At 33.2% G+C, this 72,089-nt stretch overlaps 2 protein-coding genes across 2 annotated transcripts in view; both read left to right on the top strand.

The window, feature by feature from the left end:
• The first annotated feature begins 13,297 nt into the window (after nt 1-13,297).
• On the top strand, nt 13,298-54,662 carry LOC127713089 (uncharacterized). The gene is made up of 5 exons (XM_052219706.1): nt 13,298-13,718; nt 28,073-28,276; nt 30,811-30,952; nt 48,973-49,332; nt 52,515-54,662. The coding sequence occupies exons 1-5, from the start codon at nt 13,354-13,356 to the stop codon at nt 52,716-52,718; spliced, it is 1,275 nt and encodes a 424-aa protein (XP_052075666.1). The 5' UTR covers nt 13,298-13,353; the 3' UTR covers nt 52,719-54,662.
• Nucleotides 54,663-70,109: 15,447 nt separating this feature from the next.
• Nucleotides 70,110-72,089, top strand: part of LOC127711846 (transport and Golgi organization 2 homolog) — a 14,530-nt gene continuing 12,550 nt past the window's right edge. The window contains exons 1-2 of the mRNA XM_052218010.1: nt 70,110-70,264; nt 71,871-71,987. Of these exons, the coding sequence (XP_052073970.1) occupies nt 70,123-70,264; nt 71,871-71,987 (259 nt within the window). The 5' untranslated portion in view covers nt 70,110-70,122. The remainder of the gene's footprint in view (nt 70,265-71,870; nt 71,988-72,089) is intronic.

The raw sequence follows: 72,089 nt of genomic DNA on the forward strand, positions 1-72,089 counted from the left end.
GGTATCATGCTTGATACTGGTATTAATTTACCGGTTGTCCTGGAACTGGATTCTAACACGCCAACTCATAGTAGTAATACTTCCATTGGTCATCTCTATGACTTACAGTACTTCCTGTAGCATCCCAATGAACGATACCAGATTTTGCAAGGTCGTGCCAAAACGAACTCCATTTTCTGACATGTACATATTATATGGTGGCCAAATTGCGATGTGCTGTATGAAACTGGATATTTCTTTCCCTTTTATTTCGTTCTCGTATTTTTTCTCTTAGATTGCATAAACTTTCGAATTCGTCCTTATCTAGTCGGCTCTTTTTTTTTTTAGATTCGTGGGCAATCTGTTGAAAAGTTCTTACTGTGTTGCCAAAGTTTGAAAAATTTCAAGCAATTTTAACGTCTTGTGGTGTATCTTTAAATTGTTGTAAATAATGCTTCATTGGTTTCTTTTCATCTTGAAATACATTTTTTGTTTTTTGTCGTTGCTGGTCAGGTCGGGCATGGTTCTCTTTTAAATTATGTTTCACATTGGAACCGACTTCTACATTCACGACATTGTCACAGTTCATAGAAAATTTACATATATGATTGCAGTCCCGAAACTTACTATAATATTTAAACATGTAAACGTAGTAAGGGTTTATACTTTTTATTCCAGATGCTATTATGTGTTCCCAGCTTCCTCTTGCCAAATATCGACCTCTTCTGTTAGTGCAGAGTGATGACCACTGTGAAGGACTTATGGAAAAACTCGCTTTGGAAGGAACACGGGACTCAAAATATTAGCCCATAACGGCCGAACCGAACATGGTCTCTAAAGTGTTCTGGCTTAATTGTGGACAAGAATCTGTATTCTCTTCATCAGGATCTATAAGTATAACCTCTTCTGAACATATGTTAGAATCCATCTTGACTTCATTCCTTTTCGAATCAGTACAACTGCTAATAGTACAGAAAGGATTCTCCAATCCACTGCTGTCACTGCTTTCATGTTCATCCATTGAAACGTTATCACTTGTTTCTCCTGGTAGAGGAATTGCTTCTGTTTTACATTTTTCTGCTGCGCTGTGTCTTATTCCTACATCATAAATGTTCTGGTTGGCAACATTTACTTCTGAGTTCATTTCAGCTAAGTAGCTTTCCGTTGTCTTATCAGCTGTTTTAATGTTTATTGATGACTCTGATCCTGAACAACCAGCGCCTAAAGATATAGTCTGTAAATGTAAAACACTATTTTCATTGTCGACCTTTTCACTTATTAGGTTTTCCGTGCCGTGTGTTGTAACTGTTTAATTTAGTATTTCGTTATCAGGCATATGCTTCATTTCCTGTTGACGATGGTTAGATATATCCGACTCCCTAATTAGTACATCCTCTCTACTTTCAGGACTGTCTTTTGTAGGTCTTGGACTGATGTTTGTGTTCTTCAATATAAATATTGAAGGTTCGTCCAGGTCTGTACCACCATCAATAAATTGATACCTTGGTTCTTCGTCAGAACTGTCACGTGTGTCTTCTTCGTTTACAAATGGTACTGGTGATTGGTCGTTTTTCTGATTCCAATCATCTTTATGAGGAAAATTCATAATTTTTTCATCATTTTTTCCGTTCGCTTTATCATAGGTACTTTTGAATTAATTGTCAATAGTTCTTTCAGAACTGTATTTTTCTAAGGATCTGTAGTATATGGATGTTCTTCCATTACATTTTCTCTTTTTAGTTTTTCTGTGCTGTTTGTTATAGTTGTTATATTTAGGATTTCGTCATCAGTAATAGCTGTGTGTGTTACATTTTAATGTTGTGTTTTTGTTGTGTCGTTGTTCTCTTATATTTGATGCGTTTCCCTCAGTTTTAGTTTGTAACCCGGATTTTTTTTTTATCTCTATCGATTTATGAGTTTTCGAACAGCGGTATACTACTGTTGCCTTTATTTATATGCTTCATTTCCTCCTCACAGTTTTTCGATACATTTGACGCTACAATTTGGATACCCTCTCTACTTTCAAATATGTCTTTTGTAGATTTGGGAACAATGTTAATTTCATTCTTTTTAATTTTTGAAGATTCGCCCAGATCGGCATCAATCAATTGATACATTGGTTCTACCTCAGAACTACTTGTTATATCTACTTTCCTCTGTAATGATACTGGTGATTGGTCGTTTATCAAATTTTCATCTTCATCATCTGGTAAACTCAGCGTTTTCCCTTCGCCGTTTTTCCCTCGTTTTATCTGTTCTGTTGCTGTATCAACTTTTGATAGTCCTTTTGGTAATTTTTTTTTTATTATAATCTGTAGTAGGATTATGTTCTTCGTTTCCTATGAAAATAAAAGAGACAGGTAACGTGTATAATTGATATGCATAAAGAGTCGTCGGAACGATGATCGGCTGAAACCAAAACTAGACAAAAAATAGGTCTATGTAGCAACATTCCAGTTGCACCTGCAAACGGAGTATACATTTCCCAGTTGATACGATGTACAATAGTTTGCATTTCCTATCACAATTTCCTTAAAAACGAATGCTGCTCACTCAGAAGTTATTAAAACAAGAGTTACAAGTGGAGAAGTTGACATCATTCGTTTGTAAATTTTTCGGATGCCATCACGAGTTCGTTAACCGTTATTGATTATCCGTTTCACAGATGATAACGAATATGTTCCCTATGTTCTAACAACAATCCAGTCCACTTTTCCTTGAATGTGACCTACCGAATTAAACTCATTATTAAAGGCCGCACAGTGACTAATATTGTTAACTGTCTATGTCATTTGGTCTATACTAGGGAGTACTTTCATTGGCAATCATACCACATCTTCCTGCTTTTAAAAAAAATATTGTGAATAAAGCATTTTCACTCGGATGCCATTAATGTCACCAGAATTTACAATCATGTTAATAAAAAAAAAGAACCAAACCCCAAGTACGGTATCTATAATTTAGCATTCTCTTGATTTAGTCTGGTGTGTTTTTCAAGTCGCTTATTGTTTATGTAGGTTGTAAATCATTCATTTGTACTGAAATAAAATCACACTACTCCTGTTTGTTCTATGAAATGTTTTGTGACGTCAATTTCTAGGTTTTCAGTTTTTAGGACGGTGTTGATAGTTTTTATCTATTTTTTATCTGATGAATTTTGAATTCTGAATGTCTCCTTCGTAATAACTATATTCCGCCTTTCTTCAAAATATTTTCTGCATTTCAAATGATTTTCTACAAAAACATTTCATACAAAATCAAAATAAGACATGTTCTAAACAATGTACATCATTATATGGTATTCAAAATCAAACATTATATATATACATGTATATATATATTTAAAGACTAGAGGCTCTAAAGAGCCTGTGTCGCTCACCTTGGTCTATGAGCATATCAAACATAAAGCACACGCTCCAACATTGTAGACGAGAATAGACTTCATGAAAAAAATCTCTATTTTGTTGAACTTGTATTACTGATCTTTTAGTCTGTTTAGCTTCTTTGACTTGTTATTAAATCGTGCTTGCTGATAATTTTTGTGTATTAAAGTGTTTATTTATCAATTATAATTTAAATCATATGAGGCATAACAGAAACAAAATGTTTCTCTCTAAATATCATAGTTTTCATAACAATAGGCAAAAATGAAGAAATAAAATTGTAAAATTTGTCATTTATGGGCCATGACTCCTTTATATTTATCCTGAATTTGTCTAACAGTTTTGACATATATGGACAATTGGTAGAGCTCATTATTCTGAACATATTTGTTCCTTTCAGATTTTCTCTATTTATAACGATTTATAAATAATAGACAAAAACTTGCATTTTACCCCCATGTTCTATTTTTAGCCATGTCAGCCATGTAGGTTGGTAGGCGGGGTCATCGGACACATATTTTAACTAGATACCTAATTGATGATTGTGGCCAAGTTTGGTTAAATTTGTATCAGTAGTTTCAGGAGAAGAATTTTGTAAAAGATTACAAAAATTAACAAAAATTTGTTAAAAATTGACTATGAAAGGCATGAACTCCTGAAGAGGTCAATTGACCATTTGGGTCATGTTGACTTATTTGTAGATCTTACTTTGCTGAACAATTTGGCTGTTTACAGTTTATCTCTATCTATTATAATATTCAAGATACTAACCAAAAAATGCAAAATTTCCTTAAAATTACCAATCCTAGGGCAGCAACCCATCAACAGGTTGTCTGATGCGTCTGAAAAGTTCAGGACAGATAGATCTGACCGAATAAACATTTTTACCCCATGTTGGATTTGCTGTAAATGCTTTAGTTTCAGAGATAAAAGACAAAAACTGCATTTTACCTCCATGTTCTATTTTTATACATGGCAGCCATCTTGCTTGATGGCATGGTCATCGGATATATTTTTTACACTAAATACCCTAAGGATGATTTAGGCCAAGTTTGGTTCAATTTGGCTCAGTAGTTTCAGAGAAGATTTTTGTAAAAACTGACAAAAATTTACGAAAAATTGTGAAAAATTGACTTTAAAGGGCAATGACTCTTTATGGGGTAAATTGACCATTTTTGTCATGTTGACTTATTTGTAGATATATCTTTGCTTCAAACAATTTTGCTGTATACATTTAATATTTTTCTATTATAATATTCAAGATAATAGCCAAAACGCAAAATTTCGTTAAACATACCAATTTATGGGCAGCAACCAAACAACCAGTTATCCAATGCGTCTGAAAATGTCAGGACAGATATATCATGACCTAATGAACATTTTTACCTCATGTCAGATTTGCACTAAAATGCTTTAGTTGAGCTATAAAACAAAAGCTGCATTTTACCCCCATGTTCTATTGTTAGCCATTGCGGCCACCTTGTTTGATGGGCGGGGTCATCAGATAGATTTTTTTAAACTAGATACCCTAAGGATGATTTAGGCCAAGTTTGGTTTCATTTGGCCCAGTATTTCAGAGGAGAAGATTTTTGTAAAAGTTTACGAACGATGACGACGACGATGGACGATGACGAGAGACGACGGCCGCCAAGTGACGAGAAAAGCTCACTTGGCCCTTTTAGACCAGGTGAGCTAAAAAAAAGCTCGTTATGAATTATCAAGTAACAAAGGCTGTACCATTTGTCATTTCTTTTTACAGAAATCAAAAGAAATATAGAAATGATGAAATATAATGGCATGTTATGCAAAATACATGCATGTTTAGGGTAAACAAAACAGACAGGTTGCGACTACATTTCTCTCCGTTTGGTTCCCAAAATTGCAAGTTTATGATGAAATTCCGACATGGTAGAAATGTTGAAAGACAAATGTTACCTCTATCAGTTTCAGGGGACTCGGTGGCCGAGTGGTCTAAGTAGTTACTACTGTAATCACTAGCCAGTCAACACTGAGGTTGTGAGTTCGAACCCCGCTCGTGCGGGTGCACTCGACTCCAATCTTAATTGACTAAGATTGTCAGTTTTCCTATCGAAGGTCGGTGGTTTTCTCCGGGCACTCCGGCTTCCTCCACCAATAAAAACTGGCCGCCACGAAATAGCCCAAAAGCGGTGCTTAAAAGTGGCGTTAAAACACCAAAAATCAAAATCAATCTATCAGTTTCACCGTGAGCGAGACCAAAACAAAATGTTTTGTTAACAGGATATCATATTTTTAAATTACATACTATGTTTTCATTATCATTAGTAGGATACATGTTTTTGTAATCTTTGAAATAATAGTTGAACCACGGAGTTAATATTTTCTATACTTACAAACAGACTTTGTCGTTTGTTTTTGTGTTACATATTTATTTTTCGTTCATTTTTTTGTACATAAATTAGGCCGTGAGTTTTCTCGTTTGAATTGTTTTTCATTTGTCATTTCGGGGCCTGACTATGCGGTATGGGCTTTGCTCATTGTTGAAGGCCCAAATCGGTGATATATACCAAAAGTAGACATGATTACTGACTATTTATGAGTTCATCACTTACACAAACATTGAAAACCGTTAACCAACTCAACTATTGATAGCGTCTATAAACGTTCGATTGCCTTTAATTTAACCAATTGGAATCCTTGACTCAATAGATTCCTTGTAAGCATCAGTTGGTGACGAAGGAACCATTATAGAAAATATAAGCTGCTGAAGTGGTTTCTGCAATTTTCGTGGAATGTTGCTTGATATAAATGTTGAGTTCATAATTGGAAAACTTAAATCGTTTCTTATTGTCGTAAAATTTTGTTCTCAGTCGACCTCTTATGTAAATTTTTATTTGTAAGTCAAGATATGAGGTGACGTTTAAGGTATATACAGTCTCTTTCACTTCAAGTTTAAATATAACTTTTCAAACACGTCACTTAACTTTATATTATGTAGCGTAACTTTAAGTTAAAAACCATGCCAAGAAATCCTCGCTAAAAATTCCGGTCGACCTCCTACGGCATCCATTAGTAGTTAAAGATTTGATTTCATTCAATAAATTAATTTATGACCCGCGTGTACGTCTCACTTAAAACACAGCCATATACCAAATGGTCGAAATTAATCATCCATGTAATTTGCTCTATGGGATGTTTGCAAAATTTCAACGGAGGCAATTTCTTGGCATGGGAGAAAGGAAGAAAGACCATTCATAATTATTCTTACGTTTGTTTTTCTCTCTTTCAATTAAATAAAAAAAAAAATTAAACCTTTCAGATGTAGAGTTCATAAGAAGGAAATATTCCCTGTAGAACACCCTCACCCCCCCTTTTTTTTGTGCTCTCTATTTTCAACCCTCTAATCTAATTAAAATTAAAACTTTGATTTCTAACCGATCTATTCATGTACTGGACCGGCAACTTTTTTTATTTAATAAGAAAATCTACAGTGCCGTTATACACATGCATGTTGATTGCTTGGAGTCCCCGCCCGAAAAGAAAGAAATAGTCCAAATCCAAGATACTATATTCCTGAATCAAGTGATTTTTACTACGTGGAGCTTAAATTAGAATAAATACCGAATATGGAAAGTGAAACTACAATTCATAACATAAAGTCCGTTGGCAAATAGAAGAAAAAGAAGATTATTTTTGGCAAAGGGTACCGGGGTAATCCTCTTTGTGTTCAAAATATACATGAAATATTTGCCACTGCCCCTTGTCTCGGTTCTATAAATGTTTACCCTCAGTTTTCTATCTGTTACATGCCAAGAAATCCTCGCTAAAAATTCCGGTCGACCTCCTACGGCATCCATTAGTAGTTAAAGATTTGATTTCATTCAATAAATTAATTTATGACCCGCGTGTACGTCTCACTTAAAACACAGCCATATACCAAATGGTCGAAATTAATCATCCATGTAATTTGCTCTATGGGATGTTTGCAAAGTTTCAACGGAGGCAATTTCTTCGCATGTAATGTAAATAACTCATCATAGATACGAGGATTGAAATTTCGTAAGTGCGACAGACGCGCGTTTCGTCTACAAAAGATTCATCAGTGACGCTCGAATAAAAAAAGTTAAAAAGGCCAAATAAAGTACGAAGTTGAAGAGCATTGAGAACCAAACATTCCTAAATGTCTTGCCAAATACAGCTAAGGTAATCTATTCCTGAAATAGAAAGTAAGCTTCTTTTCATACTTCCTATGAAGATCCTGTGTGAAGTCGTCATTGCTTTATTGGTAACATTACCATCCCAAAGTCTCCCAAGATTAAATTAATGTTAAAAGTGTGTAATATGGATGTTTCATTATAGGTAAATAAAATCAACATAATCAATGATCAATGTAAATGAGGTCAATGTAAATTGAACCCCGCCAAACAGACATGAAGGCCGTACCTTGACCTATAATGGTTTACTTTTATAAATTGCTACTTGGACGGAGATTTGTCTCATTGGCACTCATACCACATCTTCCTATATCTATGTAGACCTTACAATCATTTCATACACCAAATATAGTTGTTTATAGTATTTCATAAACAGACAAAAACCACGAAAACTAAACGTTGACCCTTGAACCATGTAAATGAGGTCAAGGTCAGATGAAACTTGCCAGGCGGACATATATAAGTAACAATCATTTTAAACATCAATCATAGATAGCCTATTGCTTCTGTTATTTGACAAATAAATACACCAAATCTGAAAAAATGACAATGACCAATGAATCATGCAAATGAGCTCGAGGAGTTAAAAGTCGGATTAAACCTGCCAGTCAGTCATTTATACGTCATAATCCATTGCATACACTAAATTAAGTTTACTGAAAGCTTATTGGTTTTGCGATTACAGATTGACCACGTAAACTTAACCATGATCACGGATCAGGTTAGGGTAGAGCGCTCATAAACAAGCTTAACCCCGCTCTCTTATGAATGTTCCTGTCCCATTCAGGAACCTGACAGAAAATAGTTTAAAGGTTACTTTGAAGCCATTAATTAAATTAATTTAATCAAATTAGTTATTTGTCATGACAAAAATCACAAAGGCAATGAAAACCGTGTGTGCGCCAAGAAAGGTCAATACGTATGGCTCAATTCGGTGGTGGATTTAGGGGGCAGGGTGCCCAGGCTCCTCCTTATGAAGCCACATTTATTGTAAATTCAGACTTTTATCTACTTGTTCCACTCTTACCCAAATAATTCAGTCGTTATATTCCGCTGATCTACCATTACTTCATTAACAAGTATAATTATTCGGGGTTAGTTCCACTCCAAAGTTGTTTAGTGTGTACGATATATAGCTGGTCTAGTCAATTTTTGGGGCCCTTTATAGCTTACTGTTCGGTGTGAGCCAAGGCTCCGTGTTGAAGACCGTACTGTGACCTATAATGGTTTACTTTTATAAATTTTGACTTGGATGGAGAGTTGTCTCATTGGCACTCATACCACATCTTCTTATATCTATTCAATCTATTTAAAAAAAATCCCAGCTGTTCTCGTAAAATAGAACTTTTGTCATACTTAGGCTAGGTCTCAAAGAGTGGGTCATAAAAATGAACCCGTCTAGAAAAAGCTGGAACAGGTAATACCTTGGATGCCAACTAATAAACGTGTCAACGCTGTAACACAGGTGTCCTTGTGTAATGAAATTTCAAGGTTTTGGTGCATGGTCAAGTAGTTAACTTGGATCATCAATGAGCCATAACATGTAAGTTGTAATTTAAAAAATTCGTAATTGATATACGGACTCGACTGAATCTTGTTTGTCCTCGGCAAAACTTTAGCAAAACAAAATCTGTATTTGAATAGTTAGTAGGGGTAAATATCACAAAAAGCTGAAGACGCTACTTCTTTAAATTCTATGTATGCCGTGTTATAATTAAACATTAGGAAATCATGAAAAGGTGCACAGCATCGCGATCGATCAAAAGTTATATATAAAACAAAATGAAACGGCAATTATGTACATGTGAAAAAAGGGGGTAGAATGTGAAAAAAATATCACACTTTAGGATATTTCTAAACGGAAGAGAGTATACAAATTTGCAGATAGATACTTGAAGTATATTCATAGGCGGATCCAGGGGGGGGGGGGGGGCTGGGGGGCCCGGGCCCCCCCTTTCGTGGGAAAAATTTGGTTGATTATATAGGGAATTACTGAAGCATGAATGGAGCGGGCCCCCCCTTAGGTCAGCCAGCAGGCCCCCCTTAATGAAAAGTTCTGGATCCGCCACTGATATTTTCTTTTTAACATATAATTTTACATTCTCATATAAATTTATAGGTCAGGTATTTGAGTACTACAGAAGACAAATTAAATCAGAGTGCAAAAGGAATAGTAATGATCATTGAAAATATTCTGGATACAAAATGCATGGAAATGGAGATGGTACAAAATGCATTCTACCATTTGATAGCCCAGAATGAATAACTTTAAGTAAGTAACATAATAGCTATTGTATTTATTGTTCACTTGTTCTCGTCCTGAACATGCATGGACTATTTGCCACTGGACGTTAAGCAACCAACAATCAATCAATCAATTATGCTACATCGAATTTGAAATTCGCAGATATATATGCGTAAAATGTTTAATATTACCGTTAATGCTAAGTGTCACTTTGATTTAGATTTGACTTTGTATTTTTTCACTTGAATTATGTATTTAGTTAGAACGTTTTTTGACATAGTTCTGTTTCCTGAATCCATATCATAATCAAAATAACGGCATACCAGTAATCTAATTATTATAATACAATTATTTTCATAATGTTTGAAAAACAATCAGTTTGACTTATAATATCGGCTTAAAAGCTTAAATCTCAATTGAGTTTAAACATTTATGTGTTTTTTTCTTCTTCAGAAAGCAAACAAGAAGAGCAAGCTTGCAGTAAAATTCAAATATCCACAAGTCGGAGAAAAAACAATCGCATTGTAAAAAAAATAAAAATAATAAACAGTCTTCATTACACTACATATAATGATAGAACAAGAAACAGGTGCCATGGAGGAGAGCTTACAAATGTTAGTCTAAATATGCATGATATATTTGCAAGCTGAGAGTTGGTCTGTACATAAAACATTGTTTGAATATTTATATAATGTTTTTTACTAATATATTACCAAGATATTTTAAGAATGTTGGGAAGACGTCCATAAAACATTGTTGAAATATTTAATTTACATTTTCAAGAAATATTTCTACATAAACATGCCTCTGATATTTTAAAAACATTTTATAGACATCCATAAAACATATTATAGACATGAAAAGGATATGATATATTTTGTCTGGATATTTTCAATTGACACTGAATGATATCAAAATTATGTTATTTATTAAAATATAAAATCAAAATATTTAAAAATAATGTTCTTTAAACATGCAGAACAAATATTTCCAGACAATATGCTATTCACATGAGTACAGCCATACATTTCACGTCAAAAAATATTCTTGAATGATATTTTTGTGACATTTTGCAATATATTCTAAAAATATCAATAAAATGTTTTTTTGCTACCTGGGTAGTTAACTGTTACATCTTAAAATTATAAAACAAATATTCTTTGACCTAAAAAATGGAGAATTGCAGAGAGACAGCTCAGTATTAAAATCATGAGAAGTAATAGTTGGTTCATTGAAATAAAAAAAGCTATGCCTGAAATATGACATTGGCGCGGATGATACTTTATAGTTTTCTTGGCATTTCCGTTATCCAAAATCTTATGGAAAAAATTAATATCAACAAAGGTTAATGACTATTGTAAAAAACATAATAACAGTGAATCTAAAATGTATCCTTCATTATCATATCTGGAAATGAGTTATAAGGTAGGACAATGTCATCCTATAGCAAGAACTGTAGATGCAAACATCTGAGATATTTCGAGGATACCAGTACGACTAAAAATTGCTACTGGTACATACATTCTCCAAACAAATAGAGCCGCCTTTAATCTAAACAAAATAGATGTAGTCTGTATGCTCTGCAATTGTAGTGAAGAAACGCTTGCTCATTTTCCATGTTTTCTGCTAGGCTAGCCGTGTACCCGGTTAGAATATTATACGTAAAGATATTCTTGAAAAGATCACCAATACTTGTAGCTTGCTATAAATATAAATAAATATAAATAAGCTTTATTTAGAGTCGGCAAGATATACAAACAGAGACAACATAAGCTCTAATGAGCTTTTAACCGACATACAAGACATTTATAACAATACAACATATAACAATACGACACATAATATAATGCAATAAATTACACAACACAAAATGAAGCACTAAAAGCATGATGGTAATAAGCAGAATATAAGCATAAGCTAGGTATTAAAGCTAAAAGCATAAAAGTGTAAACTAGGCATAAAAGCTGGTAAAATGCATAGCATAAAATGTTTTAAAGAAAAAAGGGGGTATGATCTAAATGGTAAATAATTTTAGCATAATATATTAACTAAAAATCTGCACAAACTGTGCACTTACAGTCATTTCCATTCCATGACTTTAAAATATTTTTGAAATGACTAAAATTAGCAATTTTTCTAAAATCATCAGGTAGATCATTCCATAAAACAGCAGCTGTGTATTTAAAAGAGTTCTTACCATAGGTTGCATGATGTGCGGACCCTAGGTATATCTTCAATATTAGAATATCTAAAATTATATTTACAATCTTTCGATACAACTAAATCATGTAAACATGGTGGTGACAATTTATATAAAATTTTAAAACATTCAATAGCCATGTTACGCATACGTCTTATTTTCAGTGATGGAACCTTTGCTCGTAAAAGTAGTTAATCATATGAACTAGCATAGTCTTCACTATATGAATCGTAAAGCCCTTTCCTGATTTTTTTTCTAATTTAGTGGTGTTATTTTTGTTGCAAAAATGCCGCATGCCAAAGGACAAAAAAATAAAATTAGATAAAATAAATGTGTGGAAAATTGTCAATTTATTTAATTTAGTAAGGTAGCAGCCAATGCGCTTTAAAACATTCAGTTGTTGAGATGCTTTGCGACAAATATTTTTATTGTGGTGATTACAATTAAGTTGATAGTCAATATCAATACCTAAAAGTCTGACAATCTCATCACAGGATATTTTTGCTGACTGTATATTAAAAACAGACTTTTTTGCAAATGTTTTATTTCCAACTGCAATGGCTTGGAATTTATCAGGATTTGCCTGCATACAATTAAATCTAAACCAGTCAATTAAAACAGCACTTTCTTTTTCAAGTGTACACAATAAATTTTCAATTGTCAACATATGACAGAGTATTATCATCATTGCTATTTGCTAAATATAGTCTATCTGTAGAAATAGATCTTCTTAGTTACTGTTGTTGTGAATCCTTATGCCTACTGCACAGGCACTTGTCTCAGAAAAAAAAATTCCTATACAACATTAAGGTATATGTAGGGGAAAAAAATTCTGAGACAAGTGCCTGTGGCCTACTATATCACCTCAGCACATAAAGAGCTTACTAATGACATTAATATTCATTTAGAACCTCTGTGCAGACATCTTATATATAGATTGCACCATAAGCGGTACGAATTATTGAACATTATGCCTAAAAAAAAAGAATAGAAAATGTGGTTTTAAACATAAGTAAATGCTATAGCGAGTCATGATAGTGTAGTCAGATCACCTATTCATAATCATGATCTAAAATGCAAAATTTTGAAATTTCTACAATATTACTTTTAGATTTAAGATCGGACATAATTATTTTATGTGTGGATAAAGAACTTTTATCAGTGTATATAATTCTTATGGATCTAGTGTAAATACTGGTGGAGGATATTCAGTGTATATATTTAATATTTTAATCACCGTACTCCGGGTTCCAGGGTGTGCCTTAACTGGCAGAAGTTATTTACAGATGGATAGATAGGTAGCGGAATCCTCCGAGGGTCCTCCGCGTTATTTCGTTTTTCGTCTTCAGCAGCATGGCATGTCTTAAGGAACCAGACTCAGAAACAGAAATCGCCAGACGCGAAGTTTCCAAGAATTATCTAGGGTTGTATAGTCATTTACCAAATTGTGTATCCCACTGGGAACGATATCACGTAGAAAACTTTCTTCACATTTACTATGAAAAGAATAGTAGCAAACTGTCGGATGTTCTCGAGAAAATCCCCAAAATAAACAATTTGAGCAGTCAGCAGAAGAAGTACATTGAGATTTTGAAAAACACAAATTTCGGTCCTAATATCGGACTTAAAAGAACAGCTTACGCTCACTCAAAGACCACAGAACTTCTTGATGAAGCGGTGAAGGAGCTGAAGGCCAGCATTCCTATAATCAACTCAAGGTATTTATATACTATTATCAGTCAGGGGATTTCTTAATTGAGTGATTTTCTAAATCACTGATTCAAGTAACATTATCATGATTATGTCCACATAGCACAAAGGTTGGAAGTAAGAGTTGTCTTTCTTTAATAATCACCTATTTAAGGATTATGTACCCTTGTGTTGTTTCAATGCTAAACATATATGGAAATTTTATAGAAAATCCACAGCTTTCCCCATGTACTCTCATATTTGGCAATTCGTTACTTGATAGATAGAGGATTATTGCATGCAGTGCTAGCAATGATTTCCTTAAAACAAGTTTATAAATTTAGATATTGGTTAAAATAAATAAAAATATGGACCAATTCAAGTACACCTTCCAGAGTGCACTCGACTTAAGTGCTTCAGCAGGAGGTGTTTTGGAATTTAAAGGTTGTTTAGGACTTTTTGTAAACAATAAACTCTAGCTGATCATAGAAAAACAAGTGAGTAAACTTATATAATAATGTTTCAAATTTTATAACAAAAATCTCTGTATTAAAGTCTGTGGATTTTCTACAAAATTCTTGATTTTATTTTCACCAAATTTTCACCCCTTTTCTATTAAACATGTTAAATGCAATGAAACTATAAATAATTATGCTTTGCACGAAGTTTCCCCCGGGTATATGTACATAATGACCCATCTTTATTATTCATTATATTTGCTGTTTTGATGCTATTGCAATTTGAAAAGTTCATAATTCACAGGCCACAGAAGGGGTCATCTATCTATCTATCTTCATATTTCCGCACTCAGTCACAACTTTGACTATTACGTGCCGTTGCATGCGTGGCTTATTTACAATTTAAAAGAAATAAATTTTCAGTAATTTTACGTTACATTGCATTGGTGCATAGAAAAATAAAGTAAAAATATAACAGTGATTTAATAAATTTTTTTGTGGATTGTTATCCTATGTATTTTTCATGGTAAAACTATGTACATGTTATGCAGTTTTTAGAATATTTGTGAAAGAGCAGATATAGAAATCTGCTCTTTGAAGCCGTCGACTGTTGTACAAAGGATTGCTGGTGTAGGAAGTAGGTTCCATTGTACTATTGTATGTGGATAAAATGAGAACTTGTAAGAATCTTTATTTGTTTGAATTTGTTCAAAGTGGTTGGTATGTTTATGTCTTGTTCTACTGTCTGATTTAACGAGAAGATCTTTGGGGTAGATTGCTATGTGTTGATGTATGATCTTATAGAATACCACTAGTCTTGTTTGTATACGTCTCAATTCTAATGTAGGCCACTGTAAGTGATCAAGCATATTTGAGACTGAGCTGGTATTGTAATATCTATTACATGTATAGCGAGCAGCTCTTCGTTGGACCATCTCAATTTGATTGATTTGGTTTTTGTTGTGAGGGTCCCAGACGCAAGAACTGTACTCAAGCTTAGGTCTAACTAATGACATGTATGCCCTTTCTTTAATTTGTTTGGATGAAACTTTAAGGTTACGTTTTAGAAAATTAAGTTGTCGATTTGCATTAGCTGTTATATTATTTATGTGTTTATTCCATTTGAGATCAGATTGGATGGTTATGCCTAAATATTTTGTAGCTGTTTCAGTTTGGAGAATGTGACCATGAAGGATATAGTCATGGTTGACTGGTTTCTTTTTTTGTGTAATTCTAAGTATGGAGCATTTGTCTGGGTGAAATGACATAAACCAGTCTTTTTCCCATTGTGCCGCTGAATTTAAATCCTGTTGTAGTTTGGATGCATCATCTATGTTTTTGATGTTTCTATAGATGATGCTGTCATCGGCAAATAACCTTAAGGTGCTGTGTTGTAAATATTCTGGGAAATCATTTATGTAAATGAGGAATAAGATTGGGCCAAGGACAGTGCCCTGTGGCACTCCAGATGTTACCCCAATTTTAAGCTCACCTGACCTGAAAGGTCAAGTGAGCTTTTCTCATCACTTTGCGTCCGTCGTCCGTCGTCCGTAAACTTTTACAAAAATCTTCTCCTCTGAAACTACTGGGCCAAATTTGACCAAACTTGGCCACAATCATCATTGGGGTATCTAGTTTAAAAAATGTGTCCGATGACCCCACTAACCAACCAAGATGGCCGCCATGGCTAAAAATAGAACATAGGGTAAAATGCAGTTTTTGGCTCATATCTCTGAAACCAAAGCATTTAGAGCAAATCTGATGGTATAAAATTGTTCATTAGGTCAAGATCTATCTGCCCTGAAATTTTCAGACCAATCAGGCAACATGTTGTTGGGTTGCTGCCCCTGAATTGGTAATTTTAAGAAAATTTTGCAGCTTTTGGTTATTATCTTGAATATTATTATAGATAGAGATAAACTGTAAACAGCAATAATGTACAGCAAAGTTAGATCTACAAATAAGTCAACATGACCAAAATTGTCAATTGACCCCTTAAGGAGTTATTGCCCTTTATAGTCAATTTTTTACAATTTTCATAAATTTTGTAAATTTTTGTAAATTTTTACAAAATATTTTCCACTGTAACTACTGGGCCAAGTTCATTATAGATAGAGATAATAGTAAGGAGCACGAATGTTCAGTAAAGTAAGATCTACAAACACATCACCATCACCAAAACACAATTTTGTCATGAATCCATCTGTGTCCATTGTTTAATATGCACATAGACCAAGGTGAGCGACACAGGCTCTTTAGAGCCTCTAGTTTCTGATTGTTCTCCATCTAGCATGACTGTCTGTGTACGATGGTGTAAAAAATCACCAATCCATTCCAAGGTATTATTGTCTATGCCGTAACCTTTTGTGAGGGACTTTGTCAAAAGCTTTGGCAAAGTCCATCACAATGACATCAGTTTGTATGTTGTTATTGTTGTCTCTTGCAAGGTCCTGTATGAAAGATAGTAATTGTGTCTCACAAGAGCGTTTTGATCGGAAACCATGTTGTAAATCATATAAAATATTGTTTTTTTCGAGATGTTCCATTATTTGACTAGCTATGATATGCTCCATAATTTTGCAAAGTATACATGTTAGTAGCAAAAAGTTCTGTTCCAAAAACATGCCAAATTTGTCAGGAGTGTGACAAAAAAGAAAAATTCAATGTTTTGTAAAAGTTGTTATGATGAATGCATGCTAATAAAGATGGCTCATAAGTATTCTTCAATAAAAGGCAATATAGGAAAGGTGTACTGACATAAGAGGTCTCTAAACACATTAGCTCCTAATGGAGCTTTTGTTAGTAGAAGCCAGATTAATTATGTGTATCAGCGGGGGAAAATATGAAAGCATGAAAATATAGTATATATGCCAATACACATAATTAACAGTGCCTGGTGATGTTTCATAGCCTGACCGGTTTCAGTCCAAAAATGACCATCAGAGGGAGAATGTTGGATTAATGTTTGCACCCTATTTATAAAGATATGGTAACAGGTTCAGAGCTCCATTTGGAGCTAGTTTTGTTTCGCAGTTGTTTCTCCATAGGCGGTTATACATGTAGTAACGTTTTCTTCTGTGGCTTAGTCCATATCGTAAACTTGGATATATGTATGATGGCTCATTTCGAAGCTGAGACATTTTCACATATGTGGTTAAATTTTCAGGGTACGAAGTGAGATTACTTTTTCCATAAATTAGCATACCTTGAAAATCCTTTCGTGATGCGGCTTTTTGTGGTAAAAAATCCCCTGTTTTACACAATAAGTTCTTTGAAAATTTAATACTTTGAACACATTTAATAGCTCAATAGTTTTAACACATTTATTCTATGTTCCTCTACTTTCCAAATCAACTCAAATGGTTAAGCTCAGTCACTTGTTAAAAACAGAAACATGTCGAGGTGCATTAGGGACTTTGACCCAGATACATATTTATCCACTGGATAATTCTGAACCGCCGATTAACTGAACTGCTGGTAACCATATCTATATAAATAGGGTGCAAACATTAATCCAACATTCTGCCTCTGATGAAGGTCCATTTTTGACCAAAACTGGTCAGGCTATTAAACATCACCAGGCGCTGTTAGTTATGTGTATTGGCATATATACTATATTTCTATTCTTGATAACAGATTTTGTAGATTTTAGATTTTTGTTATCATTGACCTTTTCTACTAAATATTCATCTAAAAAGCCGAAAAAATTTCTGTCTGACCGAATTACTTTTGGTCTGACTTTTTCGGTCGAACAGAGTTCACAGTGTGGGAACAGAACTGTACAGTTTTCTAATATTTTGGTCATTCGGGAGACTGTCAAGCAGGGCTCCGACATTCGAAAAAAAACAAGTTGCTTGATTGAAATTTTGATGAACTCTAATGTCACTATATAATGTTTCTGCTTCAAGTTTTGGTAATCAAAACATTCTATATGTAAATATGAACCAATAAAATAATAAAAACGACATATGCATCCAAACGTTTTCCTTAGAATGGTGGGGCTCCTAGTAAATTGATCAAAACTGTCACAGAACAGCGATCAAAATGTTAAATAAACATCTAAAAACCCATCGTTACTACCAGAATTTTCACATGTACCTTCAGATATATATATAGTCTTTCCTGTCTGAAAGTTTAAAAGCCATTGTCCCAGTATATATATTCATTTTCTCAATGTCGGATATTTTTATTGACTGTACAATCACTTGGAGCTTTCCTGAACAATCGCTTGGGCAACTTCATTTAATACATTACATATGCGTTTCATTGGTTGTTCCTTGTCTGTCCTATTATATTCATCTATGGTATTTGAAATAAAAATGAGCACGAATTCAGTCTTTATCAGAGAAAAAAGTCAACATTGGAACAATAAGTATACAAGACAAAATAAAAGGACAGTACAAATGTAAATAGTTCTCGTACAAAAATAAATAACCGAAAAGGTGACTAGGTGCTCCGGAAGGGTAATCATATTTTGAAGTTTACTTAAATTATTAATCCCAACAGGTAAAAAAAAATAATACATTTGCATATTAACAATACAAGAAGAATGTTTCATCAGAGGACCGGGATATTCTAACTTGATAAAGGCATTCAAATGTGGAATGGTTGTAGCTATTCGCGGAACAAAGAAAATACACGTATATGTCAATAAACATGTCATGATATAAAAATAAGAAGATTTGGTAGAATTGCCAATTAGATAAATACTGAACTGAAAGTCCCCATTCAAATGGCAAAACGAGTCAAAAGCTGGAAAAAATGGTGGATTAAACCTAGCTTTGCTACTGGTGATACAAAGCTCTAAATAATAAAATGTATCAAGGATAAGGGGTGTAAGTTGTTATCTAAAAGACAAAGAAACACAAAATCCTTATATTTTATGAATTTCTTCATAATAATAAGCAGTATCACCCTCCATTAACTTTTGAATATATATAGAAAATGAATATATTTGGGTTTCTACTGGGACAATGGCTTTTATACTTTCAGACAGGTAAGACTATATATCAGAAAAGGTACATGTAAAAATTCTGGTAGTAACAATTATGGGTTTTTATACGACCGCAAAAAATTTTTGCAGTCGTATATTGGTATGACGTTGTCGTCGTCGTCGTCGTCCAGCGTCGTCAGAAGACACATTGGTTTTCGCACTCTAACTTTAGTTTAAGTGAATGGATCTCTATGAAATTTTACCATAAGGTTCAATACCACAAAAGGAAGGTTGGGATTGATCTTGGGGGTTATGGTACCAACAGTTAAGGAATTAGGGGCCAAAAAGGGGCCAAAAATAAGCATTTTTATACGACCGCAAAAAATTTTTGTGGTCGTATATTGGTATAAAGTTGGCGTCGTCGTCGTCATCGTCGTCCGGCGTCGTCGTCCGAAGACGCATTAGTTTTCGCACTCTAACTTTAGTTTAAGTGAATGGATCTCTATGAAATTTTACCATAAGGTTCAATACCACAAAAGGAAGGTGGGGATTGATTTTGGGGGTTATGGTACCAGCAGTTAAGGAATTAGGGGCCAAAAATAAGCATTTTCTAGATTCCAGACAATAACTGTGGAACGGTGTATGGATCTCTCTGAAATTATACTACAAGTTTCCATACCACAAACGGATGGTTAGGATTTGCTTTGGGGGGTTATTGCTCAAACCGTTTAAGAATTAGGGGCAAAAAAGGGGGAAAAACAAGGTTGTCCTCATTAATGGACAAATACTTTAGTACAAAACATAATTTAAAGCAGTGTAAGGGAGATAAATCAAATACATCATTGAAATTATCTCCCTTACACTGCTTTTAAATTATGTATAAAGTAATGGTTAATGAACAATTAAGATAATTTAAAACAGTGTAAGGGAGGTAATCCAAATACAACGTTTTGGTTACTTTCCTTACACTGCTTTTAAATTATGTTTAAAGAAATGCATATTTATAAAGGAAGACCAGTATGGCGCATTAGATTTGTAAAATCTTTGACCACATTTATTTATTTGTTATACCGAATCTAACCGTGTATTTAGATTTTTAATTTTGGGTCCAGTTTTCAAATTGGTCTACATTAAGGTCCAAAGGGTCCAAAATTTAACTTTGTTTGATTTTAACAAAAATTGAATATATGGGGTTCTTTGATATGCTGAATCTAAACATGTATTTAGATTTTTGATTTTTGGCCCAGTTTTCAAGTTGGTCCAAATTGGGGTCCAAAATTAAACTTTGTTTGATTTCAACAAAAATTGAATATATGGGGTTCTTTAATATGCTGCATCTAACCATGTATTTAGATTTTTTATTTGTGGACCCCGCTATTAAATTGGTTCATATTGAGGTCAAAAGGGTCCAAAATTAAACTTTGTTTGATTTCATCAAAAATTGAATTATTGGGGTTCTTTGATATGCCAAATCTAACCGTGTTTTTAGATTTTTAATTTTGGGTCCCGTTTTTTAAATTGGTCTACATTAAGGTCCAAAGGGTCCAAAATTAAAGTTAGTTTGATTTTAACAAAAATTGAATTCTTGGGGTTCTTTGATATGCTGAATCTAAACATGTGTTTAGATTTTTGATTATGGGCCCAGTTTTCAAGTTGGTCCAAGTTGGGGTCCAAAATTTAACTTTGTTTGATTTCAACAAAAATTGAATATATGGGGTTCTTTGATATGCTTAATCTAAACATGTATTTAGATTTTAGATTTTTGGCCCAGTTTTCAAGTTGGTCCAAATTGGGGTCCAAAATTAAACTTTGTTTGATTTCAACAAAAATTGAATATATGGGGTTCTTTGATATGCTGAATCTTACCATGTATTTAGATTTTTTATTTGTGGGCCCGCTATCAAATTGGTTCATATTGAGGTCAAAAGGGTCCAAAATTAAACTTTGTTTGATTTCATTAAAAATTGAATTATTTGGGTTCTTTGATATGCCAAATCTAACCGTGTTTTTAGATTTTTAATTTTGGGTCCCGTTTTTTTTAAATTGGTCTACATTAAGGTCCAAAGGGTCCAAAATTAAACTTAGTTTGATTTTAACAAAAATTGAAATTTTGGGGTTCTTTGATATGCTGAATCTAAACATGTGTTTAGATTTTTGATTATGGGACCAGTTTTCAAGTTGGTCCAAGTTGGGTCCAAAATTAAACTTTGTTTGATTTCAACAAAAATTGAATATATGGGGTTCTTTGATATGCTGAATCTAAACATGTATTTAGATTTTAGATTTTTGGCCCAGTTTTCAAGTTGGTCCAAATTAGGGTCCAAAATTAAACTTTGTTTGATTTCAACAAAAATTGAATATATGGGGTTCTTTGATATGCTGAATCTAACCATGTATTTAGATTTTTTATTTGTGGGCCCGCTATCAAATTGGTTCATATTGAGGTCAAAAGGGTCCAAAATTAAACTTTGTTTGATTTCATCAAAAATTGAATTATTTGGGTTCTTTGATATGCCAAATCTAACCGTGTTTTTAGATTTTTAATTTGGGTCCCTTTTTTAATTGGTCTACATTAAGGTCCAAAGGGTCCGAAATTAAACTTTAGTTTGATTTTAACAAAAATTGAATTCTTGGGGTTCTTTGATATGCTGAATCTAAACATGTGTTTAGATTTTTGATTATGGGACCAGTTTTCAAGTTGGTCCAAGTTGGGTTCTAAAATTAAACTTTGTTTGATTTCAACAAAAATTGAATATATGGGGTTCTTTGATATGCTGAATCTAACCATGTATTTTGATTTTGGACATTGGACCATAATAGGTAAATTAAAAAAATTCAAGTTCTTAGACCACATTCTTTCTGTGTCAGAAACCTATGCTGTGTCAAATATTTAATCACAATCCAAATTCAGAGCTGAATCAAGCTTGAATGTTGTGTCCATACTTGCCCCAACTGTTCAGGGTTCGACCTCTGCGGTCGTATCAAGCTGCGCCCAGCGAAGCATTTTATTGTAACTTCCAGACATAACTTGTGTGTTAGTGTATGGATCTCTCTGACATTGTACCACAAGGTTCCATATCACACAGGGAATGCTGGGATTGATTTTGGGGGTAATTGCCTCAAAATATTAGAATTAGGGGCCTAAAAAGGGGCAAAAAACAAGCATTTTTCTAGTTTCATGACAATAACTTGTGTGTAAGTGTATGGATCTTTCTGAAATTGTACTACAAGGTTCCATATCACAAAGGAAAGGCTGGAATTGAGTTTGGGGGTAATTGCCCAAAACGTTAAGGAATTAGGGGCCAAAAGGGGGCCAAAAATAAGCATTTTTCTAGTTTCCAGACAATAACTTGTGTTCAAGTGTATGGATCTATCTGAAATTATACCACAAGGTTCCATATCACACAGGGAATGCTGGGATTGATTTTTGGGGGCAATTGCCTCAAAATATTAGGAATTAGGGGCCAAAAAAGGGGCAAAAAACAAGCATTTTTCTAGTTTCATGATAATAACTTGTGTGTAAGTGTATTGATCTTTCTGAAATTGTACTACAAGGTTCCATATCACAAAGGGAAAGCTGGAATTGAGTTTGGGGGTAATTGCCCAAAACATTTAGGAAAAAGGGGCCAAAAATAAGCATTTTTCTAGTTTCCAGACAATAACTTGTGTTCAAGTGTATGGATCTCTCTGAAATTGTACTGCAAGGTACCATACCACAAAGGGAAGGCTGGGATTGAGTTTGGGGGTGATGAATCATAAGGGGGTTCAAAAAATTGGGAGTGGGGGGGGTTTCCTTTTTTTTCTTTTTTTCCTTTTTTTTTCTTTTAAAATTTTCCATTTTAAGTTGGTTATTTCTGTTTTATATTTAAAAGCAAATAATAATGATATGGTAGGAGATACACACCAAACAGGATGTGTAAATTATTATATAATAAGTATTGTGCAATAGCAAGAAATTTTCAATTGCACAGTATTGTACAATAGCAAGAAATCTTCAATTGCACAGTATTGCGCAATAGCAAGAAATCTTCAATTGCACAGTATTGTGCAATAGCAAGAAATATCCAATAGCACAATATTGCGCAATAGCAAGAAATTGTCAATTGTACAGTATTGCGCAATAGCAAGAAATATTCAATTGCACAGTATTGTGCAAAAGAAGATACTTCGTTTGAAATGATTATTTCTTGACCAATTTCAATGGGGTTTTATTCTTGAATTCTTGGGGTTCTTTAATATGCTGATTCTAACCGTGTATTAAGTTTTTGGATTTTGGGCCCCGTTTTTAAATTGGTCCACATTGAGGTCCAAAGGGTCCAAAATTAAACTTTGTTTGATTTCATCAAAAATTGAATTATTGGGGTTCTTTGATATGCCGAATCTAACTGTGTATTTAGATTTTTTATTTTTGGTTCCGTTTTCAAATTGGTCTACATTAAGGTCCAAATGGTCCAAAATTAAACTTAGTTTGATTTTAACAAAAATTGAATTCTTAGGGTTCTTTGATATGCTGAATCTAAACATGTATTTAGATTTTTGATTATGGGCCCAGTTTTCAAGTTGGTCCAAATCGGGGTGCAAAATTAAACTTTGTTTGATTTCAACAAAAATTGAATATATGGGGTTCTTTGATATGCTGAATCTAACCATGTATTTAGATTTTTGATTTTTGGGCCCCATTATCAACTTTGTCCACATTGAGGTCATAAGGGTCCAAAATTAAACTTTGTTTGATTTCATCAAAAATTGAATTCTTGGGGTTCTTTGATATGCTGAATCTAACCATGTATTTACATTTTGGATATTGGACCATAATAGGTGAATGTCCAATTTAAAATTTTTAAGTTCTTAGACCACATTCATTCTGTGTCAGAAACCTATGCTGTGTCAAATATTTAATCACAATCCAAATTCAGAGCTGTATCAAGCTTGAATGTTGTGTCCATACTTGCCCCAACTGTTCAGGGTTCGACATCTGCGGTCGTATCAAGCTGCGCCCTGCGGAGCATTTAATTCTATTTTTATTTGACATTTTTTATCGCTGCTCTGTGATAGCTTTGATCGATTTACTAGGAGCCCCACTATTCTAAGGAAAATGTTTGGATGCATATGTCGTTTTTATTATTTTATTGGTTCATATATACATATAGAAAGTTTTGATTACCAAAACTTGAAGCTGAAATGTTATATTATTATTTAGTGACATTAGATAGATATAAGAAGATGTGTTATGAGTGCTAATGAGACATCTCTCCATCCAAGTCAAAATTTATAAAAGTAAACCATTATAGGTAAAAGTCTGGTCTTCAACACAGAGCCTTGGCTCACACCGAACAAAGTTCATCAAAGTTTCTATAAAGCAACTTGTTATTTTTTAGAATGTCCGAGCCCTGCTTGACAGTCTCCCGAATGACCAAAACATTATAAAACCGTACAGTTCTGTTCACACACTGTGGTGTTTGGGATACCTGATGCAGTGGAATTATTCCTACTATAAATGTAACAAATATTTTTCAATTTTCTGGTGAAAGTTTGGTGAAAATTTAGGTCTGGCATAGTTCAGAAGGTCCAGCACGAAATTTATGTGTGCTGGGTAACCTTTGTCCAGCAAATTGAAAATATTTCAAAATGTATGTTTAAGATGCTTAAAATAAATGACAAAAATATTTGTGATAATATGGCGTTATCATAGTCCATGACATTTTAAATGACATTTGGTTTTTATACGACCGCAAAAAAATTATGTGGTCGTATATTGGTATGACGTTGGCGTCGTCGTCGTCGTCGTCCGGCGTCGTCGTCCGAAGACACATTGGTTTTCGCACTCTAACCTTAGTTTAAGTGAATGGATCTTTTTGAAATTTGACCATAAGGTTAAATACCACAAAAGGAAGATTGGGATTGATTTTGGGGGTTATGGTACCAACAGTTAAGGAATTAGGGGCCAAAAAGGGGCCAAAAATGAGCATTTTCTAGTTTCCAGACAATAACTGTGGAACGGTGTATGGATCTCTCTGAAATTATACTACAAGTTTCCATACCACAAAGGGATGGTTAGGATTTGCTTTGGGGGATTATGGCTCAAACCGTTTAGGAATTAGGGGCAAAAAAGGGGGAAAAACAAGGTTGTCCGGGTCAATGGACAAATACTTTAGTACAAAACATAATTTAAAGCAGTGTAAGGGAGATAAATCAAATACATCATTGAAATTATCTCCCTTACACTGCTTTTAAATTATGTATAAAGTAATGGTTAATGAACAATAAAGATAATCTAAAACAGTGTAAGGGAGGTAATCCAAATACAACGTTTTGGTTACTTCCCTTACACTGCTTTTAAATTATGTTTAAAGAAATGCATATTTATAAAGGAAGACCAGTAAAAATATCTGCAAATGTTGCATCTTTTTTTTTTACAAAAAAATCCATATGAAAGATTTGACACTATATTTTTATTAATTCTATTATAAAATAGATTAAGTTAGCACTATGGTAAATTTAAATGGGTAATTATGGTTGCCAACTCCATTGGAAATTTGAATTGAGATTATGACCATATCTTGAGGGACGGAATTTTTTTGGGGGAAAAAGGGGGGGGGGGGGGATAAAAAGAAATTGTGGGGGGCCAATTTTTTCTCATTTCAGATTTCAGAAATTAAAAAGAATTATTCTTCAAATATTATTTTTTTTTCAAATTTCAAATATTGAAAAATTTCAAGAAGTAATCTTTAATTGCACAGTATGGCGCATTAGATTTGTAAAATCTTTGATCACATTTATTTATTTGTAATGCCGAATCTAACAGTGTATTTAGATTTTTAATTTTGGGTCCAGTTTTCAAATTGGTCTACATTAAGGTCCAAAGGGTCCAAAATTAAACTTTGTTTGATTTTAGCAAAAATTGAATATATGAGGTTCTTTGATATGCTGAATCTAAACATGTATTTAGATTTTTGATTTTTGGCCCAGTTTTCAAGTTGGTCCAAATTGGGGTCCAAAATTAAACTTTGTTTGATTTCAACAAAAATTGAATATATGGGGTTCTTTGATATGCTGAATCTAACCATGTATTTAGATTTTTTATTTGTGGACCCCGTTATCAAATTGGTTCATATTGAGGTCAAAAGGGTCCAAAATTAAACTTTGTTTGATTTCATCTAAAATTGAATTATTGGGGTTCTTTGATATTCCAAATCTAACCGTGTATTTAGATTTTTAATTTTGGGTCCTGTTTTTTAAATTGGTCTACATTAAGGTCCAAAGGGTCCAAAATTAAACTTAGTTTGATTTTAACAAAAATTGAATTCTTGGGGTTCTTTGATATGCTGAATCTAAATATGTGTTTAGATTTTTGATTATGGGCCCAGTTTTCAAGTTGGTACAAGATAGGGTCCAGTATTTAAACTTTGTTTGATTTCAACAAAAATTGAATATATGGGGTTCTTTGATATGCTGAATCTAAACATGTATTTAGATTTTTGATTATGGGCCCAGTTTTCAAGTTGGTCCAAATTGGGGTCCAAAATTAAACTTTGTTTGATTTCAACAAAAATTGAATATATGAGGTTCTTTGATATGCTGAATCTAACCATGTATTTAGATTTTTTATTTGTAGGCCCCGCTATCAAATTGGTTCATATTGAGGTCAAAAGGGTCCAAAATTAAACTTTGTTTGATTTCATCAAAAATTGAATTATTGGGGTTCTTTGATATGCCAAATCTTACCGTGTTTTTAGATTTTTAATTTGGGTCCCGTTTTTTAAATTGGTCTTCATTGAGGTCCAAAGGGTCCAAAATTAAACTGAGTTTGATTTTAACAAAAATTGAATTCTTGGGGTTCTTTGATATGCTGAATCTAAACATGTGTTTAGATTTTTGATTATGGGCCCAGTTTTCAAGTTGGTCCAAGTTGGGGTCCAAAATTAAACTTTTTTTGATTTCAACAAAAATTGAATATATGGGGTTCTTTGATATGCTGAATCTAACCATGAATTTAGATTTTTTATTTGTGGGCCCCACTATCAAATTGGTTCATATTGAGGTCAAAAGGGTCCAAAATTAAACTTTGTTTGATTTCATCAAAAATTGAATTATTGGGGTTCTTTGATATTCCAAATCTAACCGTGTATTTAGATTTTTAATTTTAAGTTCCGTTTTTTAAATTGGTCTACATTAAGGTCCAAAGGGTCCAAAATTAAACTTAGTTTGATTTTAGCAAAAATTGAATTCTTGGGGTTCTTTGATATGCTGAATCTAAACATGTGTTTAGATTTTTGATTATGGGCCCAGTTTTCAAGTTTGTCCAAGTTGGGGTCCAAAATTAAACTTTTTTTGATTTTAACAAAAATTGAATATATGGGGTTCTTTGATATGCTGAATCTAACCATGTATTTTGATTTTGGACATTGGACCATAATAGGTAAATTAAAAAAAATTCAAGTTCTTAGACCACATTCTTTCTGTGTCAGAAACCTATGCTGTGTCAAATATTTAATAACAATCCAAATTCAGAGCTGTATCAAGCTTGAATGTTGTGTCCATACTTGCCCCAACTGTTCAGGGTTCGACCTCTGCGGTCGTATCAAGCTGCGCCCCAGCGAAGCATTTTATTGTGCAATAACTTGGGTATTAATTAATCATTTAACCACAATCCAAATTTACAGATATATCAAGCTTGTTTATCATTGTATACACAGGATAAATTGCAACATATGTTTTCCATATGTTTTTCATATGTTCAAAAACATATGTTTTCATATCGGGCCTAAACATATGTTTCCACATGTTTTCAAACATATGAAAAACTTATGTTAAACATATGAAAAACATATGTTAAACATATGAAAACATATGTTGCAATTTTTCCTATGTAATAGTGTCTAATACTTGCTCAACTGTCTAGTATTTAACATCTACAATGATCTATGAATTTGTATCAAACTGTTCATTTTAGTGATTACCATTGATAATAATAAATGTTACTGTATTTCAGTTTGACTTCTGAAAATGGATCACTTATATATACCCGAATGAAGGATTATATCACTGTACTGAGATGGTTTGTAAATACAAGTCACCAGAAATCAAAGACTTATACTGTATATGCTAAAAGCCTTTTCAAGACTCCTTTTATTTCTGAAGAAACATACACCAGAATTGTATCAGCATTTGCAGCCATGTGTGGATTACGAATTGAGTAAGTTGTCATGGATTACCATGACCTAATTAAGTGCCACTCTTAAAATTCCTAGCACCACATTTATTTTCTTGTCTGCCAAGCATGAAAATGCAATAGATTTGTGGCCAAGAGGCAATAAAGAATCTAAAATATAAGTAGTGTTAAATGGTATGAACACTGCCTCAAGGAATGTTCTTTGACAACTGATGTCCATCCATGTCATTATTATGATGACCCAGTTAAAGTAAACACATTAATTGCAAACTGTTCTACAAATACAAATGCTTGACTGTACCTTAAATGAAATGTGATTTATCCAAAGAATGTACGGTAATAAAAGTAGTAATCCAGAAAAGAAATGAATTTTCTGACCACATGGAAAAAGTTTTGATTTCTTTAACTTGTAAACAATTATCACATGATCTCTTTTGGTGGGAAATACTGGGGAACACTTTAAGTTACAGACAAACACTGTCTGGATATTTATAGACCTATGGGACTGGCCGGTGTGAACATTTTCTGCTTCCAATTCTCTTCCCGATCTCAGTTTTGTACTTTAATTATGATCAATCCTCATCACAGATGATTAACCAATCAAAATCAGGATTTCCTTAGTACATTCTTTCAACAGCTGATTATAAATGGTGGCATAGTAAACATAAAAAGGAATGTTGAAGTGAATGGAACTTTTAGATGGATCTTCTCTCAGTATGTCAGAATTAAATAATTCATGATCATGGTCGGTAGTCAAATTGCAACTTGCAAAATGGTTGATGTGGGCGTGTTTATTGAAATGCATGGTGATAAACACAACGATGCAAGAAAAACGATTGACTGAATTTGAGATTTCGTGCACAGGCACTTGTTTTCTATCCATGGCAAGATCAACTATTCTCTACATGTATTTAAATCAACCTGTTGAGCATATGAATTTTAATAAAAATCAATGGGTGTGCTTTCTTTGTTACATGTATAACATGAGCTGCAGCTGTGCAGTGGCAAGTGCCCCACAAGTGGTATTATTCATAAATTTCAAAATCAGTCCATCCATCTAGACAGAATTATTTAGAACTAGTCTATTGTTTTATTTTTTTTCATTTTTGATACTTTTCTCTGTAGTTTTAATCAAAGTACTGAAGTACTGAACATTGGATGACCTCAAGTTCTGTTGGGTGATGAATAAATGACAGGGAATTCAATTTCCCTGTAGTACTGAAACTAATTAGTGATATTACACAAAATGCATCATCTTGCTGTTTTATATAATATTATATCTGTTGCAAAGTGCTGCTCAGATCATCTTTAATAACTCTATAGGCAAACAGGTATTTATTGTATGCCAATATTCTATTCAAATGATAGTGTAGTGTAAGAGCATAATAAGGCTTCCTAAAATTTGGTATCAAGTTTAATATCAGTGAGCTATACTGTGTCACGACAGACAGACAGATGTGTTTTCAGATTCATCGCTCAACAACTTCCTGTTTACTGAACACTTGCACATTTTTACACTTACCGTAATAGCCAAGTAGAAAATTTTTTCTCAGAAACTACATAATAAGGCTTCCAGAAATTTGGTATTAAGTTTAATATCAGTGAGCTATACTGTGTGATGTGTTTTCAGATTCATCGCTCAACAACTTCCTGTTTACCGAAAAACTTACACATTTTTACACTTAATAGCCAAGTAGAAAATTTTTCGTGAGATTTTTCTCAGAAACTACATAACAAGGCTTCCTGAAATTTGGTATCAAGGTTAATATCAGTGAGCTATACTGTGTGATGTGTTTTCAGATTCATCGCTCAACAACTTCCTGTTTACCGAAAAACTTACACATTTTTACACTTAATAGCCAAGTAGAAAATTTTTCGTGAGATTTTTCTCAGAAACTACATAACAAGGCTTCCTGAAATTTGGTATCAAGGTTAATATCAGTGAGCTATACTGTGTGATGTGTTTTCAGATTCATCGCTCAACAACTTCCTGTTTACCGAAAAACTTACACATTTTTACACTTAATAGCCAAGTAGAAAATTTTTCGTGAGATTTTTCTCAGAAACTACATAACAAGGCTTCCTGAAATTTGGTGTCAAGGTAAATATCAGTGAGCTATACTGTGTGATGTGTTTTCAGATTCATTGCTCAACAACTTCCTGTTTACCAAACACTTAGTACACATTTTTACACTTAATAGCCAAGTAGAAAATTTTTCGTCAGATTTTTCTCAGAAACTACATAAGGCTTCCTGAAATTAGGTATCAAGGTTTATATCAGTGAGCTATACTGTGTGATGTAGTTTCAGATTGATCACTCAACAACTTCCTGTTTACTGTATACTTTTAGCGTGGGTATCATTAGTGAGCAGTACGTAGCTCACGGATTCACTTGTCATTTCTTTTTAAGCATATTTCCATTTTGCATTTGCAACTCCTTCTGAACCAATTGATAAATCTTCATGAAACTTTTAGAGAATAAGAATTGAGGAGCTCTCTTAAACTTAATTTTTTTTGTATATACTGATGTTTATGTATTGTGCTTTTTATCATTTTAGAAATGGTACTGCAGATAATCCGGCTGTATGGGATAATTTGAGAGGAATTGGTAAATTAGTTATCTCAAAGCCAGACTTTAGATTTCATTGTACAGGAGAAGACTTTTCTGATGTTCATAGTAATTTATTTACTGTTATAAAGGTATTTTCAATTTACTAGTATAAACATTAACATGCTAATATCTTAAGTACTGCTTTTTAGCTCACCTGGCCTAAATCTTCTCCTCTGAACTACTGAGCCAAATACTTTAAAACTTTAACAGAATGTTTCTTAGGGTATCTAGTTTATAAATTGTATCCAAAGTTTAGATCTATCAACAAACATGGCTGCCATTGCTGAAAATAGAACATAGGGGTCAAATATAGTTTTTGGCTTATATCTCGAAAACTAAAGCATGTAGAGCAAATCTGATAGGGTAAAAATGTTCATTAGGTAAAGGTCTATCAGCCCTGAAATTTTCAGACGAATCAAACAACCAATTGTCGTTAAGTTCTCAGATTATGACAGATAGCAGATTTTACCAATAATTTTTTATGCCCCCGCTGTAGCGGAGGGGGCATTAAGTTTTACCCTTGTCCGTCTACTGCAAAATTTCCTTAAAATTACCAATTTAGTGGACAAAAGCACAGTATTGCGCAATAGCAAGAAATCTTCAATTGCACAGTATTGCGCAATAGCAAGAAATCTTCAATTGCACAGTATTGTGCAATAGCAAGAATTCTTAATTGCACAGTATTGCGCAATAACAAGAAATCTTCAATTGCAATGTATTGCGCAATAGCAAGAAATGTTCAATTGCACAGTATTGCACAATAGTAAGAAATATTTTATTGCACAATAGTAAGAAATATTTTATTGCACAGTAGCACAATATCACAGTATTGCGCAATAGCAAAAAATCTTCAATTAAAAATTAATACAAATATTTTAACCCATTTCAAGTTGTACAGATCTTTTTCCACATTTTGTGTGTGTCAGAAACCTATATTATGTCAAAAATTTGATCACAATCCAAATTCAGACAGTATCAAGCTTGAATATTGTGTCCAAACTTGCACCAACTGTTCATGGTTCGACCTCTGCAGTCGTTATGAGACTGCACTCAGCGATGTTTTTTATTGGGTTATTATCTTGAATATTATTATAGATAAAGATAAACTGTTACAGCCAAAATATTCTACAAAGTAATATCTACAAATAAGTCAACATGACTAAAATTGTTAATTGACCCCTTAAGGAGTTATAATGGCCTTTAAAGACAATTTGACACAATTTGTTCATCATATAAACACAAAAAGATGTGGTATGATTGCCAATGAGACAACTCTCCATTTAAGCAAAGCAGTTTATTAAGAAAAATGCATATAAAAGAAATTGCTTCAAGGGGACATAACTCTCAAAAGGGATAATGAAATCCTTTGCAGCCTCATCTGGTAATACAGCATGATGGGATCTACCTATTGTCCAAATAAGATCATGATATCTTCAAAAACAACGTGGGGAGGGGGGGGGGGGGGGTCATGTAAAAAAAAAACAATAAAAGGGGATGATGAAATCCTTAACAGGGTCATCTGGTAATACTTCATGATGAGGTCAATCAATGGTCCATATTTGGTCTTGATAACTTCAACAGAAATGTGGCGAGTCCATGCCAAAAAAAGATAAGGTCTTTTCTAACGTAGTGGAAAGACCTTAAAAACACTTGTATCTCAATTGTTTGTAAAACAATTGAAAGGTCTTTCCTGTAAAGGTGATGTTTTTGTAATGTACTCTTTACGATCTTTCATTTGATATACGACAATCATACCTTTTGAACCTTAAGCTTTTCACTTTATACACTTAATGACCCATTTCGCCAAAATTTTCGAGATTGTAACTATGATATTTGTAATGTAGACTTGATGACCTTTCATTTGCTATGCGACAACACCATTTTCTAGAAAGTTTGATTTTTGCACTTAATAACCCCATCTTACTCATTTTTGGGAACAGGAATTTGATATTTGAAATGTACACATTATGACCTTTCATTTGATATATGACAACCTTATTTTATGAGACATTGTATTTTTTGCACTCAATGACCCCACCCAAAGCAGGCATTTTCGGGGGACGTCAATTTGATATTTGAAATGTACGCTTTATGGACTTTCATTTGATATGCGACAACCTAACCATCTGAAAAGTTTTAATTTTTTGCACTAAATGACCCCATCCTTTGCACTGGGATGAAAAGGGGGTTTAAAATTTTCATTTTTGAGTAGAGCTCGTTCAGACGTTCAATTTGATATACTAAATGACCCCATTTGGCAAAGTGCCAAAAATGATGCAATATCAATTGTATAAATAGAACTTATGAAACTTAAAAAGTCAATGTAAAACCTGGATATTTTAAATTGATTTTTTTAAAAAGTTTTTCATTGAAAGTTTTTGGTAATTAATCAAACATATAACCATGTTAAACTCTTCATTTTCTGAAAATTTCAGGTGGTAAGCTGTTGTTCATTCAGAAATACATGCCTCCGCTTGCAAAATTTGAACCTGCATTATCTCTAAAACGACAGCACATATCTCAAATCTGCTAAGTGATAAATGATCTGCAGTTGAAGGACAACATTGTAGAAAAAAATTGGGGCACTTCCAAGGTTCATCAAGGTCACAATGAATAATCAAATATATGATGCAATACCAAGCTTGATTTAATTCAGTTACTTTCTCACTAGTCAAAACTTGGGGGGCCACTTCCTATATACAAGGTGATAGGACGTGCAGCTGGAATAGATCACCTTTTTTAGCTTGAAAATGTGTGAATAGGTTGGGAAAACTATCAGAAAGATATGAAAAGGTCAACAAAGTTCCAATAATTTCTTCATCTGGCATCATTCTTTGTGTTCCCGGCTGTGCTTTTATCAACCAAGTTTTCTCTTTTGACACTTTGGTAATCCACTCATACATTACACACCATATGAAACCCAAACAATATTGAAAAAGGTTACACTTCACCTATGCAATATATGAAAAGGTATACATTTTCAAAATCTAAATTATATGAAAAGGGTGGGGGTAGCAGAACCCCAGCGGGCACCCCTATCAATTAAGTATTGCAGTAGGCTCCCCCGAGAGTCCAAATAATTATGCCCTCTTGAAAGGCTTTTTTATTTGTTATTTGTTTGACACCTTCCTACGACACACGAAAGGCGTCAAAGCAAAAAATAGAATAGCATTTCAAGACCTCATTATTATTTGGACTAACTTCTCACCAGAAATTATGCTGGGAATTGCAATAAATGTTTATATATATAAATCTGCTGTTGACGGGATATAGTAAAGTATTCTAAAGGTTTTCTGACTTCGTCCCCTTTCACAGGTAACACCTGCCTCATATTACTTTAACAACAGGGTATCAAATGATATTAGAATTATTATTAAATTGGAATTTGGGTAAATTTATGGGATTGACAAATTTTATGTCTCATATGCATTAAAAGTAAACAAGAAATAAGATATTGTCATCATTATATCCATACTGAACATAGTATCTTAATTTTAATGTTGTTTACAGACTTACTGTATGTATATTATTTTGGATTATATTATCCATAACTCTATGCCATGTGCACCCAGCTTTTTATACGACCGCAAACATTTTTTTGGGATCGTATAATGGTATGATGTCGTCGTCTGCGTCGTCGTCAGAAGACATATTTTGTTTCCGGACAATAACTTTAGTTTAAGTGAATTGATCTCTATGAAATTTTTAAGAAGGTTCAGTACAACAAAAGGAAGGTTGGGATTGATTTTGGGGATGATGGTACCAACCGTTTAGTAATTAGGGGCCCAAAACAAGTATTTTTCCAGTTTCAGGATAACAACTTGTGTATAAGTATTTCGATTGCTCTGAAATTGTACCACAATGTTTAATACCACAAGTAGAAGGTTGGGATTCATTTTGTGGGTTATGGTGCCAACAGTTTAGGAATTAAGGGCCAAAAAGGGGCAAAAAACAAGCATTTTTGTAGTTTCTGGACAATAATTTGTGTGTAAGTGTATGGATCTCCCTGACATTGTACCACAAGGTTCCATATCACAAAGGGAAGGCTGTGATTGAGTTTGGGGGTAAATACCCCAAACATTCAGGAATAGGGGGCCAAAAATGGGCCAAAAACAAGCATTGATTTAGTTTCCAGAATTAACTTGTGTTTAAGTGCATGGATCTCTCTGAAATTGTACTACAAGGTTCCATACTAAAAAGGAAAGGCTAGGATTGAGTTTTGGGGTAATTGCTCCAAGGGGGGATTCAAAAAGTTTGGGGTGAATTTTTTTTTCCAATTTTTTTAAGGGGTTCATATTTTTTTTTCAAAATTTTTCAAATTTCAAATTTTTTAAAAGTTTCAAGAAGAAATCTTCAATTGCACAGTATTGCACAATAGATTTGTAAGATCTTTGACCACATTTATTTTGTGTCAGAAACCTCTATTATGTCATGTATGTCAAAAATTTCATCACAATACAAATTCAGACAGTATCAAGCTTGAATATTGTGTCCAAATTTGCCCCAACTGTTCAGGGTTTCGACCTCTTCAGTCCTATCAGGCTGCGCTTAGCGAAGCATTTTATTTTTATTAGATTATTGACATGAACATTTTTATGAGGTAAGTTGACTGAGGCTGTGCGATGCACAGGGTAAGTTGACTGAGGTTATGCTGTGCACACGGTTAGTTGACTGAGGCTGTGCCATGCACAGGGTTAGTTGACTGAGGCTGTGCTGTGCACAGGGTTAGTTGACTGAGGCTGTGCCATGCACAGGGTTAGTTGACTGAAGCTGTGCCATGCACAGGGTTAGTTGACTGAAGCTGTGCCATGCACAGGGTAAGTTGACTGAGGTCGTGCTGTGCACAGGGTTAGTTCACTGAGGCTGTGCTGTGCACAAGGTTAGTTGACTGAGGCTGTGCCATGCACAGTGTTAGTTGACTGAGGCTGTGCCATGCACAGGGTAAGTTGACTGAGGTTGCGCTGTGCACAGGGTTAGTTACTCAGGCCATACCATGCACAGGGTTGGTTGACTGAGGCTGTGCCATGCACAGGGTAAGTTGACTGAGGTCACGCTGTGCACAGGGTTAGTTACTCAGGCCATACCATGCACAGGGTTGGTTGACTGAGGCTGTGCCATGCACAGGGTTAGTTGACTGAAGCTGTGCCATGCACAGGGTAAGTTGACTGAGGTCGTGCTGTGCACAGGGTTAGTGGACTCAGGCTGTACCATGCACAGGGTTAGTTGACTCAGACCGTACCCTGCACAGGGTTAGTTGACTGCGGCTTCAGTTAACTGAAGCTGTGCTGGGGACAGGGTCATTTCAGGTAGGCTGTGCCATGCCCTGTAAGTTAATTGAATGAGTCAGTGCACTGGTTTAGTACTACTGCTGTGCTATGCACACATTTTGAAAATTGAGGTTTAATGACTTGGGTCATGCTGTGCTCATTAGTTGTGAACCCTTGCTGTGCTGTGCTAATTGTAAGTAAAACTGGGTATGCTGTAATTATGGCTTGAAAATAGAGTGCATCCTTGCTTGCACACATTATATAACCTTATATAATATCAATAGCACTATTCAAATCAATGTCATGTAATCTTTTGTACCATTAATAATTATTAATATTTAGCTTGCTATTACATAAATTTCTTTTTTTTCTTGCACGCTTATATATGCATGTATAGTTGTAGTGTATGCACCCTCTGGCCCTTAATCATCAACTGCTGTAATGCTAGCTAGTTTTTAACATAACAGCATGGTGAGTGTGTATTGTGCTTTCAGCATATGGGTCACTAACTAGTCACTTCAAGCAGTTTGAAAACTGGGGGTTCTAGCTAGCTCTACAACTTTACAATATATCATTGGCTACTATGAAATATTTTTTCTCTTGGACTACTGTATTATTAGAAATTGGGTTCTGGCTATTTCAAACTATTCTAAAAACAAAAACTTCACACCAAGTGTTCAAGAAGATAGCATTTGAAAAATAATGCAATTAACTTTATTCAGGAAATCAATTTTGTTGTTAAAGCATTATATATATATATCGACACATTACTAACATAATATAATACAAAATTACTCCTAACATAAAAAAAAATCTGTTATTATTTTTTTCTTTTAATAGATTATTGAATTTAAAATAAAAATTTGTAATATTGCAGATTATTGTAATATAACTAGTGTCTAGTAATAGACTTACAAATACATATATGTTTTGAAGATTTAAAACCATTGCTTTGACTTTTTGAAATACATCTAATGCATATACAACTTTAAACAATAACAAGTATATAATGATATGAATAAGGTGTATAATTAACAATTTTTAAGGAAGTTCGCTACTCAGTTTCAAAATAACAAGCTTTTCATAACACTAGTGTATATTGATAGGGGATTGATAAAGGAACCAAATTAAAAGAGCAAAAAAAAAAACATAGGTCAATGTACTTTTTTTCGAGATATTAGCCATTGAAATTTTGGCGGGAAAACGTTCTCTCTTGATTTTTTATAGCTTTATCATTGACAAGATTAAGTTCTCAAAATCTATTAAAAAATAACAAAGATTTTATAAGACTTTTACAAATGGCTTGTAATTATACATGTAAAAGATTTATAAAAAGAAAAATTGGGGTCAATGGGTAAAATTTTTTAAGGCATTCAAATGGATAAAACCAGAGGATTCTGAAAATCTGACAAAAATTCCAAAATATGACAAGCGAACATCCTTATACCAATGGAATATGAGCAAAATTCAATTCTACCACATTTTCCTATATAAAAAACGTATCACAATGGAAACAATTGTAAAATACATACCACAGTAAGAAAAAAATTAATTTATAACTCAAATCGGTGTTAAATAGAAATGTACAAGTAGCAAAAATTATTCTAGAATTATGATTATGTGTCCAAAAACCTGTAACAATTAACATAGAATTTAAGTCATGTAGCAGTTAAAGACCAATTTATGATGACAAACCTGAAAATATATCACTGTTAAATCCTAATTGTTTGTGCTAAGAATTGTACACAACAAATTCATAAGTAAACCTTTATATGTGTATTAAATAAAATAATTGAACATAGTTACATATATATTCATACAGAAAATACAGAAAAGAAAGAAGTAAAAGAACTCAGTGTTATTTCTTTATTTAGAAAAAGCTTCTGTTGATATTTTATAAAATTTGATTATCTCAAAGGTAAAGTATAGCAGGTGTTTTTTTTCTAAGCATCACTTCTAGGCATGTTGCAAAAATACTTTTATGTTTAAAAAATATTTTTCAAAGTACAAAGATATCATTCAATAAACTACCATAACATGTAAAACTTGAAAAAATTGGGATCGTGTAGTGGTTAAAGGCCTTTAAGAAAATTCTTTCAAAATCAAGGGAAGATAATTATATTGAATTTGGTAGTATAATTTGTATTGCGTAGATATTTAAATAAAATAATGCCAAGGCCCACCTATTTATATTGAATATTCTGGAAGTATTTATAAAACACATCTCTTATTGTAAGTCCATTACAGAAGTTTAAACAAAACCTATCAATAAACATTTACACAGCCTAGCTACCTGAAATATTTATTTTGTGTATTGAATCAGTCAACCATATGTTTTAACCTTTTTCACTTTTAATAATACCATTCTTTTCCTTTTCATAGTTTAACATGCAAAAAACATGTATACATTACTTCTATTTTCTCATTTGAATTGTTTTATATTTGTCATTTCTGGGCCTTTTATAGCTGACTATGCGGTATGGGCTTTGCTCATTGTTGAAGACCGTATGGTGACCTATAGTTGTTAATCTCTGTGTCATTTGGTCTCATTGGCAATCATACCAAATCTTCTTTTAAATATACATTATTTCTAGGTAAGGGGTTAAATTGAAGGTCACATGATTACGGAGACAATGAGGTTAAAATGTTGACTTGCAAGTTAATAATATACATAAGCAATGTTTTTGTTCTTTTTTTCCAAATTGGAGTTTAACTGACTGCTTATTTCGAAAGATTACTGAAAAATTATGTTTTTAATAATACTTTTAAGGTGGTACATAACACCTTGACTAAAATTAATTTGGCTCGTTTAATTCTAATAAATTTTTGACAAAATATTTACTTTGACCATTTGACAAAAAATATAAAAATTTCAAAAAACTTGAACCACACACTTTGTCTAAGAAATTTCATCGGATATTTAGCAATTTGGAAAACACTAATTTTGATCATTGAGAAGCTTAATATTTCCTTAACAATAGATTGTGTTTAAAACATTCAGCTGATTTTACAGAGTTATCTCCCTGTAGTGTTATGTACCACCTTAATAATTTAGATATAATCAAAGTTTACTTTCTTGTCTGTAAAACCAAGCTTAGTTGCCACTCTAACTATATCTAAATATTGACAACATAAATATTAGATGGATTAAAAAGATTAGAAAAAAAAATTACTCCTAAAAAAAAAGTCCCTCAACCTTATTTATCTCCTCTAACATAATATCAGAATATTTTTTCAGAATTGTTTTAATTTGAGGTTTGTTTTCAAAGTAATGAGAACTAATCATGACTTTAATTTCTATGTTAATTAAGTTTGTCAATTTCATCATTTCTTTCTACAGCTTTCTTACAATATTAGATTAGGCTGTTTGGGACATATTTTGGTGTCTTCATGTCGGAAAAATAAAAATAGAATTATAGAATTATTATAAGACAGTAAATTATTGGCCAACATTTTCATATTTATCATAATTCACATAATATATAAATATCTATTGTGGTTAGCTGGTCGTTCTTGGTACTTTTTAAAGACACCAAATACATGTAAAAATTGCTACAGCCCTCAATTTAGGCTATTAAAACAGTCGCCTGGGCGACCTATAAAGCCTCCAGGCGACCTAAATTTCATTGTTGGTTGCCATTTGGCGACTGGTACTATTTGGACCCGGCGACCGTAAAATTCTGGATAAATAACCTGCCTCCGGTCATATTTTATTAAGTTTTATGCACAGTCATACGAGGGCTTGAATGTATGCTAAATCTTGAATATGATTTCAAGCATTTTTAATCTTAACTGGGAATTCAAATATCTGATGAAGTGTTTTCAGGGCCAATACATCTTGGCAGCCAAACAGAAGTTGCTGTCCGGATTATTCAAATAAACTACCCAAAACAGCGATGTTTCACCAGCTAAGAAATAAGGGGCGGAGAGTTCCTCTATAGAAACTCCGGCTTTTGAAGAGCCAAGTACATCTTCTAATGTTACGATTAAGTGTAAAATCGCTGCACCAATTTCAAGTGGTACTGGAAAATTTATAAGAGAATTCCAAAACAGCTGGCTAAAAGAGTTGTCCTGGTTGATCTATAATGAATATAAAAATAAAATGAGCTGCAAATTTTGCCAGAGCCTTCCTGATTTAGCTGGCCAATCAGATATTTGCTTTGAACAAAGACTAACTTATTTTATGTCTTCTATTCTATACAACGGATAAATTTATTGATATGCTTTTTTTTACTGGTAGGTCTTTTCTGTGACCACCGAACACCACCAAATACCCCAAAAATTAAATTTTTTTAACTCTTATTGTTATAAATGTGACCTAAATATAATATTTAAGTTATTAATTCAACAAATAATAAGGTTAAGAGAACAAATATCTACATCGAACAGAAAAGGCGAGTCTATAACACTACAACTCTGCAAACCACCACTGGACACCTCAAATAATTTTTTTTCCTCTTTAATAAAATAGTTGTACCAATAACAAGAAAAGAGACATGAACAAATGTTAAATATTTCGGGTAATTAATATCCTTCATCAGTAATTGATGTCGAATGATTCTTATACATACACAATGTAATCCGGAAAAATAGTGATGAATCCGAAGACGTTTTTCTTTATATGTATTATATTGATAATCGACTTTAACAGAAAAATGATGCATATAAACATCTAAAATTGTTAAATTAGACGTAATTTAATTGATTTTACAGTTTTATTGTATAAAATCAATGATTTTCTCAGTGGTTGATGGGTTTTTTGGGTGTTCGGTGGTGAAAAGACCCACCCTTTTTTAGCTCACCTGACCTGAAAGGTCAAGTGAGCTTTTCTCATCACTTTGCGTCCGTCGTCCGTCGTCCTGCGTCCGTCGTCCGTCGTCCGTCGTCCGTAAACTTTTACAAAAATCTTCTCCTCTGAAACTACTGGGTCAAATTTAACCAAACTTGGTCACAATCATCATTGGGGTATTTAGTTTAAAAAATGTGTCCGGTGATCCGGTCAACCAACCAAGATGGCCGCCATGGCTAAAAATAGAACATAGGGGTAAAATGTAGATTTTGGCTTATATCTCTGAAACCAAAGCATTTAGAGCAAATCTGAATTGGGGTAAAATTGTTTATCAGGTCAAGATCTATCTGCCCTGAAATTTTCAGACCAATCAGGCAAATCGTTGTTTGGTTGCTGCCCCTGAATTGGTAATTTTAATGAAATTTTGTCGTTTTTGGTTATTATCTTGAATATTATTATAGATAGAGATAAACTGTAAACAGCAATAATGTTCAGCAAAGTAAGATCTACAATTAAGTCAACTTGACCAAAATGGTCAGTTGACCCCTTAAGGAGTTATTGCCCTTTATAGTCAATTTTTTACCATTTTTCGTAAACTTTTGTAATCTTTTACAAAAATCTTCTCCTCTGAAACTACTAAGACAAATTTAACCAAACTTTTACACAATCATCATTAGGGTATATAGTTTAAAAAATGTGTCCGATGACCCCGCCCGCGAAACAAGATGGCCGACATGGCTAAAAATAGAACATAGGGGTAAAATGTAGATTTTGGCTTATATCTCTGAAACCAAAGCATTTAGAGTAAATCTGACATTGGGTAAAACTGATTATCAGGTCAAGATCTATCTGCCCTGAAATTTTCAGACCAATCAGGCAACACGTTGTTGGGTTGCTGCCCCTGAATTGGTAATTTTAAGAAAATTTTGCAGCTTTTGGTTATTATCTTGAATATTATTATAGATAGAGATAAACTGTAAACAGCAATAATGTACAGCAAAGTAAGATCTACAAATAAGTCAACATGACCAAAATTGTCAATTGACCCCTTAAGGAGTTATTGCCCTTTATAGTCAATTTTTTACAATTTTTTCATAAATTTTGTAAATTTTTGTAAATTTTTACAAAATATTTTCCACTATAACTACTGGGCCAAGTTCATTATAGATAGAGATAATTGTAAGCAGCAAGAATGTTCAGTAAAGTAAGATCTACAAACACATCACCATCACCAAAACACAATTTTGTCATGAATCCATCTTTGTCCTTTGTTTAATATGCACATATACCAAGGTGAGCGACACAGGCTCTTTAGAGCCTCTAGTTTACTGTCTTCATGAGTGCTATGGACTAGACTGTCATAACAAATTTCTTAGGCGACCTGAAATTATTTCCTGTCCACTAAAATTTTGAATTGGCCGCTGAAATTTTATATCTGGTGGCCAAAAGGCAACCTGGTCTTCAAACCTACTTTGAGAACTGTGCTATCAAAGTGCAATTAAGGAATAACAGTTCTGTAGTTAAAGAATTGCACTGCACAGCCTCAGTGAACTAACATGGTGCACGGCAAAGCCTCAGTGAACTTACCCTGTGCATGGCACCGCCTCTTTCAACTTACCCTGTACATGGCACAGCCTCAGTGAACTAACCCTGTGCACAGCACAGCCTCAGTAAATTAACCCTGTGTATGGCACAGCCTCAGTCAACTAACCCTGTGCATGGCACAGCCTCAGTCAACTAACCTTGTGCATGGCACAGCCTCAGTCAACTAACCCTGTGCATGGCACAGCCTCAGTCAACTAACCTTGTGCACAGCACAACCTCAGTCAACTAACCTTGTGCACAGCACAGCCTCAGTCAACTTACCTCATAAAAATGTTCATGTCAGTAATGTAATAAAAAAAAGCTGGGTGCACATGGCATGGAGTTATCGATAATATAATCCAAAATAATATACATACAGTAAGTCAGTAAACAGCATTAAAATTAAGATACAATGTTCAGTATGGATATAATGATGACAATACCTAATTTCTTGTTTACTTTTAATGCATATGAGACATAAAATTTGTCAATCCCACAAATTTACCCAAATTCCAACTTAATTATAATTCTAATATTATTTAATACCCTGTTTTACGTAATCGTAAGCGCGTCGATGACTAATTTTATAAGTAATTACCATCCGATAACAAGAAAATAAAATGAACAAACATGCAACTGTTTACATTCATGAGCTAAATTTCTATATTTACCGTATATATTTCGATTTATTTTGTTAGACAGCACAAACAATTATTATTATTTTTAGGCAGTTAAGCTGCCTTATGCGAGCACCCTAGATTTGTGTTCTACCCAATAAATGCTGAAATACGTGCCATTGTTATTAGCTGGCTATTATGTTATTTATAACTAATTGGACATTTTGTAATACTTTTATTTCTGGAATACAAAAAATATGACCAGAAAAACCATAAATGATCGTTGAACTACGCAAAACTTTTGAAGTTGCACATAGGAAGGAGTGCTCAATAGAAATCCGTACGTAGTTTATTATCCCCTGTGCTTTTGGCTACGATGTCAAAGAACAATTTTATGAAATATTTCATCGCCGAAAATTGGTAATTGCAAGTCGTTTATATTTCCCAAATGGCAAAATACGCTGTAATATTGTTCATGTACAACAAATCTCTATGATAGAGGAAATAAAGTTATATAAGTGGGCGGTTATTTTTAACTTATCTTGCCAAATAAGGTTGTTGTTATTTTATAAATGAAACGAGGTCATGAAACAGATGCGGAAATCGACGTTGATGGGATGTTTTAAGTAATGTGGACAACTCGTCCCCGAGACAAATCGGACCGAATCCACTCAAACCGTCTAAGTAGACAACTTTGATCGTTTGTCAGATTTACTTAGGGTTTCATAAAATATTAGACTAACATGTCTAGCGGAGCCATTAATCTTTTGTTTGTGTATTGGGGTTTATTTAGGGGTATTTGGAGGGGCCTGAAGAATTGAGGGGTTTACTATAACACCCTATGTGATTTTATTTTTTTAAATTTTCAAATGACTATTTATCGAAAACAGTAAGTGATAGACACATGCAATCTTCAGTAATGAGAACAGGACAATAAAAAAAATCAACCAAACCGTCGCGATCCCCACCCCTAAACAATATATATACTTTTATGGGACAATAAAAGAAATCAAATGAAAATAATTTGGGGGAGTCCCCGGTGTCGTCCCACCCCCTCCTGTTTGAGAACTTGGAAATGGTCGAGATCCCTACCCCTAAACTATATATATTCATGTATGGGACAATAAAACAAATCAAATGAAATATAGGGGAGTCCCTGGGGTCACCCCACCCCCTCCTGTTTGAGAACTTGTAATCGGTCGAGATCCCCACCCCTAAACCATACATATTCATGTATGGGACAATATAACAAATCAAATGAAATATATGGGGAGTCCCTGGGGACACCCCACCCCTCCTGTTTGCGAACTTGTAAACAGTCAAAATCCCCACCCCTAAACCATATATATTCATGTATGGGACAATATAACAAATCAAATGAAATATATGGGGAGTTCCTCGGGTCATTACCCCCTTCTGTTTGAGAACTTGGAAATGGTAGAGATCCCCACCCCTAAACCATATATATTCATGTATGGGACAATAAAACAAATCAAATGAAATATAGGGGGAGTCCATGGGGACACCCCAACCCCTCTTGTTGTAAACAGTCAAGATCCCCACCCCCAAACCATATATATTCATGTATGGGACAATATAACAAATCAAATGAAATATTTGGGGAGTCCCTGGGGTCACTCCACCCCCTCCTGTTTGGGAACTTGGAAATGGTCGAGATCCCCACCCCTTAACCATATGTATTCATGTATGGGACAATATAACAAATCAAATGAAATATATGGGGAGTCCCTGGGATCACCCCAACCCCTCCTGTTTGAGAACTTGGAAATGGTTGAGGTACCCACACCTAAACCATATTTATTCCTGTTCATCATTTCAAAAAGATGTGAATGACATACAGGGTCAATCTCCTAGGTGTCACATATGCATATCACTTTACTAGACCAAAACAATATGAACTGGACTTTGGCCAATGTCAGGAGACCATGGGAATGACGAATTATGGGGGCTTTGTTTGGGAGACTTTGTAACGGCATCCTGTTAAATTATTTCTTGTTTATTATAAAATTTTATTGATGCAAAAAATGAGTCTAGGTTTATATGTTTATTGAATTTACTTTAATTATTTATTAAATTATTTCTGGGCCTATAATAATTTTCATTTATGGCTCATTTTAAAGAAAACATATAAATCTTTCAAGCAGTGTAAAGCCGAGAATGTTTGACCAACTGTTTTAATATCACCTGTCATTTTATTCCAAACTTGGTATGGAGTAACATCATGCACTTGGGAGTGAAGATGGGGGTCATTTACATTGATATATGAGTTGCTTTTTAAAACCTTGATGAAATATTAATTAATTTGCCTTAAGGTAGATCATAGGTATATATTTCTCGAGATAGAATTTTCTTATACTTTGCCAAAATGAAGATTTTGCTATGCTTTTTTCAAAAATATAATAAAAAGTATGGGTCACCGTGCTATTTTCCAAGCTATGAGTCGTTGAAAATTGCCTAAATTTGGTTAGATTGTTCATGAAAAAACACATTTGTGTGCATAAAAAAAAATCTATGAGATAGAATTTTGAAATAAATTGTGAGAAGATAGGTTTTATAATATGTTTTAAGAAAATAAAAAGAAAAAATGGTGTCACCGAACTTGTTTTCTTGCTACAAGTAAAAATTCAGAATTTCCCTATCAGTCCAGTATATATTTTTTACCAAAAGAGTTATCTTCCCTGAAATGGCTTATTTGAAAAAATTGATTCTAAAAACACAAAATTTGATATTTGTTTAAATATTTTGATTTATACAATAAATCACCAATTTTTATTTACATAAATAAACAGTCTGACCAATAAATTGTAAATCTGTCTCCAAATTTGCAGATTTAGGCAAATAACTAGACCGATTTTGTACTGGGATTGTACAATCCAAGATGGCGGTATACCATGAATCTACCTTAATAATCAATTCATTTAATGAACACAAATGTACAATATACGATGTTTAATGTTTGTTCTTTCAAATCTTAAAAAAAAAATTGAAGCAACACTGCCACGGTTTTCATAATTACATTTGCCTTGGTTTTTGGTTAACTGCCTACAGCGCTTACAGTGCTTTGATTTTGTTTTAATATAAGCTTTTTCAGACTGATAATGTGAACAAATTAAAGTATATAACTTAAACTGTAAAGACAATATATAGGTTTATGCTTATTGACCTTTTACTATCTATGCTATGACTAGGTTTATACGATTTGTGTATTATTCTCTGGCAATACTCGTGGAAGGCTTGTTAAAAGGTAAAATGTTATTTGCAGATTGGTAATTAGCCGGGCCTCTAGGGCACACCGTGCCAGGTGTGACTGTCTATTCGGATCAGTGGTTTATAAGACAGGAGGTCGAGTTTAATACACAAATTTAAAATACATGTTCAAGGTGGTGACAAATACAAATAGATCGCCGTGGAATTATTTAATTATCATTTGGTGCTATTATTTATTTGAATTCAAATTAGTTAATAAACTAAGAAATGAACAATTTTTGGTTAAAGTCAGCAAACTAAATTCAGGTGTCAGAATGAAATGATATACACTCTTATCATTTATTTATGTCTCATAAAAAAGGGAAACTAGAGTTAGTTTTTAATTGTCCTTTTTAGGCCAAAAATGTACGGGAACACTTAAATTTAGACATTTGAAAGCCATGACCAAATGAAAGGTGTACCTGTAATACTTCTAGCGTTTGGCATTAAATCTTAGTGAGGTCGGGAGGATTAGATTATTGTTCAGATTGTACAAAATAGAAGCTAGGACAGTTAGGAAATAGAAATAAATATGAAGTTTAGGGTCAGACCCGAAATCTCCATGACTTGTAACACTTGGGGGAACAAAATTTTAGAGTGGTTTAGAATATGTATAGTATAAGTCCAAAATTTAATAATAATAATAATTCTTTATTTAAAGAGGGTTACACAGTTAGCTGTAAAACTAATTTTCCCTGAGGCCCTCATGAAATACAATGAAATATATTATAACAAACAATTACAAAATATCAAACATACACACATATATGAAAAATGAAATAAAAAATTGTTATGAAATATACAATTTTCAAAACAGGTAAAAATTACAAATTTATATAGTACGTATTGGCAGCATTCAAATTAACTCAACAATATCTTAAGTTTGAGTAAGTGTGTGAAAATTATTATGCATATAAAATTACACAGCTTCTTATTGTTCCAACAAGTAACTTTTTAAATCTTTTTTGAACAAGCTTGTACTTGAGGTTGATTTTTTCAGGGATATTGGTAAGTTATTCCATAAAATAGATCCTGAATATATAAAAGATTTCTTATACAGCTCTGTTTTGGCTTTTGGAACTTGTAAATTTTTGCAAGACACATTCCTCAAACAATATTGTTTTATTTCTGGCATTTCTTTAAATTTTTCAGTGAGATATACTGGGGCTTTAATTGTTCTTAAGGCATTTCTACCTAAAGAAAGTATAATCACAGCTGTTCACCCTTCCACGAAAATGTTGAATTGCCCCCTCCCCTTTCCCCGATTTTCGGAAGTCAAATTAAGCTGTGACTTCATTTTCACTCTAGATCAACAGTGTTATATTTCGAAATGAATGAAGTTTTTTGTTTTTTTTGTTTATAATTGTTCATTCATTTAACATGTCAAATAAGAATATCAATTAGTTAACTTTGGACTATACAAATGCAGAATATACCGTGCAGGTTTGCTTCGTCTAACGAGATACGAGACCTGAAAAAACTGTCATATAAAAACAAGCACGCTCAAATCAAAAGATAAAGAATATGTGAGTAAGAGTTGTTAAGAATAGGTATAAATACTGACCCCCTTTTTTTCACCTGGTGTCAATAATGGGACTATTAATTGATCAAAAGTGCAGTTATGGTCATTTTACTGTTTTTATTTACCATCAGTTAATAAACTTTAAGGTATAAAACTTTCATTTGAGATGATAAATGGGATTATTGTGAGTTTATGCAGTGTTTACATCAGGCTATGTTATCTGCCAAATACATGGTATGACGCAATGATATAAGGTGTAAAAATCAAATAATTTCATTAAATCTTCATGACAATTTCTATTGGGGTAGTAAACATCCTATGTTTTAATGTTTAACACCACAGAACCTCTCTCAGAAAAATTTTCAGTTTATAGGCAATATTCGAGTTGATTTTTCATTCAATTTGTTAAAGCCTTTCCATTAGTATTTGTCTAATGTGTCTTCATGTACACTTGTTTAATGTGTCTTCATGTACACTTGTCTAGTGTGTCTTCATGTACACTTGTCTAATGTGTCTTCATGTACACTTGTCTAATGTGTCTTCATGTACACTTGTCTCTGAGTTGATAGATAGATAGATAGGTTATTCTCATAAAACCATGTAAGTACAAAGGTTACAGAGTTAAAAAATAATATACATAGAAATGAAAATGCATTAAAAATGCATAAAATTTCGGATGAGATAACATATAAAAGAATATATATATGTATACAGTGTCTAAACTCCATATATATACTTGCCCCAACTGTTCAGGGTTCAACATCGTTGTTCATATCAAGCTGTGATCTGCTTAGTTATTTATATTCATTCATAATTTAAAATGTAAAAATTTTCTGATTTATACTGTAAAAGCAAATGAAAAATATAGATATATTTCTGAACTTACGAGTTATGATCTTGATCTTGTTTCGTGGATCTCGTGGGTGTTTCATGCACATTCTTTGCTTTCTTTGTGCAATTCATGTGTATGGGATTTGGAACATAACAGGTTTCAGAAGATGTAACAGTTATACTTAAAGATCATGAGTATTAGCATTGGTCACTTGAATTAGATATTTTTCAGGTAAAGAATAAAGGCCAGTATGCAGAAGAAGAAAAATTGAAAAGGAAACAACAGGAGGATTCAGAAAAGAGAGCAAAAAGGAGACGTTATACTGTCTCATCTTCCTCTTCCTCTACACCAACTTCACCAACTGAGTCTGATGAACATAGGTGCTATTCTGAGGCACTGAAACAAAACCCACTCCAAACTGAAAAAAGTTTCAAACCTAGGATAGAGATAGATGTTGGGATGCATACCTTAGGACAGCATGCTGGAGAACTCTTGCTAGATCTGCACAACTACATGGAACGACATTCAGATGTAAAAAATGAAAAACCATCAACACTAACTATGCCTGGAATGATTATTGATAAAACAATGGTAAAACCTTAATGAATTATTTGTTTTGATAAAAACCAATATTAAGCCTTATTAATCCCCACTTTATAGCCGGGTTTACAGTGATCAAGATGTTTGTCTTTCCATCTGTTCGTCGGTCACACTTTTTTATCCTAGGCCTATGTCTACATGACCATAACGGAAATACCTTTTTTATTATTAAAAACCCAGACCTGATCTGGATTTCTATTCTAAAAATACACACACAATAATTATGCTACAAACATGAAAGTGTGAATTTCTTGAAAAATATGAAAATAAATGCAGAAAAATGTATTCCATAATCAGAAACATTTATCATACACCGAGTTTACCAGCTCTAAATTACTCTAAATGTATGCACATAGAAAATGAAATCAATTACAAAGGATTATAATAAGATATACTGGATTGGTCCTGGACCCGATTGATTTTAATACAATTTTCCACAATTTGTTCATCGTGTTTGTTAACTTTAAAAAAACCTCTCCTCTGAAACTGCTGAACTAATTTATTCAGCTTAAACTGAATGATCCTTAGGGTATCTAGAATAAAGTTTGTGTTTTATTAATTGTCTCGTCAAAAAACATGGCCACCATTGCTAAAAATAGAACAGGGAGAAAATGCAGCTAAAAGGTGTCGTTAGAACACCATCAATCAATCAATTAATCAACTTCAAACACAACAGTTGTAGAAATATTGCTGTTTAACAGTCATTGTTTATATTTCCTTAACAACATATCGAAAATTTAAAGTTTTTCATTTCTATATCTATATTTTATGAGGATAACAAATTCATCACATCAGGGGAGATCATTTCGACCACCTCTGTTACATAAGGAATTCAGTAAAACTTACAAGAAAACCTTACTCCACCAATGCCAGAGGTTGTCTGGGCCAGGGCTTCCAAAAAATATTTGAGCCAGCCAGACATTTTTTCTCGATCCCGTTTTTATCCCTCTAGACCTTGTAACAAAAGGCAACCATTGCAACAATGTGGGCATCACAACAAAGACTGACAATGACATACAAACCATAATCTTCATACTTTTGTTAGTCCGACTAAACAGATCTATGGATTTTGAGGAAATTTTATAGGAAGGTTAGGCATCACATTTAGATGTACTTGAAGAAAGATAATAAGTGTCTGGTGCCTGCAAAGGGAGATAATCTAACTTCAGTGTTTTACATGTTAATACCTTGTAAGCACAAGTCCTTCTAATTCTCTGAATGGATTTTGACGAAATTTTATTGGAAGGTTTGGCATCATCTATAGATGTGCATGAAGGAAGATAGTTAATGTCGGGTTACTGCAAGGATAGATTACCCAACTTGAGGGTTTAACATGACTAAAGTCCACTTGTCCTACATTCCGTCGTCTGCGTCGTCGGCGGGGGCGGACAGAAGCTTGTTTATGATCATAAGATAGTATCCAGAAGTAAAATTTGAAAAAAAATCCTGCTTATCTGTATTTTACTCATAAATGTATTTAGTTTTTCTGCCAGTTAACATTAAATTCACTATGTGGTTAAAGTTTTAAAAATTTTGATAACTTTCTTAAACTATCCTGGATGTTTACTAAACTAAACTAAGACAGAAGCTTGTTTATGATCTAAAGATAGTATCTTGAAGAAAATTTAGTAAAATATTTATTTCTGTTTTTCCGTATTTTACTTATAAAAGGACTTAGTTTTTCTTCCAGTTGACATTCATAACATTCACTTTGTGGTGAAAAAATTTGCAGTCGTTTATTGGTATCACGTGGTCGTCGTTGTCCGAAGACATTTGGTTTTCCTACAATAACTTTAGTATAAGTAAATAGAAATTTATGAAATTTAAACACAAGGTTTATGACCACAAAAGTAAGGTTGGGATTTATTTTGGGGGTCATGGTCCCAACAGTTTAGGAATTAGGGGCCAAAAAGGGGCACAAATAAGCATTTTTCTAGCTTCCAGGCAATAACTTGGTGAATGGTGTATGGATCTCTCTGAAATTATACCACAAGTTTCCATACCACAACAGGATGGTAAGAATTGGCTTGGAGGGGGGGGGGGGGGGGGTTATGGCTCAAACCATTTAGGAATTAGGGGCAAAATAGGGGGAAAACAAGGGTGTCCTGGTTAATGGACAATAACTTTAGTACAAAACATAATTTAAAGCAGTGTAAGGGAGGTAATTCAAACACATTATTTGAATTACCCCCCCTAAAACAGCTTTTAAATTATGTATAAAGAAATGATGTATTGTCTTGAGGTGATTAGCTGTCAATTTATTTTTAGAAGTTACTATTTTAAAAATGCTGATGAAGGTAATTTAAAATTTAGCCATGATTATGAATGTCATTTTCTATTTTAAGACTTTCATGATGTATTTAAATGGGTTATTTTGGTTGCAAACTCCATTGGGAATTTGAATTTCACAAATTAAAGCAAAAAAATGAATATAAACTCAAATCACATAACCAATTCAAGTTCTTTGACTACATTTATTCTGTGCCAGAAACTTATTATGTGTCAAATATTTAATTACAATCCAAATTCAGACCTGTATCAAATGCGAATATTGTGTCCATTTTTGCCCCAACTGTTCAGGGTTGGACCTCTGTGGTCGTATCAAGCTGCACTCGGCAAAGCAATTTATTAAAATTTTAATAGATTTTTACCAAACTTACTTAGAAGCTTGTTAATGATCAAAATATCCACAGGAAAGTGTAGGATTTTCTTCTTCTTCATTTTTCTTTTATTTCAATTATTTTGAACAAAATTTTATAATTGCATCTTCTATCTTACATGCATTTTTATTGATGAATTAAGGGATAAATCATCAAGCAATGTAAAAATTATCTTCTTTATCATTTGTTCACTCAATAAATTTATATTTCTACTCTTTTATAAATCTATAGATTTGATTGTATACTGTATTAAATTTTTTTACAAATATATCATTTTTCATACATTTCAAACGTTTTATATCATTATCTGTAAATCTATTATGTACATTCCCCTATCACACTGAAAACATCGACAACAGCAAAAGTAGGCGAGACACTGGGTTCAGCGGAAGCCTTTCAAATTTTTTTAAGAGTCAAATCTACAACAGATCTGTCAAGCTTTGATTTATTGAGTTTCACAAAAGGACAACAATTTATTGCAAACATTCACATTTCTTATTTATGTCTTTACAGGTGTACATTACTCTTCTAGAAATGTCCTATCAGCATTATGAAAAACTTGCTCGGGCTGAACAGCTGACAAGTGAAGACAGAGCTACCATATATTATTCAGCACCTCATAGTATTTTTGACAAGGAGGATAGTTTCATTTTATTCAATACTATGGTATACCTGAATAACATAAAATCAATTATGAAATGGGATAAATCAACATAATGTTGCTGTTGATGGTGGCAGTAGGCCAGAATTTCTTTTCAACTGTCCTACTTCCCCTGAAAAAAAAAGGTCCATCCCTTAAAAAATATTGAAATTTCATGTCAACAGCTATTTTTATGCCTCAACTACATATATGTTCCTGCTGATGATTTTGAAATCTTTAATGGGCCTTCAGGGTTTAAGCTTATTTGATATATCAACAGAGAGACGGATTTATGGAGTTTTAAATATCATACTTATAAGAGCCCCACATCTTGGATGTTGTTACCTGATTGTTTTCACTTTTGTCAGTCTATTTGTCCATCTGTCAACAGTTTTTGTGAGCATACAATCTCCATAACTATAAAAAGAGTGAACTGAAATTTTGTACATTCAGTAATTACCATGTAAAGATATGCATTATAAGATTTGGTAAAAATAAATAATTACTTTTCCCCCAAAATTTTTATACGGCCGCCAAAAAATTTGCGGTCATTTATTGCTATCACGTCTTCAACGTCGTCGTCGACCAAAGACATTTCGTTTTCAGACAATAACTTTAGTATTAATAAATAGAAATCTATGAAATTTAAACATAAGGTTTATAACCACAAAAGGAAGGTTGGGATTGATTTTAGGGGTTATGGTCCCAACAGTTTAGGAATTAGGGGCCAAAAGAGGGCCCAAATAAGCATTTTTCTAGTTTCATGACAATAACTTGTGGAACAGTGTATGGATCTCTCTGAAATTATACCACAAGTTTCCATACCACAAAGGGATGTTTAGGATTGGCTTTGGGGGGTTATGGCTCAAACCGTTTTTTTTTTTTAAATTCACAAATTTTGAGTATCAATATTGGTGTGCAAAATTTACAAATATACAAATGGGGAACTGAAAATTTTGTACATTTATGAATTACTTATAAAGATATTTATATTAAATTTTGGCAGAATTGAAAAAAAAATAATGAAGTCTTTTTGAGCGCCATGCCACAATAAGTGGCTGATGCTCTATAGTGATCAGTTTGTCAATGTGTTTTTGGTTATTATCATGAATATTATTGAAGATAAAGATAAACTGTGAACAGAAAAAATGAAAAAAGTTACTATGAACAAAATTGTCAATTGACCCCTTAAGGAGTTATTGCCCTTTAAAGACAATTTTCCACAATTTGTTCATCATGTTTGTTTACTTTAAAAACTCTTCTTCTCTGAAACTACTGAACCAATTGAAGCCAAACTTATATTGAATGATCCTAAGGATATCTTGTATAAAGTTTGTGTTTTATTAAGAGTTTCATAAAAAAAAAACATGGCTGCCATGGCTAGAAATAGAACATAAGAGTAAAATGCAGTTTTTGGCTTATATCTCAAAAACTAAAGCATTTAGAGCAAATCTGACGGAAGTAAAAGTGTTCATTAGGTCAAGACCTACCTGCCATGAAATTTTCAGACAAGTCGGACAACCGATTTTTTGGTTGCTGCCACTAAATTTGTTATTTTAAGAAAATTTTGCAGTTTTTGGTTATCATGAATATTATTAGTCCCCTACCAACAAAGTCGAGGGGACTTTAGATTTGCACTCCGTCTGTCTATCCGTCTGTTCGTCTGTCCATTCGTCAGTCAGGCAAATCAGTTTTCCACACTTTTTTCATTCGTTCTTGTAGATATTGATTTGATATTTGGTATATAGTTTTATCATGACAAGTTATAGATCAAGTTCGAATTTGGTTCTCGTCTGATGATTTAGTCCAGAGTTATCATGGTCCATATCTAATGTTTAAATACTACATTTTGTATGTTAAACCATATTTCTGTACAAAGGGAGATAACTCATTTTTTAAAAGACATTTTTTGGTAAATTGTTTCTTTGATAATTTGTATAAACTAATTTTATGAATGTTTTTATATATGTAAAATTTGTTTATGAAGTGAAATTCTTTAATTAGATAATAATCTATTTTTATTAAGGTATATATTTCATTACATTACATTGTGTATAGATAAAAGTTGTTGACATTTTATAGATAAGTTACAAATCTATATTAGCTTGTGACAAATGAAAGAAAAAATATTTGGAACTAATAGTAATAATTATATTTGATTATAATTTGAAAATGGATATACGTTGTATTACATCATATCTAATTTTAGAGAACTATTAATCATATCCAATGTTAGAGTGTTTTCCACACTTTTTTCATCATGCTTGAAGATATTGATTGATAATTGGTATATAGTTTTATCATGACAAGTTACAGATGAAGTTTAAATTTTTGTTTTGGTCTGATAATTTTGTGCAAAGTTTTAGTACTTGGGCTTGAAAGATTCACTCATATAATCAGTTTTCCACACTGTTTTTAGTCATTCTTGAAGATATTGACTTGATATTTTCTTTTTGTTTACACCATGAGAAGTTATAGAACAAGTTAGCATTTTGTTCCAGTATAATGAATGTTTACCTGGTAGGGGACTATGTATTGCCATGCAATACTCTCAGAATGCTTGTTGAAGATAAAGGAGTTATTGCCCTTTCAAGACAATTTTTCACAATTTGTTCATCATGTTTGTTAACTTTAAAAAATCTTATTCCCTGAATCTATTCAACCAATTGAAGCCACACTCTATACTGAATGATCCTTAGGGTACTTAGTATAAAGTTTGTGTTTTATTGAGAGATTTGTAAAAAAACATGGCTGCCATGGCTAAAAATAGTACGAGGGTGAAATGCAGATTTTGGCTGATATCTCAAAAACTTAATCATTTAGAGCAATTCTGAGACGGGTTAAAAGTGTTCAAAAGGTCAAGATCTACCTACAATTTTTCTTAATTTGTTCATCGTGTTTGTTAATTTTTTAAAAAAAATGATGAAAGATAAATCCAAAATGTGACAGATGAGCGCTTCAGGTTCTTGAGAGCCTCTAGTTTATGATATTGAGGTTGTATTTAAGGAAATCTTTCTCTTTTTTTGTTGCAAATATGTGTTTAATTGCACTCTGTATATATGTAAGTAGTTGTTGTTTTCTTTTTTGTGCATGTAGCACTCTTGTTTTGCTTTAAAGCTATGAACACTTACGGTCCTTCATTATGTCGATACTTATATCTTGGTATTGCACAAGATCATGTCTTTCTCCAACTGTTTGGGACGTCTTTAAACCAAATCCGTTGGACGTGTCCTGATGGATATTTTAGTTTTGGATGTATAATTATTTGTATCAGTTGTGACGGCCTTTATATCTAAAATTTTGAGCTGTTATTTAAATAATTTATCAATGGACACGTGCACGAAGATAGCAAAATGTGTCAATAAAAAGGCATTAAACAATCGTTTTCTGAACTGAGTTTCACTGCACGTTCTTAATTGCACATTTTGTGTTTCCATTAAGCAAAACGTAAAGAAAGAGGGTTGGTTTAGTCAGTAAACCTATTTTACCAGTCACGTGTTCTTGTGCTTGTCCCACGTAAAGAAAGTTTTAGAGTTTGACAATTTTCTGTTGTTGAAAACTGTATGTTCACTGTGGATATATTTGAAGTGTCGATGTGTTGCTGTCTTATTGATGTGTTCTAGACATTTCCCTGTATTTCAACAACAATAACAACAGCAAAAACAACAGTAATGAAAAGAATGAAAAATATGAAAAAAATGCCACCCATCACTTTTCCCTAAACAAAAGTGAACATGCATAATGTGTTTTGTAAATTTGGTAAAGTCACAAACAACAAAGTCAACTGTATCAGTATCTTTGCGTTCTCTAACAGTGAATTGACGCATAAAATACGCATAAAACATCTTTTTTTAATCTCTTTTCAGTATGCAAGTTATAATACATTTGTTTAAATAATGTGTTGTATTGTGTGGAAATATGATATATATATAATAAAGAAATAGTTTCCATGTCAAATTATGAATCTTGCAGTAAGAAAACGTCTTCCGACATTAATGAAGTTTATTCAAAGGAATTAAAGAACAACTAGAAACGAAGGCAATGTCAAACTGGATGTAAACATAGCCGACTACATGCCCAAAAACCAAACCAAACTCTATTGCTATTAAAGCTGAAATAGTATGTTATTTTGCGTTTTTTTAAATTTTGAATAGGACATGGGGAAATGAAGCTGGATTGCTTATTCAGTCAATTCATGTTACATATGATGCTCTGTTTTTAGCTCACCTGGCCCAAAGGGCCAAGTGAGCTTTTCTCATCACTTGGCGTCCGTCGTCCTGCGTCCATCGTCCTGCGTCCTGCGTTCGTCGTCCGTAAACTTTTACAAAAATCTTCTCCTCTGAAACTAATGGGCCAAATTTGACCAAACTTGGCCACATTCATCATTTGGGTATCTAGTTTAAAAAATTTGTCCGGTGACCTGGCCAACCAACCAACATGGCCGCCATGGCTAAAAATAGAACATAGGGGTAAAATGTAGATTTTGGCTTATATCTCTGAAATCAAAGCATTTAGAGCAAATCTGACGGGGTAAAATTGTTAATCAGGTCAAGATCTATCTGCCCTGAAATTTTCAGATGAATCTGACAACCCGTTGTTGGGTTGCTGCCCCCTGAATTGGTAATTTTAAGGAAATTTTGCCGTTTTTGGTTATTATCTTGAATATTATTATAGATAGAGATAAACTGTAATAATGTTCAGCAAAGTAAGATCTACAAATAAGTCAACTTGACCAAAATGGTCAGTTGACCCCTTAAGGAGTTATTGCCCTTTATAGTCAATTTTTAACCATTTTTCGTAAATTTTTGTAATCTTTTACAAAAATCTTCTCCTCTGAAACTAGTAAGACAAATTTAACCAAAGTTGTCCACAATCATCATTAGGGTATCTAGTTTAAAAAATGTGTCTGATGACCTCGCCCGCGAACCAAGATGGCCGACATGGCTAAAAAATAGTACATAGGGTAAAATGCAGTTTTGACTCATATCTCTGAAACCAAAGCATTTAGAGCAAATCTGACAGGATAAAATTGTTCATTAGGTCAAGATCTATCTGCCCTGAAATTTTCAGACCAATCAGGCAACACGTTGTTGGATGGCTGCCCCTGAATTGGTAATTTTAAGAAAATTTTGCAGCTTTTGGTTATTATCTTGAATATTATTATAGATAGAGATAAACTGTAAACAGCAATAATGTACAGCAATGTAAGATCTACAAATAAGTCAACATGACCAAAATTGCCAATTGACCCCTTAAGGAGTTATTGCCCTTTATAGTCAATTTTTTACACTTTTCATAAATTTTGTAAATTTTTGTAAAATTTTACAAAATATTTTCCACTGTAACTACTGGGCCAAGTTCATTATAGATAGAAATAATAGTAAGGAGCAAGAATGTTCAGTAAAGTAAGATCTACAAACACATCACCATCACCAAAACACAATTTGTGTCCTTTGCCTATTATGCACATAGACCAAGGTGAGCGACACAGGCTCTTTAGAGCCTCTAGTTATGTTTTTTTCATGATTTTAGAAAACATCGGCATTTTTTGAGTATATGTATCCCTATAAAAAAAAATTCATTGGTGATTTCTTTATACAAATTGGTTCAAATAATCATCATACATAATTAAGTCAAATGCTATTTTAAAAAAGAGGGGTCCATGTATTCGTTTTCAAGCTAATGATTAAAATCATTCGCAAAATGCGTCTGTTCCCGATATTTCACAGTTTGACGTCGCGTAAAATAATATTTTACGTTAGCGACGTAAACAACTCCCCTGTAACTGTATCGTATGCCCTTAATTCTAATATATATCGTCAACCAGTATAACATGTATAATCTTCTTTGGCGCAAACGCATTGATACACAAAATTGGCTGCTCCGCGTTACGCCCACGTTATTTATACGACCAGGTAAACTTAATTTGTAGATAAAGCTTCAACTAAATACGGTCATCAATAATAATAATAACAATAATAATGCTTTATTTAAAAACACTGTCACAGTGTCGTATTCACATGCGAAACAAGAGGTAAACATATCTTTATTTTATAATGAAAAAAAAAACAAATCTGTTTATTTCAGTTAATATTTAGCTGCAAAATTTCATAAAACGAAAATTCCGCGAGATTATGTTATGGTCTTTGGCAACTAAACAATATGTATGCTTCCTGGGGTCAAATGTAAACACCGGGTGTTTTCAGGTTTCTTGTATGTCTCAGAATTAAATAAAAATAAAGATAAAAAAAAGAAACTTCGATGAAAAATATGAGGTTTTTAAAATTTATTATTGAATAATATTATATTATTCATATTATTATATTGCGGGATAAAAAGGGGGGGGGGGGAAAGGGGGGGGGGGGGGGTAAAACGGAACAGCAAAACCAATATCGTGTGTATAGAGCTTTCAAGGTTGTAAACAAATATCGTATTTCTTTTCCCTCACGTGACTATTTTGATCGCATTTTAACGTCTGATGCATGTTGGTCTAGATAGCACATTTATACTCTTTATTGTTTAGCCATTTTTGATGCAAAAAGGTCCTTGTCGACTGAGTGAACTAAGTAATCCTATCGTTTTGCTTTCTTCCTGTTCATACAGAATATTTTTACCATGTATCATCTTACAAAATCGTACCATTTTGCACAACCTGTAGCTTGAAGTAGCTGGATGGATCATTACCATTTATTATGATTTTGAAAATAACATTGTAGCAAATTATGAAAAATTCTATCGTTTTTAATTTTGACTGACAAAAACTCTGAAATTATGGTCTAAGTATTTGTTCTATTGAAAGACAATTACTTAGTGTTGGCGACAGTTTCGATAGAAGGATTCATCCAGTAATTTGCATTCCACTTATAGCGTGCTAAGAATATAGAACACACTGCAGTCGTACATTAGTTCAGTGGCCAGTGCTTAAGTACTGATGTAATTTATATATAATGTTTATGTGTCTTTTAACCTATATTGATGATGAATGTAAAAATTGTATAATTATTTACACCTTACTTTGGCTTCTTTATTTTGCTAGCAATTACACAAGGTCTTTAAAAAATTGACGATTTTGTTTGAGGTCAAAATCATTTGAAACTATCAAATGATAAACAAAGTTCAAAATTCTCTGCTGTATAGTTTTTCATTAATAGAATCATTAAAACTGCACCAAAAGAAAGAATGTACCGTACCAAATTCCTAATTGAAATGTCATTTGTAAACTATTTAAAACTGTTACGCACATGGCAAGCGAAGTGTAAGATAGTACTTACTTCATAAGTTAAAGCCAGGTAAATTATAGCTGTTTTCAGATATTTCCATCAATGTCCTCTAGAAGCTATTCAATAATGCTTAATAGTCGTTTTGAAGTATTTTTGAAGAAGGAATAAAAACTCATCAATGTGGCTTCTTTTGGCCTATTTTTTTTGCTGGCAAGTACATAAGTTCTGAAGAAGTTTGACGTTTTTTGTTTCATATGTTAGATATCATTTTGTAAACTACCTTAAACTTTTACATATCTTACGACTTCTTATAACTTCTAGAATACATGTCTAATATTGTTTCTGTTTTTATCTGTTAAATTATATATATGGATATTTTGAGAATTTGGCATTTTAAAAGTATATCACATATCTTCACGTCAATCGATTTAAATCAACTAACTGTCCCTTCTATATAAAATACATCTCCTTTATTGAAATCATCAGACTGATCAGACACTTGCATTCTTATGGAATCTAAATCATTTTACAGTTCCTGGCACACCCATGTAGTCAAAGGCGTTGAAAATCATATACACAGCTACTTTTGCATAGGTACTATTTCTGTACCAAAAATCTGTAGTGTATTTTACAGTACTTGATTTGTACTTAAAATTTAAGTACTACAGATTTTTGGTTACACCATTACATTTTAAGCATTAAGAAAGTTTGTCTATTTCAAATCTCTTCAAGTTATGATTTCCAAACATGGAATATTGTGATCACTGTTGGTATTATTTCTGTACCAAAATTTTAAGTACAAATCAAGTACTGTAAAATACAGGTACCTAAATATTACAATAACTTTTAAAGTAAAGAAATAGTACTAAATATCAAAAGTAAATTTCCAGTACTACAGATTTTAAGTACAGAAATAGTACATATGCAAAAGTAGCAATGTATGATGTGAGACAGTCCTTTTTGAGCTATTAAAACGTACCAAAATCAAGTTAAATTCTTCAGAAATAGTAATTTTGCAAGTTATAACTGAATGCTATTGGATATTATGATTTTACAAGAAACTATTGTGGTTTTTGATGTTCTTGTATGATATTCCAAGAAATATAAAGATCCAATTACACTGTAAATTATTAATGATTTGTCCTTTCAGCAGAGTAATTATAGTCATTAGTGTCCTATACTTCCTTGTTCATTGTGGCCCGCAGCTTACGGCATTTAGATAACCTTTTAACATCAATTAAGTTAGGACAACAGTCTTATTGACTTAAATGGAGGGGATATGTGATAGCTATGACCTTGTATTCAGGGAGTAAGATACCCAAACAAATGAAAAACAACATTGCAGGAGAAATTGCAAAACAAAAAATCTAATAAAATAACCTACTTGAAAAATTTAATCTTATTCAAATACAATACTGGTAGCCCTTGAAAAATGTCTGACTATATGGCATATGAAGATCCGTATTCTAAGTGTTGGCTGTTCCTATATTACACATACATGGGTTTTACCCATTGTTGAAGGCCGAGCGGTGACCTATAGTTGTTAATGTCTGTGTCATTTGGTCTCTTGTGGAGAGTTGTCTCATTGGCAATCATACCACATCTTCTTATTTTTATACCCCACGCAACGAGTTGCGGAGGGTACAATGTTTTGGACCCGTCCGTCCGTCAGTCCTGTTTCTTGTCATCGCAACTCCTCTCAATCCACACAACAGAATTTCACGAAACCTTTTTAGATAATAAGGACATACTATGTAGTTGTGCATATCGACAGGAAATTACGATTCAATTCTTTTTCTAGGAGTTGCGCACCTTTGAACTTATTTACTTTAATGTTCTACTGCAACAGTTTGTCATCGCAACTCCTCTCAAACCACACAACAGAATTTCATGAAACCTTTTCAGATGATAAGGACATACTACGTAGATGTGCATATCGACAGGAAATTACGATTCAATTTTCTTTCCAGGAGTTACGCCCCTTTGAACTTATTTGCCCAATATACTACTGCAACCTTTTGTCATCGCAACTCCCCTCAAACCACACAACAGAATTTCATGAAACCTTTTCAGATAATAAGGACATACTACGTAAATGTGCATATCGACAGGAAATTACGATTCAATTTTTTTTCAAGGAGTTACGCTTCTTTGAACTTATTTGCCCAATATACTACTGCAACCTTTTGTCATCGCAACTCCTCTCAAACCACACAACAGAATTTCATGAAACCTTTTCAGATTTTCAGATAATAAGGACATACTACGTAGATGTGCATATTGACAGGAAATTATGATTCAATTTTTTTTTCTGATACAACTTTTTTTTCTTGCACTTATTTTATTTCTCCAATGACAATGTGGGGACGTGGGGTATGTGAGCGCGCTCACTAAGGTTCTTTCGTTATATTTTATATTGATTACATGTTGAGGTTGTATTGATCGTATAATATCTCCTTATAACATATTTCATTACTAATGTTATTTGACTTTGAGGTCACTGTCTAAGTTTTGAAAGTAAGTTTTGTATTGAAATGTAAAGGAAAATCTGAAACTTCGTTATGTGCAAAGGTAAACAATGTCAAATAAAATCATACATTTTAGTATGTACTCACTTGAAACCGAGTGACGCTAATTATCAATTTTTACTAGATGTTGAAATACTTGTTTCGCCAGTAGATAAATTAAGACAAAAACGGCATTAATGGAGAGCTATTACTACTAATACACATGCAATGAGTGCTATTGGAAACGGTTAACAGTTACCGTTAAAACTGAACCACCGGTTTAAAAAAACCAATAAGATCCATCTTTAAACATGTGTGATGCTTTATTATATTTTTTATACTATTGTACATGTATTATTTCTATTCAATAACCTGTATTGTTACAATCAATTTAAAATAGGTGCATAGTTTAAATAGAAACACAATTTTAAACGTTATAAAACAACAAGTAATCAACTGTAAATCATTTCGTTTTGTCAATCAATTTATTTGCTTTAGTAGTATAAAAACTTTTATGATGCAAATGTATCTTTTTGTCGCTAAAATTTTCTTTTTGTTGCTTCTTGACCCTTCTAGTTGCTTCTTGAAGCTAACATATTTGTTGTTTCTAATTAGTGATACCGTTGGGTAACAACTATTTTGTATTATATTGATTGATATGGACAAAAGAAGGACGATAGATATCAAATCTTTTCCAACTACACATGTTTGTAAATAGTAACTTTTTAAAAGAGAGGCGAAAGATACCAAAGGGACTCCAACAGACAAACAACAGTACACCAAACACAACATAGAAAACTAAGGACTGAGCAACACCAAAAACTGTGGGTGATCTCAGGTGCTACGAAAGGGTAAGCAGATCCTGCTCCACATGTGGCACCCGTCGTGTTGCTCATGTTAGGTCAAACCCGAGTATAGGTATAATTCGGTATAAAGGTCAACCAAATCGTGATGGGATGATTTCAAAAACTAGTTTCAACTCCCTCAGGCAAAGTTGGCCTTTAGATGGATTTGGCTATTTTTTAGGTCCTTTTTATTTATAAAGCTCTTCAACGGTTTCGGTTTTATTCATTCTTGGCTTCAAATATTCGGCTTTGAGCGTTCCTGATGAAGGTAAATCCAGAAAAGCGCTTCGTACGCATGAAATTTATAACGTGTTGTTTCATTGTTTACATCATTGGATCGGTACCTCTGCTGGTGGACTATCAGACCCCGAGGGTATCATCAGCTCAGGAGTCAGTACTTCGGTAATGACATGATTTATTACAAACCTTTCTTAAATTGTCCGTTTATAAAATTTTGAAATTATAAAGAAACTAAGGTTTTAACTCCCTCAGGCAAAGTTGGCCTTAGATGGATTTTGCTATTTTTTGGGTCCTTTTCAGTTATATAGCTCTTCAACTGTTTCGGTTTTATTCATTCTTGGCTTCAAATATTCGGCTTTGAGCGTTCCTGATGAAGATAAATTCAGAACAGCACTTCGGACGCATGCAATTTATAATGTGTTGTTTTCATTTTTTTCAACTTCACCAATTGGAACTCTTGGTCTAAGGTCAAGGTGTAAACAGTTATTTTTTGTCAGATTGTTATGATTGTTATAATGAACATTAATTCTACTGACCACTAGACTGATGGCTATTATTAATAGGTTATGAAACTAAGAGAATTTTTTCTCCAAATTTACCTGCTGAGGTTAGATCAGGTCTTTATCAAGTTTTGTTTATTTTCTCAAGTGATTAAATAGTGTTTGTGACTTTAATATTGAATAATTACAGATCAATATAGCGCTGATATTTGAGTTGTATTTTCACAACTGAACAACACCAACGCGCACCTATAAAGACAACCAAACTCTGAGGAAAACTGCAATTTAACACAATAAAACAATAAGATAAATTGAATTACATAAAATTAAATTGTCTTATTATTTTTCATATTTTATGTGCACCATTTGATGTAAAAGTCAAGAATCTAAATAAACAAAAAGCGTTTCCATAATTCGCAGTGTATATATAAGTTTATTTATATACATGTATCATCTTACTGGCTTTACTTTTCAATTATTTAAAATAAAGTATTCAAATAAGCTCAAACATTATATCTAATGTGAGACTCACTATAAACAAACACAAAATTGTTGGTAGATAACTTTGTTTTATTTTTTTTTTATAGTAAAGTACATAAATAAAAGAGCCTATTATGATTATCAAAGATAATAACTTTTTAAAAAGCTAATTCAAAATGACATATGAGAATATTGATATAATTTACAGACTAAGAAATATACTTTGAAGACTTTAAATAGTATTACTGTTATGACTTCAGTACTCTTATGACTGCACATTTTCATGTAAATGACAGCACCATATATGCACAGCTCCTATCGTTATGTATAAATTCATGAATTGGTTGATTATGGCATGTTGTAGTGGATGTCAGTTTTGGTGAGTGCGAATGTGTAAATTTGTATTCAGCGCATTAGCCATCATACATTGTAGGAGTGCGCCAATACAGAATAGCAATTCATTCTAATAGAAAGAAAACATCCGGTTACTATTCTTTTTTCTTCAGTAGATCTATATACTTATTAACATATTCCTCATCATTTATATGTGAGTAATATAAATAAAAATAAAGAATATATAAAGGTGTGTTTAGTGGTAATCTTAAGATGTTCAGTGGTGTGCCGCATGTACGGCTGGTGTACATATTTTGGGTGGTGAAAAGAGACACCACTGATTTCTACTAATTAAAGAGAACAGACTAACATTCTTTTACATTTTTGTATCTGAATAATCCATTATAGAATTAATAATTCATCTTTGCAACATAATTTACAAAATAATTTTATCTAGTTAATATCAAAAGATATTAGCGAATAAGTAGACTAAACAATTCAAGTTATTATTGAATACTACAACAGATATGAAGTCCCTTCGTGCATTATTCCCATCTTAAGACAACATAATATAAGTTTATGTTGAAGTATAAAGTTAGATTTACATTTAAATGATGCTAACACATTGAACTCCTTTTAAGAAGTGTAATCTTGTTTGTTATATGCAGATCATTTTGAATGTTTATAAAACGTAAATATCAGATTAATCGCATTTTTGGCACATACTGCTACGTATCACCAGAAATACATCATGAAAACTTATAAATGAAAAGATAAATTGATTTGGCAAATATCAAATGCATTTACGACTAAAGTTTTTAACACATTAATTATTTTAAGTGATTGGATTCATATATTTATGATACAACCTAGCAAGTTTATGACCTCTTATCATAAACAATGATTAATGAAGCTTGGAATATTGACCTATTTTGGCAGCTCATCCTAAGCACTATGTACATTTGTTAGTTTTGCTACTGTGATTTTAGTACTGTTTCAATAAATAAAAGGATATATTGGGTATATGTGATGAAACAGGAACCCAATGACAATGATAGCCAAAAGACATCTCTAAGGCAGCAAACAGTCTTCAACATAAAGGTTATCAACTTAACATCACAGTAAGATCTTTGAATATTATTTTTATCGGTACGTACATTGATTTTATTTTTGTTTAATTAAAGCATAATTGAATATGTATTGCTAAACATTTGTGATAACTTATATAGTCCTACAGCCTGTCAATACTATGTATATAAAAATAAGAAGATGTGGTACTAGGACCAATGAGACAACTCTATCGTCTACGGATTAGAGTGTTACCTTTGCGGACTGGTTTACGTCGGTGAAACGAGAAGAAGGCTAAACAAACGTATGTGCGGCCATCAACCTCAATTCAAACGACATTCTGTACCAGCATTTTGATCAGCCTGATCATTCCATCGTTTCTATGACAGTTCGTTTTATCGAAAAAATATACCACAAGACTAACAATCCTCAACTTCCAACGCCTCTCCGTAGACAAAAAAGAGGACTAATGGATTCGACGATTGGGAACTGAGACACCATATGGTTGCACTGACAAAATTGATTGAATAGGTATTCTATCTAGTCCTTCCTGTAGCTCGGTGAATGTGATGAATATTTTCAACTCTACCCCTCGACGTAGACGCAGTCATGGTCATCGTCATTATACATCACCTACTTTGCATGATGCCTCTATTAATGACTTGCTGCCATCTATACAAAAGCCGTTAGATATTCATCACATTCGCACGAAACTTTATTCATTACCCCTTTCAAAACTTCATTCTCTGTTCAATTTATGTTTGGAAACCACTGTTACAAACCCTCATTCAAACCAATACAAACTTACAGCTATCATGTCGGATATTGCAAGTCACAGACTTTTCAAACCAGTTCGCATTGGAAAAGATAAAAAAGAGAAAAGATCTTTTCTTAAACTTTCCTTTGCCAACAAAGGTTTCGATGACGTCAACTTAGGCAATATCCTTCATCATAAATTAGTTCAGTCGAAAATACCTCTTTATTTTAAAAATCAGTCTGTACCAATAATTTCTAATACCTATACCGAACCAATTGCAACTAAAATTTTCAATTACAAAAACGTTTTGCAAGATCTCAACAGTGACGACTTCAAGTCTAAACCTCCTGATTGCACCTGTGCTAGTTCCCAATTCACATATAATCAGGCTGGCTACGTTATTACCAGAGACCTCAACATTGTCAATAACACTTCTCTGTGAAATTTGTTATCCAAAGGTCCGAAATATCGTGAGCCTAAATCCATCAATTGGAAATACAACTTCAAAATACTGATGGATTCAGTCGAGGATTATGCCAGGCAATTGGCTAAACGCGAGAAGGAAGACGTAGATACTCTTTCCGAATGGATTAAGGCTGTGAGGTCGTTGATACAAATCCGAATTAAGAAACTAAATGTGCATATCAATACCCACGCTACGTCAATTTTTAAAGACCCAAATGTTGCAAAACACTTGTCCTACCTCCATGACAAATATGTTGTTGTCCCCGCAGATAAAGCCCCAAACAACATCGTTTTTGTGTGTAAATATCATTACATAAACTGCTTGATAAATGAATTAGGTATTGAAAATTCACTTGGAAACTCAACATATACCCTCACGACACTTACCAAAGAGGAACTCCTTGATAATCATAGGTCTGTTCTATGTTCCTTTGGAATTTCAACCAAAGATGAAGATCTGGATCTTCCATCACTGTATTGGATACCTAAACTACATAAGTGTCCTTACAAACAACGGTATATTGCTGGGTCTTCCAAGTGCTCCACGAGACCTTTCTCTAAATTATTAACATCTATTTTATCAGCAATCAAAGCTGGGCTCCAAAGTTATTGTGAAACTGCCTATTCTAGAGGTGGCGTGAATCAGATGTGGATACTAAAAGATTCCAAAGATCTTTTAGAGTACATACAATCTTAAGACTCTCTCATCTTGCAATAGTATTAAAACATTTGACTTTTCTACACTTTACACAAGTATTCCCTATTCCAAACTAAAAGACAAATTGAAAGAGTTGGTATTACTTTGTTTAATTAAAAAGAATGGCGAACGTAGATACAAGTGTCTTGTCTTGGGGAGGGATAAATCCTACTTTGTAAAGAATCACTCTGATTAAAACAAAAAATTCTCTGAAACTGACATTATCAAGATGCTTGATTTCTTGATTAACAACATATTTGTTACGTTTGGAGGACGTGTTTTTCAACAGACTGTCGGAATTCCAATGGGAACCAATTGTGCTCTTCTTCTTGCCGACTTGGTTCTTTATTATGATGAGGCTGACTTCATACAGGAACTTCTTAGGAATAAAGATAAGAAGTTAGCAATATCCTTTAACTTTACGTTCCGCTATATAGATGATGTTCTCTCACTAAATAATACAAAATTTGGCGACTATGTTGAACGAATCTATCCCATCGAACTAGAGATAAAGGATACTACAGATACAGTTAAGTCTGCCTCATATCTTGACTTACATCTAGAAATTGACAATGAGGGTCGGTTGAAAACAAAACTTTACGACAAAAGAGATGATTTCAGCTTCCCAATTGTGAACTTTCCATGTAGCAACATTCCAGCAGCGCCTGCATACGGAGTATATATCTCCCAATTGATACGATATTCCCGGGCTTGTATTTCCTATCATGATTTCCTTTATAGAGGATTGCTGCTTACAAGGAAGCTATTAAACCAAGAGTTCCAAATGGTGAAGTTGAAATCATCCCTTCGTAAATTTTACAGACGCCATCACGAGTTGGTTGACCGTTATAGAATAACCGTTTCACAGATGATATCGGATATGTTCCTTATGTCGTAACTACAATACCCTTCCTTCACGAATGTGACCTACCGAATTAGACTATTTACCGGATTTGTAATAACATAAGCAACACGACAGGTGCCACATGTGGAGAAGGATCTGCTTACCCTTCAGGAGCACCTGAGATCACCCCCAGTTTTTGGAGGGGTTCGTGTTGCTTAGACTTTAGTTTTCTATGTTGTGTCATCTGTACTATTATTTGTCTGTTTGTCTTTTTATTTTTGGTCATGGCGTTGTCAGTTTGTTTTCGATCTATGAGTTTGACTGTCCCTCTGGTATCTTTCGTCCCTCTTCTATTCACAACAGACCAAATTACATACATAGATTTAAGCAACTATTATACAATAATTGATTTGCGACGAGGTTGATAAATCATTATATCAACTGGAATCAAAAGACAACAATTGTTTTATCATATGACTTTTTAACCTTCTTCAATTTTCTAGTATTTGCTCAAGATACTTATTCATACCAATCTGCTGAGATGATTCATTTACAATTATTCTTAATAGTTTGTTCTCATGTTAAATATACAAACCCATTTTATTACAATACTCTGTATGATTTTCACCACACCCTCCCGTATCTGCTCTATTTAGTTCAAGTCTTTTTTTTATTTTTCGTGGTTTTGATTTCACTTTCGTTATTTTGACACTTTCAAGTAGTTTATGGCAGTTGTCGTTTATTACATTAAATTCCTCTTTGATATCATTTAAAATAGCAATTCCCGAACTTTGAGTGGTAAAACCAGACGGATATCTGTGCAGGAGCATATTAGGAACAGTATTCACTCAACTTGTGAATAAGAATTCGAAAATGTATAGGGACGAAAGATAATTTTATTCCTTGCAAGAAACAATATGCATATGTTGTATGGGATCTTGCACGGAACCATCTGTTGTTAGATTGGCACACACGTTACATAACACTAAATATTCATCACCATCTTTCGTTCAAAGACATAATTAAGATGAAATTACAAAACGATTATTAAAAGCGTTTGTATTGTTGATGGGATACCTAGGAACAATGCTGATTTAACCATAAAACAATCAAGAGCAGGAGGCGGATCCAGACGGACATGCACATTTTACATTTCAATAGACGAAATATTTAGTTTAATTTCACCTAAGGTAACTAAGAAACTAGCGTAAGCATGAAACTTAATGTTGATTGTTATACGAAATGCAGTCCAATACAGATGGCTCCTCTCAGATATGTAAATCTAACAACAATTCAGTAGACCATATTAGAGAAATTAACCTAAGCGCGAAATTTATGTCAACTTCGCAATGAACTGTATAAAACGTCCGATTGCAACAGACGGACCTATACACCTTACAAACATTTTATAGGCATAATATACTAGTAGTTGACGTATTGCTAAACAGACCTAAGCGCTAAAACAGTTTTAATAATGCTCTCTCTTAATGTTTTTACAGATTAGGGTAACAGCACAAGTGGTGAAATGTGCTTGCTGCTTATGTATTTAAATGACGATGAATGTAGGGATGGATACCGTGTGATCATTGCAAACAATCGAGATGAGCGTTGGGATAGACCAACAAAACAGCTGTCATTCTGGACAGATAATGAAGAGTGTTTAAGTGGTATGTATAAGGCATTATGGGATAAATCTATCTGTAATTGTAGACAAATAATACAAAATATATTCATGGTTTGTTTTACTGATTGTGAGGTAGATCTATAAACAGTTGTCAATCTGGACATATAAAAAGGTATAACAAAAATACTGAACTCCAAGGCAAATTCAAAAACGGGGAAGTCCATAAAAAAACCAACAAAATCAAACGCTATCAATCCACGGCACAAGTGAAAAACAATTGCAATATTCCTGACTAAGTACAGGCATTTTCCGAAGATAATGTTGGGTTAAACCTGGTTTTATAGCTAGCGAAACTGCCCACTTGTATGACAGTTGTTTATAGTTCCGTTATATTGACGAAAAATAGAGTGTATTTGTGGTTTGAATAATCATTTCTGGGATAAAAATATTATTGCAAAGATCATAGACAACAATCCCATCCTCTTTTCCTCGAGTTCGAATATGACCTAACGAATTAGACTTATCACCGGGTTTATGCTTACATCGGTAACTTCGCAAAAATCTTTTTATGATTAAGAGATAAGGTCTTAATATAAAAATAAGAAGATGCGGTATGATTGCCAGTGAGACAACTCTCCACAAGAGACCACATGACACAGAAATTAACAACTATAGGTCACCGTACGACCTTCAACAATGAGCAAAGCCCATTCAGCATAGTCAGCTATAAAAGGCCCCGAAATGACAAATGTAGACTATTCAAACGAGAAATCTAACGGCCTGATTTATGTACAAAATAATGAACGAAAAACAAATATGATATACAGCAACAAACGACAACCACTGAATTACAGGGTCCTGACTTGGAACAGGCACATAAAAAATGTGGCGAAGTAAAACATGTTAGCGGGCGCAAGCACAATTTTGAAATATATTTTTCCCTTCATTTTGTAGTATTTTATTGATAGATGAACTTTGCAGTTAACATTTTAGACAGTGTTGGATTAAATATTTTTGACATGATGAATTTGTTAACCTTCATTGATTGCTTTGAAATTTGGAAACAAAGTAATCTTCAAGAACAAGAAATAGCATCTATAGAAAATGAAAACAAGATGTATAAACAAATCCGTGTTTTTTTTAGATAAATGTTCTTACATTTTACAGTCAACATTACACTTTAACACTGACAGCAGCAATCACAGGCTAAACACAGGGTTTCAAAGAACCATTTACAAATTTTGAATATTTTTGATCACGTGATTATCCTAAGATCTGTGATGCTCGAATCAAAACAATTAATGGGAGTCATATTGGATTTTTCCTCAAAAGGTATGTACTATGACTCGTACTTGTGATGATTTAAACGTCTGGCTATGAATAGCTCAAATAAAGTTTTAACCTGAAGAGTTCTCATATTGGTATTTAAGAATGGTGCAGTATTTTTTTTTAATATTAAGTTTCTTTGTTTTGCTAATAGACAGATCTTTTCGAAGCTGTATTATGCAAGTACACCAAAAGGCTTCCAACAAAATGATAATGGCGTAAAATATTTTTTTTAAAACATGCAATCAAAGTTTCTTGTGTACAATTTTACAAGAAGGCCATTTAAGTTTTAAGTAAGTTAAAATATATTATAAATATTATAGGCCAGGATTTGACAACAGGAAAAGAAAAGGGCACATGGTTAGGAGTATCAAAGAAAGGAAGGATTGGAATACTACTCAATATCTTAGGTGTGGGTGATCGTGAAAAGAAAGGAAGAGGTACATATCTAAAGACTGTTTACAATATAACTGAGTTTATGTTGCTTTTTTTAAATCTAAGGTATCGTTAATCATGTTAATCTAAGCTGTGTCTACAGTGAT

The sequence above is a fragment of the Mytilus californianus genome, unplaced genomic scaffold (genome assembly GCF_021869535.1).
Source record: "Mytilus californianus isolate M0D057914Y unplaced genomic scaffold, xbMytCali1.0.p SCAF_8, whole genome shotgun sequence".
Lineage (NCBI taxonomy): Eukaryota > Metazoa > Mollusca > Bivalvia > Mytilida > Mytilidae > Mytilus > Mytilus californianus.

Bases quoted from the DNA above. Each gene is read 5' to 3' on its own strand.
- LOC127713089 (XM_052219706.1), top strand. From the start codon at position 13,354: ATGGCATGTCTTAAGGAACCAGACTCAGAAACAGAAATCGCCAGACGC. The intron at 13,719-28,072 runs GTATTTATATAC...ACTGTATTTCAG, and splicing joins ATTCCTATAATCAACTCAAG to TTTGACTTCTGAAAATGGAT. The intron at 30,953-48,972 runs GTATTTTCAATT...GATATTTTTCAG, and splicing joins ATTTATTTACTGTTATAAAG to GTAAAGAATAAAGGCCAGTA.